This window comes from Ictalurus punctatus, chromosome 5 (assembly GCF_001660625.3).
Source record: "Ictalurus punctatus breed USDA103 chromosome 5, Coco_2.0, whole genome shotgun sequence".
In the NCBI taxonomy this organism is placed as follows: Eukaryota; Metazoa; Chordata; class Actinopteri; order Siluriformes; family Ictaluridae; genus Ictalurus; species Ictalurus punctatus.
This window is the reverse complement of record NC_030420.2, coordinates 30,640,374-30,712,462: the sequence shown is the minus strand read 5'-3', so window position 1 is coordinate 30,712,462 and position 72,089 is coordinate 30,640,374. Positions and strand designations below refer to the sequence as shown.

Sequence of the window (72,089 nt, the reverse complement as noted above, 5' to 3'; positions counted from 1 at the left end):
CTTTCTGACGTCCCTGCTGGTGTTTGTGGTCTGTCTCCAGTGTGTTCACAAAAATTGAGGCCTACCTGTTCTTAATATAGATACACGGCCTCTCTCTGTGTGTGTGTGTAGGTGGTTGTGGTCGTTGTAATCAGGGTCAGGAGGCCTAATTTAAAGATGTATTCTGTTGTAGTTACAAAAGACTTCATGAAAAATGCCATCAGTAATGTAATCCAAGTATCACAATATGAAAGTAATGTAATCTGATCGTTTTTGGATGACTTCAAGGTCACGTATGTAAAGTCAAGAGGAGAAAAGCAGTACTATCTAAAAAAAAAAAAAAAACCCCACGATCTTCATTTGTTTTAAGAAAATAAATGCATGTGTTGCTGGTGTGAGTCACGACTGGAAAGAGAGACCCAGAACTATAATCATGCAGCTGTCTATATTGTGTTCTGTCAAAAGCAGGGCTCCAGACAACAAAAATCTGTTAAGGAACCGTTGACTCATATAAGAGGGGGGGAAAACAGGCTCCCATTTATTTATTTATTTATTTATTTAGTTATTTATTTATTTATTTATTTATTTAAAGTGCCATGTAGGAATGGACTTTGGTTTTTGGAAAAAATTCGGCATTTCACTTTAAGCGAACTGTGCATTTTCATCCAAGGTCTCTAAAGGTCACTAAGGTCGTTTCCAACTTGAGAACTATATACAGTACAGTCACAAAGAATTGTTCTTTCCTCAGAACCTGAGCCAGTGTCGCTGACCTAGTTTGGCCTCCTCTTCTTCCTCCTCTGTTGAAGAAAGCCAGCGTTTGACACCCGGGTCAGGATCAAACTGTTAGTGATGGGCCCTCTGTGTTGCTCCTGATCAAGTCTTAAAAGGTTGAATTGCGTACTTTTTTTCGTTGTGATCACGTTTTGAGCCGAAAAGCCACGTTCACACCGAGTAGCCGAAATTGGTAGGACTAGAAATCTCTCAACTAGATGCGTTCTGCTCAAAGCGCATGCTGTGTCATTGTCCAGTCCATTGTTCTTCGTTCGTGATACCTAAGAGGGAAATTTGTTGAAAGGCAGCTCTTCACATGCAGTCATATAGGCAGTGTTGAGTTTTATTTTTAGCTGCTTCCGTTCGGTCCCGTCATGTAGTCCACACGCTCGAGACGCTGCTTGTGCTAACGGTGTTTTTTGTTTGTTTGTTTGTTTGTTTTTGTGGAGCTCTCTGCGATTACGTAGTCATGAGCTTTTTATGCTTTTGACTATCGCCCTGTTTTCGTTCGTTGCGGTAATGAAATCCTGCAAAATTTTTTAGTTCATAACGTGTAAATTTTTATTGTCGCCAGTGGCGATCTCAGCAGAAATATCACTCGCAAATTAATATTTTTAGGTCTGTTTTAGGTGCGGTCTGGAGCCCTGTAAAAGTTTTTAATTTCTTTGGTTTTAAATGTAAAAAAAAAAAAAAGTCATCTTGATAGTATTCCTATTTTTATTTATTTATTTATTTATTACAAAATGTACCTGTAATCGGATTACTTGTTTTTTGACGCAACTGTAACGGATTACCGTTAGTAGTCTTTTGTATCTTGATTAGATAACGCCGCTGCATGTATTCCACTACGCCCCAAGCCTGGTTGTAATTCGATATAAATACACGGCTTCTCTTTTTGACTTGTTTGTTTTTCTGTGTTTGTTCCTGCGCAGCTCATCAGAAGTCTGACGGTGATGTGAAGGCGATGAAAAAGCAGGCGGAGAATCTGACAGTGGAATACGATCGCCTGCTGGAGGAGCATGCCAAATTACAGGTTAACACACATCAACACACACACACACACACATATACTTTCAGTGCATTTCAGTATTGCCAAAGCATCATTAAAAAAGAGAACTACTGTTATTAACAGAACACACAGGAATAGAGATTATAGAGTAAAACATTACATATAACTGCAAGTGGCGATCTGTGGGGTCCAAGCACTCTTCTCGAATATTGTCTCCAGTGGCAGAAAATGGACCTAGACATAGAATAAAAAAAAAATCCACTTCCAGGTTTTAGTACAGTGGTACTGTATCACCAGATTTGAGCTCAAATGGACTTAAAGATCCTGAGAAACAGCTATTTGAATGTAACTCCTCCCCTATCTCATATATATATATATATATATATATATATATATATATATATATATATATATATATATATATATATATATATATATATATATATATATATATATATATATATATATATATGACCGCACTCCAGAATTTGGAGACGTCCTCAGAATCTTGTCCTGAATCTATCGTTCAAGTTTCATGCAACCAGTCACAAGTTGCAGCTCTGAGTAGATTAGGCTCCACCTTGATTATTGAGGTGCACACCTCTGTTGAATATTTTGACACCAACACACACACAGGGTGTCACTCAGAGCTAAGCCTCCATATTTATCTTGATCACAGTCTACATCGACAAACGAAAAGATAAATATCTCAAACGTAAGCCCGTGACCTTCCTTTTATTTCTTTTTTTCTAAGAAGAATCGGCTTCCGCGATGATCATGCAGCCGAAGACGATTTTTAAAGATAAGATAAGCTGGTCTTGCTCAGTGTAAATCCATAGGAGCAAACTTTAAAGGAAGAATTTTAGAATCATCGTTACTGCAAGGAAAAACTTTGACCAGCCTTTGTCCGTCCCCCTTTGTCAGTATGAGTGTTAGTACAGCAAAGAAAACCGTACGAGACAAGAAACGAAGGCTAAGTCCCCTCACCGCTATCAGTATCAGTTAGTCAAACAGCATTGTGGGTCATGTGGGTAAACCGTTAACCCACGTGAAAATAGACCAAAATGATAATAGCAGAAGTTTAAACCATAAGCCAAAAACGTCAACTCGGAATTTAATTTCAGAATAAATCTTTGCATCCTCTCAGTAGCTCACATTAATTATGAATGTTCGTTTGCAAGCCATTTCAGTCAGCGATTCAGCCGTTCAAACAAACAAGAGACCGAGAAGAGCCTTAATGCATGCCTTTCCGAAGGGAAAGTGGAGCAGAGTCTGTTGAGTGTCTCCAGGTATCGCATTGTTGGCTTTGTAAGCAAGCATCAGAGTTTTAAATCGGACGCGATCGACTACGAAGGGCCGACGGAAAAGAGCACGGCGATAGCTCGGTCTGTACAGGAGTCATCATCGTTCTCCGTGTAGCTCTCACTAAACAGTGTCCTAGTCACCAGCCTGTTGAATATATTTCAAACTGAAAGCCAGGAAAAACTAGCCTGAGGCTTCATCAAACAACACCTGCATACAGGATTAGCATGACGTGTAATAGTGCTTGTAAGTACACGGCTGCTGTTCTTGAAGGTTAAGCCATGCAATTATTTTTCACGCATCGGTTCTCTCATCCCTCCGGATCCGACCCGTGCTCGTCTGAAGCGCAGTGCCATGATCGCTCTATAAATCACCAGAGCTCTGCAAGGGAGTTTCACAGATCAGTAATCATGATGAGGAGTACGCTGGCCATGCTTGGAGCAGAGATGATTATTCTAAATTACATGGGGAGTTGGAGCACAAGCATCACGTAGACCGTTTGATCATTTGTGCTTCAAACAGTTGGGCTTGTGTGTGTTTTTTTTTTTCTTGTTGTTGTTTTTTTCTGCTGGAAGCAAACAAAATTATGTGAACATGCGTGCATCAAAGTAATTATTTATTTGGGGGGGGGTTAAATTACATAATTTGTCCAGCCCAAATACAGTTACATCAGCCAAGACCTGGTTAGTGAATTGGCTTTTGCTTTCATATCCTGCTACACAGTTCCATCTTGTAACTTGAACCAAACTGCGCTATGGAAATCCAAGATGGCCGCCCCACCATAACGTTCCAGTATTCGGTTACATGAAGTTTCATGTTTTATCAATTTTAGCAAGCCACGCTGTCCTAAACCACATCACATAAAGAACTGGATGTGGTTTGAGAGAGCATTCTGTTACCCATTGGCTGAATTTCTCTCGTCGCCCCAGTGCTAAAATTTGTGGAAAAAAACTTCAGATCCAAACATAATCGAGTACATTTGCAGTAAGTGGAATATTGTGTAAATTTGACTTTTCACATTTATTTATTTTTTAACGCACAAATAGGAGAGTCAATATTTTGCATGGAAAATGTACATGTATGTTTACCGCTGTTAGTCAGCGCCATTGCCTTGGAGCTGTTTTATGAAGGCCACTATTGTTGCATAAACTGGCGTTGATCCCTGACTGAAGCTGTAGCCAGTAATGACCAGCGCTTCATGTATCAAGAGCGTGCTGTGAACTTCACTTTCAGTACTCGGCTTTTCCTTTAACTCGGTCCACCTGCCCACGTGTTAATGTCTGACTTTCTGATGCACCTGGCTTTTTTTCTGTTTTGCTACACATGTGGCAATATAAAATTTTTGATAATGGCTTTTAATCGAGAGTTATAGCTGCTGAATGTTTAGTTTATGTGTAGAAATAATATACATGTCATTACAGTGATTAATGGGGAGAAACTTCCAGTTCTTGGAGGTCTTGTGTACTTTTTAACTTCCATAATGGCACATAAAAAACTTTGCCCTTAACCTGTCACTCACTTGTCACTTTACCTGACAAGTTCCTGTCATTATTGAATAGTATTCGCATTTGCTTTTTGCAGCACATGAAAGTTTTCCACATATAGTCAGGAATATCCTGTGGAAACCTAACCTTGTCAGATAAAAAAAATCTGTCATTTCTTTCCTAATACTTAGTTCCGCCTCAGCTGCGTTCCTTTCTGGCGGAGATTTCACCAGTGTGTTGTGGTAGTTTTCCGTCAGTTTTAGTCACTCTCACACTGACTTGGTTGTGATTCAGCTAGAGTTCATGGGGTTTGTTTCCAAAGCTTCACCTGCTGTTACATTCTATGGGATTGAGATGTGGTGGTTTTCAGGCCAAAAAGGGGCTGTGCTAAATGCTTGGTGAAGAAGTCACACGCTGATTTGGCTCTACAGTTGCTTTCCTGGAACGTAAGCGTGTCAGTTTTGGCGTTCCGCTTAGACGTGCACGAAAAACAGACCTCAAGTCACCAACAAACTGACCTGTGGCTTTTATGCTTCGAAACGTTTCCATTTTCAGTCGATTTAAAACATTCAGTAACGACAGCGTTCCAGTCGAAGCTCCTAACTAGGAATTTCCGACCTCCTACTAGGAAACAAACAAAAAGAAAGAAAACTGAATTCCTGCACAAAAACCTTGAGTGCACTCTTCAACCCTGAGTTCAGCAAAAGACATCAAAACAAAATGGTGCCCACAGAATAGATAGTAAACTAAGTAGCACTTTTATTTATTTATTTATTTATTTATTTATTTATTTATTTATTTTAATTTGTATGCTATATAATTAACATACAGGTTAGTTTGTTAAATCTATAACACTGACTGTACAGTCTGCTGTTTAGTGGAGATAAATATACTTTCACTCATCAGTTAGCATGTTTTTTTTTCTTCTTCTTTTATTTCACCCCAATTTGTAGCTCGGAAATGACGTAATTCCGAGTTCATACTTCTGAGTTATGTCGATTGCAGCATTAACAGCATATAATGAAACCAAATCTAATGAAACATTTTATCTCGAGTGTATAAGCTGTACTTTTTTTCCCCTTCCCTGATTCTGCTGTCACGTAGTTGTGCGGTCAGTCATGTTTTCATCTACCGATTCGAGTCTGCAGCTGTGACCTTCCCAATTTGCCACAGCTGTGTGTTGTTGTTTTTTTTGTTTTTTTTTGTAAATTATTATTTATTTATTTATTTTTATCCAGATTGAATCAATGAGGAAAAAGCTGTTGAATTATTGAAAACCGATCTCACAGCTCCTGTACAGTCAATGGTGCTCCCTTGCCCCTTCACTTGGGTGTACTTTCACACACGTATACCACACACAATACCAATAAAGCTTTCACTATAGCCAGGAATAAACAAAATGAACATAATGGGACTGTTTCTGGCAGCGGATTTCCTAATCGACTCCGCTGAGTGTTTGTCTTTCTATATGATGCTCATTTCTTGGAAAAGGAAGTTGTAATGTTGCATAAATCAGGAGCTGTTCAGGTGAATTTGCCTCGTGAGGCTTTTTACTATTGAAATGTATTGTTTTTCAATATTTTTGGAGACCAGCAGCCATCTTTTACACTCCTGTTAGCTCACTGATGATGATTAATTTAGTTCTTGGTTGCCTCACACTGTTTTTTTTTTTTGTGTGTGTTATTTCCAGGCATTGTTCGACTCTCAGCATGACAAGAAGTCGGACTGATGAAGTTTACCCCACGCACCTGTCTGTCTCACCTCTTCCTCCTTCAAGTCTGGTCCACACATCACTTCCTGTTGCTGGATTGTACAGGATTTAGGAGCAATCCCATCCTGTATGCTTGCTCTAATAACGCTACGTTCAGTGTGTCGCAAATCCTGTTTACTCTGTTTGTTTTGTCCCTCTGTTTTTTTTTTGTGTTTTTTTTTGGTATGTGAAAGTTAGACCGTTTTCCCTCTTGAACGTAACCTTTTTTTTTTGTATCTTCATATTTTTGAGTGAGTGTGTGGTTTGATGGGAAAGGGGTAGAGGGTTGAACGGTGTCTCATTTTGTTTAGCATTTTACTAGATGGACTAAGAAATTCTTGTGGATTATGATGTTGGTAATCCTGTTCAGATGGTAAAATAATATAATTGTGTGATTGTTTGCCGAGAAAGTTATGTGAAATTGTTTTAAGGTATTCTCCAGTAGTTATTTTTGCCTTAAAAGGAGACGATTGAATGAGTGCTTGTGTTCTAACTAAACGGTGGGGAGTATGTGGTTTTTGGTGTCTGGTTTAGGCGTCGTTACACTATACACTTTGACTAAGCACTAAAGACTTCCTCTCAGTTTACTTTCACATGTTCCACCATTGTATCCTCCCCCCCCCTTTCTCTTGTATCTCTTTCACCCTCCTCAAGCCTTCGCTGTAGGAAAATAATCACCTCCGCTGTAGTCTCTGAAGCGATGGCTCCGTCTCCTCCAGAGAAGTAATAAAAAGGCACAGCGGACTAGTTTATTCCAGTCCACGCTGGTTTCAGTTGCTCTCTGTGAAGCAGACAAAGCTGCGATCGCAGCGACAGTGGCAGCTCAGATCGTGTTTCCAAACATCGCCGCGTCTGTCGAGGGTTTTCAAACAGCGTTAACTGCTGGAGGTTCGTGATATACGAGAGACCGAACGTTTAGCGTCATCTTCTTAATGGCTCCTAGTTTCAATTTCCAACTGACTGCTTGTAATTTAGAGTCAAAGATCAATAGCTGTTGTCTGGCTGGACGACTCTGAATGATGGCGAATGCAATGCTTGTAAATGGGGAAGAAAGAAAGAAAAGAAAAAAAAAAGCTCATCACGGCATGTCATCGAGTGTGTACGAGAACCTGTGCATGGGGTAGTCGCAGCTTAACCCAAACTATGCTTCTCTTGGGTTGAGAAGTACTTTTTTGCATTAGCTCCGTTAGTTTCATGACATCATAGCAAATCATGATGCTACTCTTAAAGTAGAGCTGAGGGGGATCACAAAGGATTATGGGAGATATATGTAAAGCGTGAGTAGTTCATAGCGTTGTCGTCGTGGACTGTTTAACTACATGAAGCATATGAGTAATTCTATCTCCTCCATGACCACCAGATCATAGTTCAGTTTCTTCTAAGAATAGCTGCAGGTGAAACATTAACCTTACTGTACCAGGCACTTAATGGCCCTGTATGTTTAAAGACTCGAGGCTATATTTGAGGCCGGTTATCATCGTTACTCTAGGACTAGTAGGTTTCTATGGTGATGTTTTGGATTTTAATTGTGTGTTCATTTGATTGAATGACTTCTCGCCAATGTCAGTAAACTAGTTAATGAATAAATGGGTATCCAGCTCGAACCAGTTCATTTCCAGTGCTTTTTGTTTTCTGCTTTTGAAAAATGTTGCACTAGGACATGTAAGTCATTGTTTGTGTGTGTTTGTGAAATCATACAAAATACTCTGCCTGATTTAGCAGCACATGATTTTTTTATCGTGTTGTTCCTGATTTCCCAGCATGCTGCTTTTCGTCTGTATCGCCAGCTCACATGGTTTGGCACTGTGCTTCCACCAAAGTTGAAAAAGTGCATCTATTAAAGTCTTCATTAAGAATAATCGTCCTTTTTTTTTTTCTTTTTCTTCTTCTTCTTTTTTTTTTTTTTTTTGTCCTGTTTCAATATCGTGCAAATGCGAGGCTTGATTACGTCGAATCTACGCAAATGGCACCGCTGCAATTTCTCATTTGAGATTCATCGTGTATCAGAGTCAGGAATGGGCAGCGCTAGCGTGCGTGCGTGTGCAGTGTGGCTAACTAAACCAACTCTGCAAATCATCAAGCTCCTAATTTGAATCAGAGGAGTGAGGTCAAAGCAATAAACTTGTATAATGGACTGGAACTGCCTGTCTGTTATAGATTTTCTCCAAAAAATTGTTTTCTAACCTGATTGTTTGGCCAAAAATGAAATTTACACGATTTTATCTCTTACCCTAAAATGGAGGTGAGATGCCTTTGGTGTTTGATGTGGTTTGTTCGTTTCGTTTTTTTTCCTTTCCCCACCTTAAGATTTGTACTATTGCTACGATGTTAATATTGATATGTCAGGAAAGCCTACAGCTGTGAATAGCATCATGCAAACTGCACGTCAAATCAAACTGTCTTGGACTGCGTGTGGCATCTGCACCACATGGGAATCCTGTTATTTACGATTCGTGAAATACAAACCCCAGTAATTTATGGTCTGAAGAAACCAAACACGTTTAGCACAGCATAATCTGTAAGAGAGAAGAATAAAGAGCCTGGTGAGAGAGCGACTATTTATAGTCGCTATAACACGAGTCATAACAACACTTATCTCATGGACGTTCCACAGCGTTAAACGTTACTAAAAACTGATAAAAAGTTTGCCAAGTTTTTGTTTTAGTTATAAAGGCTTCTACAGTCACACCCACAGATAGGAAAGAAGCAGCAGCTGTCTTTCTAAATGTATTAATAACTGCAGCAGACAGATGCTGAGTCAGTACGATGGTCCAAAGTATTTTGAGAATCCAGCCCTTCAGGTGTAGTCATACTGACATATTGCCTTGAGCTTATGGATGATTTGAAATAGCTCTTCAGATGGTGGCAGGGCTTCCTCTAACAGGATATTGTTCCTGGATTGAGGTGAACCTTTCACAAAATCTGATCTAACTGCTCTCGGGCTCCATTAGTTGAAGGATTAGATCATAGTTCAAGGCTGTATGCAGGGAAGGAGACACACGGCTGCCTGCTCGGGAAAACCGAAAGCGACGACCAAGCACTTTATACAAACAATGCTTGTGTGAGAAAGGACGTTGTATCGGTGACCGTGCTCCTAGCGTTACCCCGAGTGTAATAGATTATCGAGTGAAGCCAATAAACGATCTGCTCGACACGACGAGCCAAACTCTGATTACGCTCTGCGCTGAAACACTGCATACCTTGCTGCTCGAAATGAGAAGTTGGTTCTGTTGATTTTGTAATGAAGAATGAGTACTCGGTGCTGGTTGTGCTCTGAAGTGAAACCGTTCCTGATGTGCTGAAAGTTTGCGAGGATATTTGGGCTGTTGAATAACCCCAGGGTAATAGCGTTTGTCGTCTATCCCTCGATTACTGTGGAGAAGTAAGTTTGTTTATTTAGTGGCGTTAGCACTTCCTGGTTTCTTTACTCACTTTAAAATCCCACGTTGTGAAATGTTAAACAATATTTTATCTCAAGCCTTAAACTTGGGTTCTCAGAGTGGTTCTCAGACACACTTTATTTATTTATTTATTTATTTATTTATCTCCTTTAACTAGGTCACTGTTTATCATACATACCAATCTGGTAAGGTGAAACTAACATGTACTTCCTTCAGTATGTGCTTTTTTTTTTTTTGACATACTGCTCATATAACAGCATTTGATATCTGAGCAGGTTTTATAGGAGAACCTTTTACTGGGGTAATATTGAGCAGGGTCAATTGAATTACACTCCTGACACTGGCTAGCCCAGTTAAAGTGAATAACATTAGACAGTTGTGCCACTTGGAAACCCTAGTTCTTGTCCTGTTGTATGAGTGATGGCTCAAAGGTTAAAGCATTATATTCTCCTGATTGTTAGGTCATAAATTCAGCATCACCAACCTGCCACAGTCGGGTCCTTGGGCAAGACGTCTTAACCCTTAATTTAAAGTATCTTGTCACTTTAGGATAAAAGCATCATCCAGTTGAGCAAATGAAATAAAAGGCTCAAGAGAATTCATTTCCTTGTCTGATGTTATTCCACCAGAAATGGAAAGAAGGAACCGACCTAAAGTGCAGGCTTTTTACTCCGCCAAGCCATCCATCATCATGCTGTCTAAAATGGAAAATTATTGGACTGATAACCTGTCTGAACACCACGAGTCGGCTTTCGACATTGAGCGCATCATAGTGTTTTTATTTGTTGACCTGTTCGACACGAAAACACATTCTATCTTGTTCGCTGAGCATAAAATGTTTCTAGAAGCTTATTGTCATATTATATTTAGTGATGCAGGAAAGTGAGTCAACTCTCAAAAGCCTCAATGAGTTGACTCGGAGACGGTATGAATGACAGAAAGGCCTCTGCTTAATATATGAAAGGGGCAGTGTGAAGAGCGCTGCATGGCAACTGTATTATTAAAAATAGCCATGCTGGTTACGGTGTAAGGAGAAAAATACGAGAAAGATGACACGAGATTCGGTTTGCCGGAGATGAGCTACATGGCTTTATCTGAAATAACAGTTCAGCTAATACGATTCTCTAACCCAGACTGTTTCCAGTTTAAAGGTGGCACTCTGGCCATGTATTGGATGTATTGGTATAGACTCTGACCGAAATGGGCCATGTAGTTCAGTGCGTAGGGTCGAGTAGCCATTGTGTTTTGCCCTATGTACAGTTGTGTGTGTGTGTGTGTGTGTGTGTAAAAAAAATTTGGCTTGTGTCCATTTCGCGACACACCTATCCATCAGCTTGATTAAAGTATGACATTCACCATGTGAGGAAATCATGGTATTAGACTGATTTGTTTTTACCACCACTTTTGTTCAACCGAATCCTTACCCAACATGATATTTCCAGAAGACATCATTTTGATGAAACCCAATTCTTTTCATATTATTTGGCTTATTCAGCCGCTGTGATCTCCGATTGTGTTGTGTGTTGGTTTTCCCCAGACAACCCTTACAGTACAGAAATCAAAGCTGGACTGGTTGACTCAACTCTTCCTATCCACCTCATTGGTCACGAAATCCTAACCATGATCCTTCAGGGGTTCTTTGGATGCTTACGGCTCACTGGGAAACTCCCTGCTGTCGGTTTCTTCCATAAATCAAACCATTAAACGTTCCCCACAAGGGACAAACCAAAGAACCGGGTTCTAGAGTTAACTGCTTTTTCTTTCTTTTTTTCTTTCTATGTGTTCCTCATCTTCATGCTAACTACTGTACAATATAGAGAGTAAGTACAAGCATGATGTTCTAAGAGTATTTTTAGAGAGCCTTTAAAGATTGCCCTCTGACATTTACTTTCCCAACAGCGTTCACTGGACTGGACTGTCACACTGCCAAGATATTAAATTCAGAGACTTTTTTTGGTTAGGACCAGGTTAAATCTAGAACCTTAAAGATGTTTGGTTAGTTTCCTTTAAGGCAGGGGCTCCGAAACATTTTGGTCAGATGTACGTTCTAAATTTTCTACGACCCCGAGCCTAGACCGAACTTTGTTATTCATGGTCACCCTTCTAAATCCATATTCAGTAAACGTTATCATATTTTCATGTTCCAATAAATGTTTAAAGCAGAAGAGGAGAAAGTAAGTTTCCCCTACTACCCTATTTGTACGACCCCACATCCTGTCAAGTGCCCTAATTTGGGAATCCCTGCTCTAGGGGGACGATCTGTTTAGGACCGTATAACATTGTTTCTCTTGCACTGACGGATCCAGAAGCCAAGAAGCCTTAACCATCAACAGAACCCTTGAAGAAGCTTTTTTTTTCTTCCTCCCCCCCAAAAGTCCACCACTCAATTATGAGCTGCTAATTGTTTATCCAACACTTGCTGTACTGGAGACCTAACCCTCTGTACAGCTGCCACATTGATGATGAAACCGAATGCCACCAAAAGATTTGGCACAATCATGTCACATCACAAATGTATGGCCTTCTCTCTTTCAGCTTTCATTCCTCTCCATGATTGATTTCACAGCGTGTCTCTAATGGCAAATAAGTAAAGGCCCCCACCTAACCTCTTCATCCGTCTTACACATTACTGCGGAATGCTGGAGAAGAACTCTTGACAGAGCCGTGTGCAAAATCTCAGCCTGGACGGGATTGACTGGTGTGGTTTTTTTTTTTTTTTTTAAATTAAGCCCAGATTAGCCTAATTTCTGTTCAAAAACATTTTTAAAAGTAGCTGACGAACCACAACAATGCCACAACACACCAGTATGTGCTTAAGAACAGCCATGTTTGGCTTGGATGTTTCTGCTATCTGGCTTTCAGGGAGATTCTCAAGCTGGGCAGTGTGTGTGTGTGTGTGTGTGTGTATGCACCACACAGCACGTACGGTGTGGCGTTCGAATGGCAGAGATGGTGGAGTCGGCATCAACCCAGGGTTTCAGCTGCTTGTTCAGGGATCCAGGAATAGAGCAGAGTGAGAAAGCTAAACATAGACTTTCGAGACTGTGTGACAGTGGGTCAGTGCCTGAGCTTAATGTGGCAGCTGCTTTCCTCTTACAAATAGCCTTTATCAGGAAAAACCAGTTTAAACTGGGAACACTGTACAACCACCAGGCACATGTGTTGTGAAGGAAATTAATTCATTATGTGTGTGTGAATGATACTCGATATTTGTCGTTATTGCTTATACTAGAGTGCTTCTCCAGTTGATGCCTCCTCAATCCTGTAAACACACTGAGAAATAAACAGAGGAACAAAAATATGCTTTTTACAAAGGCTATAAAAAAATACACACAGCCTTGTTGAAATTGCAGGTTATTGTGATTTGTTTAAAAAAAAAAAAGAAAAGATAAAAAATGAAACCAAGATAAATCTTATCAGATCATTTTCCACATGTAATGTAATACAGCCACTAACACAATTCAAGCAGAAACATTTTAACCTCTTTTAGCGGTAGCCACAAAATGGCATTTTTGTCTGTTTTGGGGGTACCAGTGTTCAGCGTTGATTTGTTTTGGGGGTACCAGTGTTCAGCGTTGATTTGTTTTGGGGGTACCTGTGTTCAGCGTTGATTGGTTTTGGGGGTACCTGTGTTCAGCGTTGATTTGTTTTGGGGGTACCTGTGTTCAGCGTTGATTTGTTTTGGGGGTACCAGTGTTCAGCGTTGATTTGTTTTGGGGGTACCAGTGTTCAGCGTTGATTGGTTTTGGGGGTACCTGTGTTCAGCGTTGATTTGTTTTGGGGGTACCTGTGTTCAGCGTTGATTGGTTTTGGGGGTACCAGTGTTCAGCGTTGATTGGTTTTGGGGGTACCAGTGTTCAGCGTTGATTTGTTTTGGGGGTACCAGTGTTCAGCGTTGATTTGTTTTGGGGGTACCTGTGTTCAGCGTTGATTTGTTTTGGGGCTACCTGTGTTGAGCGTTGATTTGTTTTGGGGGTACCTGTGTTCAGCGTTGATTTGTTTTGGGGGTACCTGTGTTCAGCGTTGATTGGTTTTGGGGGTACCTGTGTTCAGCGTTGATTGGTTTTGGGGGTACCTGTGTTCAGCGTTGATTGGTTTTGTGATCTCACACACCACAGCAATGATTAATGGCTCATATGAAAGTAGACACTTAAGACTTTAAGAATTAGCAGTTATTTCAAGTATTTCTTATTTTACCTTGCCTACCTTGGGCAATATATTCAGATTTTTTATTTTATTATTATTTTTTTTTTAAGTATAAAAAAAAATTATTTACTTTTAACACAAATCTCCACAGCAAATGTTGATCTCAACCCCATTCCTGGTCTCAAAGATGCCCCAAGTACTTGTCCATGAACACCCAAAATATGAGGACGTTATCTCTTAACCACTAAAATTGTGTGTGTAAGGTTATCCAAATACAGGCTAAAACCTCTCCAAAAATGGCACCAAACCTCTCTAAATGCCACATAGCGTTTAAAAATGGCAGACTTCTAGAAATGGCTAACTTTTTTTTTTTTTTTTTTAGAAAAGGCACCAAACCTCTTCAAATGGCACAAAATGAAAACAAATGGCAGTAGCATGAACTCTGTTACACAATGTGTCATTTCACACACACAGAAAAGTCTGAAACATACTTATAAAATTGAATGTTTATTAAAAATAGTGCCAGAGCCCCGGGGGGGGACGCCGCCGCTATAAGACGCCGATAAATCACACGCTGAGCGAAAACCAGTAGAAAACTAGCGATCAGAAAAAAACTGCTGTATAAAGTTCTGCAGGAAGACCGCTGGAGCGGAGCTGCCATTTCCTGCTAGTGTCTCTGCACGGCCCTGTAGCGCGGTGCTGATTGGCCCGTAGCGCGGTGCTGATTGGCCTGTACGCGGTGCTGATTGGCCTGTACCGCTGACACACAACTCAAGACGCACGCGTAAAAGGTTTGGTTGTGCTGATTACGCGTTTGATTTTCTCAGCCTCTGAGTGGTCAATCATGTCGAGTTTGAGCGTGTTTGAAAGCTAGAAGTATCTACAATTGGTCCGAGTGGGTGTCAATCAAGTTAGACTGCCCGATTGTAATTTAGGAGGCGGATTGTTCAGCATAGCCAAAGCAGATGAGCTTTTTTTTTTAGATGGTGTCTCAATTCAGTTTATGGCTAATTACTAAATTCCAGAGGGGTGGGGATACCAAAACTCTTAATGCATTTTGAAGAGGACATTTGTGACTAAATATGGAGCATTGCATTTGTTTTCTTCAATAAAGCTGATGGACTTTATACCGATGGAAATGTGCATGATTTATAAAACCGCGAGCGAACTGGATTTTCGTCTATGTAGGTAGTGTAAGGTAGTAAACGTTTCTACAAGTCCGATCTTGGGTTTAAATGTTATAATTTTATTGTGGCAGTTGTATACGGTGTTTTACTATCGAAAAAGCGTTAGTCCTGCTCTCCGATTTATCTCTGTCTCAGTGTTTTCGTGGAGAGGTGTGAATTGTTTGCCCAGCAGGGAGCTCAAACTCCGCGCCTTTCTCATCCCCCTGCTCACCAGCAGTTAAGCACACAGACATAAAACCGTACACACAGAAAGCCACAAGTGTCCTGACTAATCTTGTATCAGAAATGCGGCGATACAATAATTCATTTGTTTATACTAATCGAAAATGTCCGATAAGTCGTTTTCCATTCCGCCGGCGGAAGGAACGCTAGTGTCGGGTACGAAAGGGGTTAAGGGAAAAAAAACCTAAAAGTACACACGCCTTAACGAATACTTTGTTAAAACTCCTTTTGCTTGTAATAAAGCAGTCGGTCTTTTTCCGGTAAGAGTTTACTAACGACCTTCAACATCTTGATTAGGCCACAGTTTTGTGGTCGAATTGAGCTCTGGGCTCTGACCGAGCCGTTCTAAAACCTTGATCTTTTTCTTCTGAAGCCGTTACTTTGTTGACGGATTTGTGCTTTGGGTAGTTATATACTGGAATGTGAATTTTTGTTTCAGCTTTAGTTGTCTAACATAGAACTGCAGGTTTTCGTACCGAAACAGATGGAGTCATGGATAGCCCCGAATACATGTCTATCTTGACTAGAGCCCCAGTCCCAGCTGGAGAAGCAGCCCCACAGCGTGATGCCGCCACCACCATTCTTCGCCGTGACTGTGGGTAAGGTGTTTTTTGGGCGATGAGCACAAAACATACAATTTATTTTCGAAGATGCCTTAAAGGTTCTACATTGGTCTGATCAGACCATCACATATTTGCCACATGGTTTGGGCAAAATTTAGGTTTTGCATGGATTTTATTTTTTAATATGAGAGGGCTTTCATCTAGCCGCCCTATCCCACAGCCCAGAAAAGTGAAGAATACAAAAGTTGATCACATGCATGCATTACTTGCCAGATATCCCTACAGCTCTTTCAATATTGCAGTCTCCCTGATAAGTTTTCATCTTGTCCTTTCCTCAGCGTTGGAGGAAAGTTCTTCTCGTTCTTGGTACCGTCACCGCGGTGCCGCATCTCCTCCGCTTGTTGACGATGACACTCGTGTTGTTCCATATTGAACTTTTAAACGCTTTTATTTGATTTTTCAGAAAAACCTGCAATTTTAACAGGGCTCTGCGGACATTTTTCTTTTCTTCCGTATATAAAGGATGTAGAACTTCGTTTACATTAGGACGCATGCAGTAGTTTGTAAAGGGTTCTTCGCTTCCTAAAGGGGTTCTCCTGAACGATCTTCTAGTGTTGGGTTCTACAAGCAAAAATTATGGCGAGGGGGGAAAAAAAAATAAAGGAATTAAAATGATTTAAACTTTCCTTAAATATTTTTCTGTCCGTATTGACGCTTTTACAGGGGGGTCCGAAATGTTTTGTAAACCGGGACACCTTCCAGTGTATCAAAAAATATAATCTTCTCGTGATCCCAACACACATTTATTTAATAAATGTAATCACTCGTATTAACCGGGTTAATTAGGTTGGTGTAATTTAAACCTAAATATCTTCAAAACAAGCGAGCTGTAAATAACTTGAAAACAATGAAAGTGAATGGAAATGTCTTATTTAATGGAACGTTCCAGAACAATCCTAATATACAAACCTTATAACCATAACTCTGCTTTTATGTGTGTGTGTGTGTGTATATATATATATACATACATGCATACACATAATCTCTACCGAGGGGTTTTGTTGAATATTATTGAATGAGAGAGCTCTATAGTCCTGTGACCTTCTGCATTCTTCACTGATACGCGGACGAGCCAGGAGGAAAGACAGGACGCGAGTGTGTTGCCATGGAGTTAGTTCGTTTATTGCCGGTTGTTGCTTTGATATGGGTGAGTGGATCTTCAGCACACAGTCACAGTGGAATAAAGCATGAAGCCCTTCATACATCAACATCCTCAATGATCAGTGATCAACTCCTGCACGAGCAAATGACTTTTACAGCACGAGTCGTTATGTTATTACTACTTCAGCTTACGAATGGAAGACCGCGGTTACAGCTCACAGCATGTCACGAAGCACAACGATGAAACAGTTCATCACTACGTTAACTACGTTAATAAGAGAGCCTTCGAGACAGTAACCTGACCCAAAGCTTTAGCGTTTCTGTCTACCACCCATATAATATGTGCTCGAATATGTTTCTGAAGTCTTAAGAAATGAACCTTTTCATTAAAGAGTCTCGATTCGCACAAAAGAGCATCGTACACTATGAAAAAGAGTTCACAATTTGGAGGGGATTTTTCATTGCTGTTCCATTAGGAGCGTGTTTTTACTCAAAACAAAAAATAACCTGGTTACTGCTGGTTAATTTAACTAGAGAAACATATAGATCAGACGATCATCTGATGGATTTTGGTTACAGATTTACATTTAACAATTTATTCAATTTATACAAGAGTAAAAGTTAGTTATTTAAGTTCGTTTAGAAATATAGATTCATTCATTGATATGTTTTTTTTTTTAAATCGATTTAATTCATTAATCAGTTTATTCAGTAGTGTAAACATTTGCTAATTAAACAGAACAACTCTTTATGCACTTTTTCTATATTCTCTAAAATCTTCCCTTTTCTAATTAACACTACTACATTAACTAGACCTAACTACAGTTCGTTTGCAGTGAGCAAGTCTTTGGGACGAAGCTACTGTCGAGAACAACTTTTCATTTTTTTTTCTTTTCTTTTTTTTTTTTTTTTTTGGTAATGTTCATGTTTATTCTTTACTTTTCGACATAAAATGACCAAACAACATTTTATCAGCTGACCATCCCAGGGCGCTATTGTGGATGAAGAGGAATTCGTGAAACTCTTAAAAAAACAACAACAACAACAACAACAACAAAAACAAAAAGGGAATCTCATCAGACGCTAAGCCTGTGATCCGAGACCGTCACACAAGCAGTTTTGCTGGTTTTGGTTTCTGTGGTAATTTGAGAAATGAGAGCCAGCTCCTCAAATCACAAGTACCAGATGTTGCTTTTGGTTCTAATCAGAAATCCGATTGATTTCTATTTGGAATGAATGGACTCTATACTCACTGTTCGCTTTATTAGGTACACCTGCGCGTTCACTTCGTCGGCCAATCGTGTGGCAGCAGCGGTACTTAAGATAATGTAGCTAACGGGTCGAGGGTTTCAGTTCTGTGTGATCTTCACATCGGACATGTGTGTGTTTCAGAAACCGCTAATCTCTTCGGATCTTCACACACAACAGCGTCTAGAGTTGTAACCCTTCTGTACGGCATCGCACATGACGAGCAGAAAAGCATCGCAGGGTCAGAACGCACAACCACAATGGGCGGTCATTGAGTGTATGTACATTTAAAAAAAGAAGAATAAAAAAGGCGTTGGGGGGGGGGAGACTTTTCAACCTGGGTAATACCTTAAACATGTGACTCGGAACACTTTGGAGCTGTGACCATTACAGGCAGTTTCGCTGGTTTTGGTCTCACTAAGTTAAGAGTGCTTGGGAAAATACTGCCTTGAAGGTGCTTTCTGCTGCAAGAGATTAATCAGATTAATCCAAGGTCACCGGTGTCTTATACTTTACAATACATTATTCTCACACATCGCTCACTAATACCTGGACGAGCTCGGAGGTCTGAACGTTCGGTAACGAGCTACGCTTGTGATCTGTGATTAGCTTCGCTGGTTTCAGTTTGATTAAAAGTTCTCGTGTAATGAGCACCAAAGCCTCAGAAGCTGACTCGAGTCTGAGACTCTCCGACAGATTCGACTCTCGGATCGGATTGAACAGAGTGTATGCAATGCTGAAAGTAGTGCAGTTAAGTGCAAAAGTTTGCACCCCCTGTGTTTGCTGGGTGGAAAAAGTCAAACGTACTTTTACTTGACAAAATCTTGTAAACTGGGGAGAAAGGAGGTTGGAGGCAGTTACACAATTTGCCAAGGAATATCGCATTCACAAACTTTTGAACGGATTGTTTTTGGGCTTTTAGGGTCCGTACTAATATCTTAAACACCATTTGAGTATTTTTGTTACTTTAATTATGACCGGAACACCTATGAAGCCTAACACGCTTTTTATTGACTAAGGGTGTACAAACCTTTGCACTCAGCTGACGGTCTGGACGTGACACGTTTTCATTTTTAGGAATAAAACTACAGGTAGATGAGATGCTTGGATAGTTAAACGGGAGGTATAAATCAGATTAATATCCGTTGTGTTTGGTCCCTGGGTGGTCAGCCGAAAACACTGAAATCTAACGCATAGCGCGCGCGCACGTGCACACGCGCTTGATACCTATAACAAACAACGCAATGTGCTGTCTTAATGTTTCTCTCTGTAACGCCACTGAATCGTATCATTAATAACTCCCTTTCCACAGTCATATCTTTATCAAAAAAATTCATCCTGCAGCAAACTTTTAAAATATACCTCACAGATATTCAATATGTATATTTATACTTCTATATATATATCTATATATATATACGTATATACGTATAGACATATATCAGCAAAATAAAAACCTTCACAAAATAAATCTCTGATTTCTATCAAGTTATTTAAAACCAAAAACAAAAAAAGTTCAGATTAAAATTGAACATCTACTTTTTTTTTTTTTTTTACTTTTTTTTTTTTTTTTTACATTCTAATGGTTTCTAGAGTTCGATGGTGTTAGAAAGGCTTAGAGTAAGGTACACTAGAGTAAGGAAAGAAGGGCAGAATTCCCACAGTGCAGTTTGACTCGATATACACTTAGATATTAATGGGCTCTTACGTTGAAACAAACAATAAAAGGCAAAGTTTGGCAACTGATTACCCGTCAAATCAGGCCGTACATCACTCCTGCACAGGCCTTACGCTAACGCTAACGCTAGGAGTGCTATATCACCACCTCTTTTAGTTAACATGCTACATCCGACGTTGGCGAAAAAAAAACAACCTTTCATTCGCTTGCTGTGGTTTTCCCACTCGCAAACTGATTCGCAAAGACATTCAAATATCTCCATACCAACCAATCACTGATGCTATATAAAGATTTATATTGTGATAAAATCGATTTGTTTATGATATTTAAGGAATGCTCCAGCGTTTTTCAACCTAATCACGATCCACCGCATCTGTATTGTATGTGTCGTTACTCATCCATCCGTTTTCCGTAACGCTTGTCCGATACAGAGTCGTGGCGAGCCCGGAGCCAATCCCAGGGAACCGGCGGGGGACACCCTGGACTGGGCGCCAACCCATCAGGGCACAATCACACACGCGTTCACACACTACAGATAATTCGGACATGCCGGCCAACCTCCAACACACGTCTTTGGACTGGAGGAGGAAACCAGTGTCCCCGGAGGAAACCCCGGAAACACGGGGAGAACACGCAAACTCTGTGCACCGTAAGAGAATTCTGATTAAACAGGTGTTCTCGGCACGGGGAAATACGTCGGCGTTCGTTTCCATGGTAACCGCACACGTACTACAGATACGGTGCAAAAAGCTCAGGTTGAGAAAAAGCTGAAATACTCCTTTAAGTCCTCGTCCCTGCTGTCGTCACTTATCCTCCGAGTACGATGTAGTGTTCGTTCGACACGACAGCCTTACTGTTATGCTCTCATTTTCTCTGCTTTAAAATTAAACCGTATTTAGTGTCGAAAAATCTTAATGTTTACAAAAAAATCTGATATTTCAAAAAAAAAAAAAAAAAAACACGTGCAAAATGCAGAAGTGATGTTTTAGTACGTCATCACCACATACTCTTATCTGCTTTACCAGATATTAGACATTTACTTAAAGCACAACAAGAAAAAAAATAGAGAGAGTACAAATCCAACTTAACTAGGCAGGTGAAATCTGGATGTTTTATGGCAATGAGTCCTTCCTGTCTGAGAGAGACGAAGGAAGCATGTTGTTTGGCACGCAAAGTGAGTTGTGTTTTACAACAACAACAGAAAAGTGTTGACATTTTGCAGATACATTAAATTAAAAAAACAAAAAAAAAAACTATAGACTGTGCAATGAAAGGAATTGTGTGCCGTGTGATCGGGTTACTTCGTACCTCAGTGGTCAGTAATTTTTTTTTTTTTTTTTTTTTTAAAAAAGACAAAATAGAAACTGTTTCTTTTCTATTTCGACGTTTTGCCTAACACTTCTTCTTGTTATTCGATTGGTCTTTAATGAAGTATACACAAATACGTTGGATTATAAGTAATACTATATAATGACAGACTAAAAGAAGGGAGAATGTAATCAATAATATTCAGAGATTTTGGCCCTTAGTTTTAAATACAGTGGACCCGGAGTCTATGTCTAAACGGGCGTTAATGAGCGTAGCTTCAAATGGACCGGCTGACACATATATAAGTATGTATCCTCCTCATATCAAGCACACATAAACAGGCTGAATGAGGAGGATTGTGGGAATTCTGCCTTGAGGAGGTGATGGAAAGAAATAGCTACACCAAGCTAGACGCCTTCTCATGCATCGCATCTCCCTCTGAACCAAGGACAAGCTAATAGTGTGCTGCTAAAACGTACAGAACTGCAGGAGTGAAATAGAAAGAGCAGCGATTTCAACCCGGGAGTTCTGCCCGACGACGCGAATGAGTCGTCGGCTTTTTGTAAACTCGTTCTCGAAGCTGTGTGTTGTAAAAGCACGGCTTTTTATTCAGACAAGTGTAAAACTGAACTGGAATACAGGCAGCGTCAGTATCAGCTTGTCTTCGGCTCCCGTGCGGATCCTCCGACTCCACGCCTACATGCCGCTCTCGAAGATGATGACCTTGTTGTCTTCGGTGCCCGGGGACAGCGACGACAGGCTTCTGGTGTCCGCGTCATGTGGCATGTACTCCAAATGATGCGCAGCCCACACGGGTTTGGTCAGACTCTCCCAGCGCTACGCATCAAGAAGAAACAAAACAAAACAAACTCAGAGGCTTGACCTATATGTACACTCGGTAACTGTTTAGCGCTCCAGATATTTGGATCTGCATTCGAACGCACCAGAAGTGGGCGTGGCCTCGTTTCTTTGTGTTTTTTTTTTTTTTTTTTAAACCACAAAACTGGAAAAATCCTTAAAGTAGAAATGCCAGCACTATCTTAATTGGTTCTATTTCCCAAAATATAAACAAACCAGTAGTCTAATTACACCATCGCAACCCTGACCAGGCGGTTACTAAGGACGCTGCAGTGTAAATGCATCACTCATGTTATGCCGAACTCTACCTGAATGATTATCATCCTAACGATCGTCCCCAGTGCGTAGTCTGTCCTTGAAAAGCTCTTACTCAGCTATAAATTCGACTTTATCTCCAGGAAATGCTCCATAAATACACCAGTAATGAACGGAGAACAAGCAGGCGTGCACTGTATCCCGAATTTTTCCCCACTTGAGATGTCCGATAGATGTCCTTTTATTGTTTGAGTTGTACTTTTCACCTACAGTGCACAATTCAAATTCCTTTTCAGCCTACTTCTTGCCTATTCCTAATCTCTTGGGATCAGAGCTCATGAAAGATTCCTCCTCCGTCCATCTTTTCGAACTCGTGTAACGTCCAGATTTGCACGCCCGAGCCGAGCTAGCGGTGCGCAATGTTCTGAATGTGAAAAAAAAAGGAAAGAAAAAAAAAGGAGTAACTTTAGACTGCTGCACCGCTCGGAAGCCTCGTCGAGGCCGTTTCCACGCAGAGTATTTACCTGACAATCCTTCCTGTGCATCGTTCTGTGTGCCTGGGCTGAAAACTCGTTCTCTTCTATTTCCAGTGCAAATCAATAGAAAGCCATTAGCCCACTTATCAGAATTAAACACGCTGCTTTCCATCTTATGGCACTCAGTCAGTAGGAAACTGCTGACCCAAATGCAAAACTCATCCTAATGGCTCGGTTACAGTCGTGGGTCTGTGAGCATTAGCGTACGTTAAGATCTGTGGGTTTGATGGTTTGACTTTGACTAAAGATATCGTTATTACTATTATTATTATTATTATTATTATTATATTACGACGACATCTTTACAATAATTGAATTCTCTTTTAATGAGGCCAGATTTCAGCCAATGAAACGATTACACTCAAGTCACTGCTCTGTCCATGGAATGCCCTACTTTATTTCTGTTGTGTTGCTTAGCAACCAAAACTGGTCCTGGTAACAGATTATATTGCATCGGGGGAGAGCTGTTTATGGCGAATGTTATTAATAACAAAGCAAAAGATTTATTCACTAAACACTGGACGTGATCACAGTCACAGCTTCAAGCTGTGCGTAAGAACGCCTTTACCTGTCGTAAAATCACTGGAACGCATGGCGTACAGTGGATTGCTTTGTTTATTTTCATTTTTTGGGCTGTTTCATTACTACGAGTAACAGTAGAATCACACAATACCTAAGAAAAGCGGTTTGAATTGTGGCTTGTGTGTTTAAGTCCATTCACTTGTTTACCTGCGCTACAGCTCTAACAGCATTATACGAACCGGAAAGTCTTAAAGCGATGCTCCAGCCATGTTTCAACCTAATCTCTGTTCACTGCATCTGGTCTGTATGTAAAATCACCATGGACTAGAATTTCAATACATTTGCCAGTAATGAGAAAAGAACACAAAAAGCTGTTTACTCGAAATCTGGTGAAAACCTCGATGTTTGTTTTCTTTCTGAATGTATTTCTGTGATAAAAAAAAAAAAAAACATGGATGAACAATAACTTTCTGTGCCGGAACAGCGGGAAAACCGAAGTCATGCTTATAGGCTCCCGTCATCAAATTCGCAAAGCTGCTCCACTGTCTCCGTTTGTTGATGGCTCTGTTCTAGAGACTCGACGTAAAACGAGGAACCTTGGAGTCATGTTCGATACCAGCCTCACATTTGATTCTTTTGTTCAGAGCACTGTGAAGGCATCCTTTTTTCACCTCAGAAATATAGCTAGGCTGCGCCTAATGCTAAACTTCTCTGTGACTGAAAAACTGATCAACTCATTCGCCGTCACTCGGCTGGATCACTGCGACGCCGTTTTAGCCGGAGTTTCTCAATCCACAGTCAACAAATTGCAGTATGTTCAAAACTCTGCTGCCAGAATCCTGACGGGAAAGGGACATGTGATCATATTACTCCTGTTTTGGAGGCCTTACACTGGCTCCCGGTCAGGTTCCGCGTCCATTTTAAGATCATGATGTTGACATTACATGGCTTGGCTCCGCAGGACTTATCTGCTTTATTAATTGCTTACACCCCGAATCGCAGACTGCGCTCCTCATAGTGCGATTAGTTAACTGTTCCACAAACCCGCCTAAAATCTATGGGTGACGGGGCTTTCTCTGTCTACGCTCCTTCACTTTGGAACTCTCTCAGACTTTTGGCATTTTTAAAGCTGTACTCAACACAGACTTTTTTAAACTTGCATTTGACTGCTGATGTCTTTTTTATGATTATTTTATAATAATAATAATTATTATTATTATTAGCGTTGTTGTTGTTCTTATTAACTTTTATATGTTTTAGTTTTCTGTGTACTGCTTATTTTGTGTACAGCGCTTTGAGAAGCTGCTTTTAAAGGTGCTTTATAAAATAAAGCTTATTATTATTATTATTATTATTAGTATTAGTATTATTACATACACTATAATACAAATCTAAGGATAGTGGTTGTAGTGTTTACAAAAAAACATGTTCTGGGGTTTTTCTTGTAAACGTTTTTGTGAATTTTTCAGAATAAAAGTCTTTGCAAATGAAACTGGTCATGGCTTGTGTTGGTCAGACGGCGCACAAAGACCTCAAAATGTTTTCGTTTAAGAATTGAAGGCACGTGATCACTTATTCTAAACTTTTAGCGCAACGACTGCTGTTAGGATTTTCATTACAGTAACGTTTGAGTGGATCGGGTTTCTGCTCTTTTCACGAAACAGGGAGAAGTGCTGAAATTCTTGCCCGTGATAATCAGAAATACGACATAAATGCTGCTTGGACTGCTTAATGAAATCTTCACTAGAGTCTACTGTACTGTAAGAGTTTATTGAGATAATTCTAATAAATAAATAAAAAAGCAGAACTCTTGTGTGAGCCATACCTGTTTGAAGGATCCTTTGGCCCTGATGAGCTTGTAGGCGACGTTAAGGGGGATGCAGAGCATGGAGGAGAGAGCCATACACCATCCGATCATCTCCCCCCACCACGGGTACACGTACACATTGTTGTAGGTAAGAGGCTTGTAGTTCACCAGGTTGAACACGAATATTCCCTGAGACAGAGAGAGAGAGAGAGAGAGAGAGAGAGAGAGACACCACTCAGTTTCAGCCATCACATGGACCCATGTTGTGTGTGTGTGTGTGCATGCATGTGTGGCCTATTGCTGACTGAGAGATCTCTCTGCACACTCAGTACATGAGCATGCTTTAATAATTGAACAAGCCAGCGTTATAGGTGTTATCCCTGTCCTTTACACACCTGACTGATCTCCTCTCATATCGATCAACCCTGTGAGGAGCAGCTTCAGGTGTGTTAAAGCAGGTGCTAACATGCTAACGGTTTTTGGATACAGGCATGACTGGCCCAAACAGAGAACGTCCTAAATTCTCAAAATTCACGTACAGTTCGTGTTATTACTAGAATTCCAGCCAATGCTAATATAAAATGCTGGAACGCGTGCAATCTGTTCTAACAAAACATTTCCGTAGTCTTTACTTTCTACTCGAGCTTTACGGGAAAAGATGAGTTAATCTTCAGAATGAACTCCCGTGGCGCTGAATGAACTTTCCGGCGTACGATGTACGCGAGACGATCTGAGGATCGCACTTCTAAGACGACGACAGCGCTGTGGAGAATATTTATTCTGTTTTCTATGCCGATTCTGCGGTATTTGTGTAGGTTCAGAAGCAGAAAAAGAGTTTCTCTCACCATGCAAACACATGGAGTAAAAATCGACCAGCACCACTTCATCCAAGGGAAAGGCCGGTAACCGATCATACAGGCAATGTCATCCATAAACTTATCAGCACCTGCACATGCAGAACGTACACACTTTAATACACAGGACTCAGATGAACATGTATAGCCTTTGCTTTGGTGCACAAATTGTCGATAACGCGTGCGCGTGTGTGTGTGTGATGTCAGCTCTCATGATCATGATAATTATGTAACAGATAAAACATAACAGGTGTGACGCCAGCCCGAAGTGAAGACCATCCAGAAGCTGATTCTTTTCCACCCGGAAGTGTTTTTAAATCCTCTCACACGACAGCAACCTACCACTGATGGCGATGTTTTATTGCACTTTTGATCCATTTACAGTTACAGTTCCCTCCACTAATATTGGCACCCTTGGTAAATATGACTTCATTTAGTTAGAAGTTAGTTCCTTAGTTAGTCATGACAGCTCGCGTTTTCTCTCTCTTGACGTTAATCAGACCAGAAAACCAAAAAAACAACGCAGCTTGTCACGTTACCGAGAAACTCTGACGCGCAAAGTTCTCAGACCTGAAGACTTTCCCTGAAGTGATGTGACATTCCCAAAATGTCACATCACACAGAAAACCTCACCATATCTACAATTTAGTACGTTTCTAAACACGTGCATATATATATATATATATGGAATATCTACCATGCTAAGCCCATGTGTAAGCTGTTACTATAGAAATGTTAACATATTAGAACGAGTGCATTCATTTGAATCTTGCAGCCAGAACTACTGTCAGAGCTACTGTTATAGAAAAGTACTGAGTAAAAAGAAATGAGTGTTAAACGGGTGTTATTATAATTTATGCGCTGTTGGTGAGACTTACCATAAACCCAGGCGACAACCACGCATTCCCAGAATGCCTGCCACAACAGGGTCATTCCACTGGCTGAATAATAGTCAAAAAGCTGGAAGACATACATCCCTCCCTACACACACACATGCACACACAAATGAAAGAGTGAGGTCCACTGTAACAGACTGCAATAAAAAGCAAAAACCCCTGCACAGCTTTATCCCCGTCATGAAATGCATATTAGATACCTCCGTAAATGATTGTAATAATTTCCTCTAAGATGATCTACAATAAGCGCAATAAGTGGTGAATGTTGTGAACTATGAACGTTGGCTAAAATATCTGCTTCAATCGACACACTTACCTGTGTAACCATGGAGAGATCTATAACAAAGCACAATAGGCAGCACATCGCCACTGCGATTTCTCGCTTGTTAAACTTGTAAGGGAGCAGATCCAGGATGCCAGTTACAAAGCCTTCCACTCCAACAAACTGCACGAGGAGAAGCAACACACTGAAATGACACACTGTTCAGACTGACTGCTGGTGCGAACTCTGGCTCATTGAGCAAACGGAAGCACTTGATGCACGATTGGGTTCATAATCCAAGCAAATCAAACAGGCGAAACCGCCGATTCAAAAGAAAACACAGCTGGAAACGTCCAGCGCTGCGAATCTGGTGCACTGCATTAACCCTTGATGTTCTGTAATGGTCTTTATTTAAAGTGGAACAAACGTTATGGAATCCTTCTGTGTATTATTTACGCTCCCTAAGCATGGACTACCTTTTACCATATACAGTGTATATGCACTCAGCGGCCACGTTATTAGGAACACCGGCACAATCAGCCAATCAGGTGGTAGCAGAGCAGTGCATACAATCACGCAGATACAGACGAAGAGTTTCGGTTCATTTTTAATGACAGGTGTAGAGCCCGATGTAATGATCTGCATTTGTAGGCCATTTAGGCAAAAACGAGCTTTTGACATTCTGAGATGCTTTTCTGCTCATCACGGTTGTAAAGAGTGGTTATTTGAGCTACCATGGACTTCCTGTCAACTCGAACCAGTCTGTCCTGTCACTTCTCATTTCTCTCATCAACATTTATACCATTCTTATGTATGATGTGAACATTAAATGAAGCTCTTGACCTATATCTGTAGGTCCTTGACCTATATCTGATTTTGTGCTTCACGCTGCTGCCACATAATTGGCTGGTTGAACAGCTGTCCAGGTGTATTAAAATGGACACGGTATATGGTAAAATATATGGTGTATGGGAACATGTGCATTAAAATGTGAAGGACAAGGGGTACTCCAGGATCAGGGTTTTGAACCTGTGCATTAAAATGCAAGGGCAGGTGGTTCTCTGGGACCAGGGTTCGGAGCCAGTGCACCAAAATGTGCAGAGTCGGGATTAATCCAGGACCAGGTTTGGTAACCTGTGGCTTAGGGGTTTCGCTGAATGATCTCGCGCTGATTAAAATCATCAGTTATATTATTAAGCCTGAAAATGTCACACCCCTCTTCATCTCCCTCCACTGGCTTCCTGTAGCCACCCGTATCAAATTCAAGGCCTTGATGCTCACATACAAGACCTTGTCTGGAACTGCACTGCTAAATGAATCCATATAAAATAGCTAAAAGACTGGCAAATTGCTAAACAGTGAACAGAACACCAGGGTGCTAATGAAGTACCAGCTTCATGTTAAGTTAAATTCCACCATGTGACCCTGAGTGACTGACCTGACTGTCCAGCCCCAACAACAGCAGCATGAAGAAGAAGAGCGCGGCCCAGACTGGTGCCACGGGCATCATCGACACGGCTTTGGGGTACGCGATGAACGCCAGGCCCGGCCCTGCAAGCAGGAGAGCAGCATAAGACACATTCATGGCAACAGGCCAGGGGCAGGCCATGACACACACCAGCACACTTACACACACTTAAACACCAACTTCACAGAGACAGAGAGAGCAAGAGGGAGAGAGACTGAGAGGAAAAGAGAGATGAAGTTGCATCTGGATGAAAGTGTGTATGAAAGAAATCTCATGTAAATTTTTCTGGCTGAGGTTTTCTCTAGTGACAGCCGTGTTCACCTTCACATTCAGACAGATTATTCGCAGCGGTGTTCTACTATAGATTTTGGCAAGGGGACGGTGCGGACATGCGTTTGAGTTAGCACGTAGCTATTAAACGGCGTTTAATTTAACAGGACTCTTTTAGAAAGGAATGAAACCCTTCAGTGTGTGCAGTCACAGGAAAATAATCAGCGGCGGGTTGGTATTTTGTCGCACGACACCAAGCGGTTTCACCGTTAACCACGCCGAAGTTGATCATTTCCCCGAAACGACACGCCCCAAAGTGTTTTATTCCTCTTATACCACAGCAATTTGCTAACAGTGACTTTATTCTTTTTACTAATTAACCAAAACGTCATACTTTTGATCTATTTTTAGTTACATTTAACATTATGTGCAACTTTCGCAGTTAGCTTCTATTATCACTGACATTAGAGCAGCTATAAACTCTATACTATACGTGCTATTGAAGTTAATAAAACAAACAAATCTTATTAAAGCTTATCATGTTGGAGAGAACCGGAAATCACAAAGTCCTCTATCCTGAAGACTTTACGACTGTTACAAAGCACTGGCACTGGGGACTCCTTACATAACTGTCTCCTTGGAGAAAATTTCACTGTTTATTGATAAAATAACATCAAATTTTTAATCTGTTTATGGTTAGTTTTAGAATATGTGATGCGTTCACCATACAAGTCTCTGTGTATTTGCTGTAACTATAGGAACAAAAATGTATTTGAATAACAGCATGAATATAAACTTTACCTTGATTTACATTGTAGCTGAAAATGAATCAATATCTGACCAAAATGGCGCTGTGGTATAAGTGGGTTTAATTTGGCAGAGCCATTTAAAATGGACTAATTGTACTAGTTAGTTACCATTGATTACTCCAAGTCCACAGTTATTTTTAGTTGAAGGTCAGCCAAATTTAAACAGTTTATACAACTTGTTTAAATTTGTAGAACATGAATGGGTTTTTCGAAGCTTGCTCACCAATTTCATGGCACTAGATCTTTAGATTCAGTTGGTTCTAGTAAAATTCAGTGGGTATTAGGTCTAAAGAAATGCCTTCCCTGAAGATTTTGTTAAAGCAAAACTTCTTTTTTTTTCAATCTAATCTCTAGCTTCAACATCTGTAGTGAATATGTGATGAACATGAACAATCGTTTCTGCGCATTTTCCTGCACGGAGAAAAGAACTGACAACTTGTTTACTCGAAATTCCCTTATAATGGAAGTCTGAGGGCAGTTGCTGAGGCATTCTAGGAATGTTTGCACAAAGAGCTTTCATGAATTCTTTAGTCAATGTACACTATATGGCCAAAAGTATGTGGACACCTGACCATAACACCCATATGTAGTTCTTCCCTTTACTGGAACCAAGAGGAGAGGCACAGTGGCTCGCACGTTTGCCTCGCACCTCTGGTTTAAGGGGTTGGGATCCTGCCTTTGTCCTGTGTGCACTTTCCATATTTCCATGTTCACCCTGTGCCTCGAGGGTTGCCTCCCCCAGTCCGAAATCATGCGCTGTAGGCTTATTGGCATTTCCAAATTGTCCATAGTGTGAGAATATGTGTGAGATTGTCCAGGGTGTCCCACAGCTTGTGCCCCAAGTTTCCTGGGATAGGCTCCAGGCTTCCCCGTGACCCTGTGTAGGATAAGCGGTATGTCAAATGATGGATGGATGGAACTAAGAGGCCCAAACCTGTTCTACCATGACAATGCCCCTGTGCCCAAAGTAAGCTCCATGAAGACATGTTTTACCAAGGTTGGAGTGGAAGAACCCGAGTGTCCTGCACAGAGCCCTGACCTCAACCCCACTGAACACCTTTGGGATGAACTGGAACACCTTCTGCACCTCAGGTCTCCTCATCCATACCTGACCTTGCTAGCATTCTTGTGGCTGAATGAACACAACTCCCCACAGCCACGATCCAAAAGCTAGTGGAAAGCCTTCACAGAAGAGTGGAGCTTATTATAGCAAAGGGGGAATACATCTGGAATGGGATGTTCAACAAGCACATATGGGTGTGATAGTTTGGTGTCCACATATTTTTTTTTGGCCATATAGTGTATTTGTAGCTGAGGCTCTAATTCTGTGTTATTCATCCTTTCCTTCTGTGTCAGAGGGAATCATTTGTGGTGCTACCAACATACATACTACTATGGGTCTAACCACGCATGGTTACTACAAATCCTTAGTATAAAGGTACAATAACTGGAACTTACTTGACTGTATTGCGCCAGTGTTTTAAAGTTGGATAAGATAAGAATAGCTTTGGTAAAACACTCTTTCACATTTGTCTCATTTAGTCCTTCATCAGATGCTCTCATCCAGAGTAACTTACAAAACATGCACGCAGCTGAAGGTGCAGTGACTAAAAGCAAAATACTCAGAGAACATGTAAGGCCTGAACCTATAAGCTTTGCACAAGTGTTGGAAAAGAAAATCCTAGCAGTCAGAAAGAAAAAAGAATTTTACCATAAAAACCCTAGTTCATATGTTGGTGCACACGATAGCCCCATGTCAACAGCATTAACGATAAATAGCACATTCTACCTCGAGCTTTTTACCAAACAGAGACCATGGCCTCGTCCTCTTTCTTTCTGTTGGTTCTCAAAATGGGAGTTTTGCGAATTCACAAGCTCACCTTGATAAAGGCGAAGCAAATGATTACGAGAAGCTGATGTGCGATTTTCACTTCCCGTGTCCTTTCCCCTTCGGTGAATTTGCATTTCCAATCGGAGAATTTTGATCTGACTGCTGCTTTAGTTGAAACGGAGGAAAAGCGTAGTTTTCTACTGTCTCCCGTAGCGTTAAAAATGACACATGCTACGGCTAGTTTGTAGACATTGGCACCTCTGAAATACTTGTCCATGGTAAATCACACATATCCTACAGATGCATTAAATAGAGATTACATTAAAAACCTCTGACGTATTACTTTTGGGTATTGTTGTTCTGACCTGGTTCAAGATGACATATATTAACAGAAAAGATCTATCATTACAAACAGCACAATATTAGAACACATTTATAGCCTAAATGATATTTTAAAAATCACTGATGAACTATCATTTACATTGAAACTCGACATGGGTCTCGCTACCTGGGTTTCTCTCAATGGTTAGCACTAGACATCATTAAAGTGTTGTTATTTAAATGGTGCTTGGGTTTAGAGAGGTTAGACTAGCTTGCCAGTACACAGTAGTTTGCATGCTTACATTGGGAATTTTATCTACTTTTGTTCTTGTTTGGATTTCCACGACCTGTATCAGAGGACAGCTCTACTACTGCTGGCATTTAGCTATGCTAGGCTAAGCTATTCTAACACTAAAGCTAATGCCAAGGCTGTGGCTGGCTGTGCTAGGCCAATGTGCACCCCACAGTAGTAACTAAGGCCTAACACATTAAGAGGTGTAAATGCTGACATTAGATATCAGAGGTTTACCTGCATCGGCAGTCAGCTCCAGGACCCCTCTTGAAATCGAGATGTGCACATCTCAAGAGGCAAAGCTCCTGGTTAAATAATCCTTAAATTAATACTTAAAGCCAAAATATAGATAATATAAAATTAATAGATATGAATAACAAGAAAGAGAACGGGCCTGAAGACAATCAAGGATAACTGGTTAAAGAATCAAAGGTATAATGGAAAGATCTGGAAGAAGTCTGTTTGAAAAAGGAAAAAAAAAAAGAAAAGTTCCTGTCGTTTAGGTAGGATGCGTTTAGGTCTACACAATGATGACATTTTTCCTCCCTTGAGCACATTCACACAGAACAGCTCCACATGATGTTAATATAGGACAGTCACACTCAGGTTAGTCACCACAAGGACAGACAAGGTCTTACACACACACTCACACACACACACACACACACACACACGCACACACACAGCCGGCCTCCATTTTGCAATCCAAATTTCATCAAACCTGTGCATGCTAGCATTCGATCAAGATCGATAGATAGACACGTTTTTTGTGTGTGTTGCTATTTGTTTATCTGGCTGTCTTATGTGTTATTTGTTATTCATTACATGGTTCTGCTATTTTATTCCTCGTAACATTTTAATCGATGTACAGCACTTCGGTCAACTTGTTTTAAATGTGCTTTAGAAATAAAGCTAACTTGCATATCACATGTGCCATTTATTCTCTAATTGCACATGTTTATTAGCGGATTTGCCACGCTTACATGCTATTCATTTTTGCTATTTAAAGGTGAGCTCTGGAATATTCGCCGTGTTGCATTTCGCCAATCAGATAACGGCTTCAGGAAATTCAAGTCAATGTCATGGAAATGCCCAATAACGGCAGGCAGACAGACCATGCAGCGGCATGCATGTGCAAGCGGGCACGTACGCTAAGACAAGCTTCTCATTCTATCTCTCTAGGCATTGAATGTAGAACGTGCTGTCCTTTCTTTAGACGCAACAAATGCTTGTGACCTGTTTAACACTGCTGCATGTCGAACCTCAATCTGGAACACTCAGTGCTCTTACAGCACGCAGGGAGGACGGACTGAGAGCGCCAAAACACCAAAATACACCTCAAGATCTAACAGGAATATAAGGGATTTACATTTGGATCTTTCTCCAATCACTTTTACCTAACGCTCATGAGGTGGGGACCAATCCAAGCACCAATCCGAGCAGACGCAAACAACAGTCTAAGCACTATGAAAAAGTCCGGAAAATCAGAGTTTTTCTTTTCAGTCAAATGGCCATTCATTAATTATTTGCTGGCAAGGAATAATGATGGGAAAATGTATCATTATCATAATCATTACCTGTGTGATTTTCCCCGTCATTATTGATCAATACTGTTATCGCTCATCTGTCATCTGTAAATATTATATTTATCATATTGAACTTTTATTATTGACCTCCATAAATGCCTGTTTAACTGAAAATGGAATTAAAGTACTGTACAATTTCCAATCATTATAGTTTGCCACTTAAAAACGAACAATAAGTACTGAATGTCCATTTGATTGAAAACTAAAGGGTGCTCTCTGACTTCTTTCCCAGAATGTGTATGATGAATGATCTGGATCTAATGCAATATAATATTTATTGATAATAGACAACGTTTTCTAACGTTTTCATTGGTTCAGGGCATTTTGAATGGCCAATTAAAATCAGCTCATGCCACATCTGATTTGATTACCAAAACATTGCTCGCCTGGTGATCAAAAGCCAGATAAGAAGCATTTCCAAGTAGATGAATGCATCAGCGAGTTTCTCACGAAAAGGCAATATGACTTGATCTCTTCAACTAAAGCTTCTTATCCACTGTAGGGCTGAAAGGTTACCACGTGTGCCATCTTGTGTCAGCGCAGACTCGGTGTGAACGGTTGTTTTTACTTTTCCCACATGTTATTAACGCTATTCTGTTCGGTTCTGATGAATGACAAGATGGAGGATTTAGAACCGTATGAGAGTTACGTGTTCCATGCACTGAAAGAGGAAGGTAAAGGATTCGTGGAGTGAAACGAAAGTAATCAAATGAAACTGATTTGCTACACTAAAATAATATAGTGTAATAAGGTGAGATACACAAGACAATTGCAATACCTGTCAAATTGTTATTGCTATTGTATGTCAGTAGTTTTGTTCATAACCAGCAGAGTGTACCCCCTCAAGCAGTCTACTCGCAAATGGAAGGTCAAATGTGTCGCAGATATTTCATTTTTTTCCATATAAAATGTATATATGCATAAACATACACAGCCTGCTAAAGATTAAATATGATAGGATGTATTGCAGGGTCTTATATTTCTATACTATACTATTGTACACTACACTATACTATACTATATTATGCTGTACTATACCATGCTATACTATATTATATTATGCTATATTAAATAATAGTATACAATACTATGCTTTATTATATTATATTATGCTATAATAAACTATTATACTACTATGCTATACTAAACTATACTATACTATACTATGCTATACTATATTATGCTATACTAAGCTATACTATCCTATACTATGCTATCCTATACTGTACTATACTATATTATACTATATTATGCTATACTATCCTATAGTATGCTATCCTATACTGTACTATACTATATTATACTATATTATGCTATACTAAGCTATACTATCCTATACTATATTATACTATAGTATGCTATACTATATTATGCTATCCTATACTATGCTATACTATATTATGCTATAGTAAACTATACTATACTATATTACGTATTCTATACTAAGCTATACTATGCTATCCTATACTGTACTATACTATATTATGCTATACTATCCTATACTATGCTATACTATATTATACTATATTATGCTATACTAAACTATACTATGCTATACTATATTATATTATGCTATACTAAACTATACTATACTATGCTATACTATATTACATTATTATTATTATTATTATTGTGAGTCAACATTTTAAGATGTTCCTTCACCTCCACCAAACCTAAACACTGCGAAAGTTCTCACTAGTTTAAGTAAGGAATAAAACACAACAGGGTGAGCTGTTCTAGGAAAATAATCAGTGACATGGTGGTGTGATGAACTGCCACCTCAAATCTGATTACTTTACAAAAAAAAACGGCACATCCCAAAGCGTTTCGTTCCTCTTGTATACTGCAGCTATTCCAAAATTTTACTAAAAAACTAAAAGGACAGCATCATAATTGTTTTTAATTATTATCAGTTTATAGTTGTGGGAACATCTGCAAAAGTTCAAACGTTCCTGTTAGCACGTACACTATACAGTGTCAGCTATAAATTTATTAATGAGGCAAAAAAAATAACTTCTGGTGAAAAATGGGCTTAATCTGCAAACCTGATTGTATTTTTCGTGTCCATTGTATTTTACGACATGTAATAGAGTTGTTCAAGGTTTGATCTCTCTTTTGTACAACGAGTTGTGGATCTGATTGTCCTCTCCATCCTCTGAAAGTTAAACCACCCCCCGCCCACGAGACATTTATTTCAGTCCAGATGCACACTAACTTGCACACCATGACAGTGCTGCTCTCTGCATCAAAACATTGCCAGATGTGGCTTTTCTATTTTTATTTTGTCTCACTGATGTTATGTGGATATAGGGCATACATATGAGTATCTGAATACTGGCACTTCAAATAGAATACACACTCCTGTTTATAATCAGCATGTAGTTTGGGATGTGTGCCGAGTGCAGGACTTCCTATATACTCTGATCTGGCTGCATAAAGACAAACATAAAGATCCACTTATGCCTATGAGACAGTACACACACGCACACACGCACACACACACACACACACACACACACACACACACAGTTTCACATTCACCTTCACACACATTTCTCTCAAATATTCACACAGAACATCTTCTAAAGTCGCTTTCAGACACAAACACAGACAATACATTCAAAAACAAAAAGGACAAAATTCTATATCATGCACCACGGACATATTAAAAAGTGAACTCTTTAGTAAAACGTTCAATTATTTCACTTATATTTTGGATTTGCAATATATTCCATTTTCGAATTGGTTAAAATAACTCCGATTCAGTCAGATTCATCCTCATTCACTTATTAACACACCTAGGCACAGACTCAGACACACCTACACAGTACTCTTTCAGTATGATAATTCTGTCGATCATTTGTCATTGAACACATTACATACAAAATACAATAAACCTTAATTAAAGAATAATCACATATTTAACGGTAAATGTGTCACGAAGAATTTCAATAAAATAAAATCAACCTCAGGACTTCATTACTCATTCCTCAAATGTTTCTATGTCCAGAGACTTTGCTTGATCTTTCTGGAGAGTGAAAATAACTTTTATAGGTAGCACAGTGCAAATAGTTACAACCTCTGATTTTCCTTCAGCTCAATTCGTTAACAATTTTACACATATGTAAGACAGGGACACTAGCGTAAACTTTTCCCTGATACAATACACAAACATCCGGAAACTCCAGAGTAAAGCCTGTACACACTTAATAAGCATGCGTTGAAAACACTAACACTCGATGGAGTCTTACCTGACTCTGCCACTTTTGAGATTTCCACACCCTGCTCAGCAGCCATGAAGCCCAGAATGGAGAAAACCACAAAGCCGGCGAAGAAACTGGTGCCGCTGTTTATCAGTGCCAACACAAACGTATCCCTGAGGACGACGAGACAAACAAAAGTCAGTCAGAGTCTGTCACAGACCGCACATTCAAATTCTTTTGATTTCATAAATAAGTTGAGTCAATCCTGTCTTATACGCAAATTACCACATGATGACACTGTATATAAAAGCTTATCCGTGTAATCTGCATGCGAGGCTAGCTAGCTGACGTAAAAAATTACTTAAATACTGAACATAAAATGTTGGTTGTTATAGTATATCTTTTGTCTACTTGTTGAATAAACCACCAAGACTATGAAAATATAAATCCAGACTTAAACATGTCTAGCTCTGATAAATGTGAGCTAGTTTCCGAGCAATTAATGTGTGAGTTAGCTAACTTACCTAATGCTAGCCATTTAAAAAAAAGGGGGGAAAATGGCTGTAATGGCATGTATAAATTGTTGAGAATATAACAAATCTATTTAATACCCAGATATTGAAATCACACTTGTGTCTACCTGTGGCAAATGTGAGTATAACTAGCAGTTAACTAGCCGGCTGGCCAAGTTAGCAAATATTATGATATATTAAAATAATCATTTATGTATCGTGGCACTTTTATAATAAAAGCAAAGGGGTCAAGATGTGCCAGTTTAGTAGTTTCTTGGGCATTATAAAAGAACATATTATACACTTAATTAGTCTAATTATCTAATTATGTTTAAGGTTTTAAATGATGTCGTTTAGGAGTAATTAACGCAACAGTGATAACCTTACGCTTGCTAAGCTTCCCTGAAACGATGCCTTTTCTTTTTAACCTTCATGACCATTACGTGACAGTCCTTCAGTTTGTTAAAACTTGCAGTTTGTCAGAACCCAAATTCTGATAATGGAAAGTAATGCTACAAACAAGCAGAGACTGGGAAGCCACAGACAAAACAAACATGGAAAGAGAGAAAACAAATGCAGTGTCCTAACAAAAGAGGACCTTACCTATAGCAGTTGTTGTTGAATCGGTTATAACTGCCGAGAGCAGTCAGGGCTCCGAGTCCGATGGCGTAAGAAAAGAACACTTGAGTGCCGGCATCAATCCAGACCTGAATGATGGAGAGAGCGAGCGAGAGAAGAAGGAGAAGAAGTAATTAGAATAAATGACATCAATTGTAAAAATCCTACCGGATTTCAGTTTACTGAAATCAATCCGATCCGAAGTGTTCCGACAGACCGGAAAACTAAACGGGGCGCAGTTTAAAGCGCCTTGGAACGTTCACTGCTTTACAAATAACACACTCTTCATATGGAAGAAGTCTTCATTTTAAGGAGTATTACCGTTTGAGGCTAATCAAAGTAAATCCTAAGAAATGAACACTTTTTTCCTTCAAACAATGCTGAGTAGGTGCAGACTTCTGTTACGCGTTATTTTCTGAAATATCCTGTTAACTGTTATCTGGCTAGCATTAGCAGTGATTTTATAAATACTTAAAGATCCTTTTAGTAATCCTGTCAGGTTAGCTCATGTCATCTAGCCGCTGAGCTTGTGAGCTTATCAGTGAAGATTATTAACATTTATTATGAACATTAGTAATCCTGTCAGGTTAGCATAGATAGATGCTGTGCTGTGAATATTATGTACATTTATTAACACTTAAAGATCCTCTTAGTAATCCTGCCAGGTAAGCTCATGTTAGCTGGCTAGCATTAGCAGTGAAGATTACGGATATCTATAAACACTTAAAGATCCTCTTAGTAATCCTGCCAGGTAAACTCATGTTAGCTGGCTAGCATTAGCAGTGAGGATTATGGAAATTTATAAACACTCAACGTTCCTCTTAGTAATCTTGTCAGGTTAGCTCATGTTATTTGGTAGCATTAGCAGTGAAGGTTACAGATCTCTATAAACACTTTATGTTCCTCTTAGTAATCCTGTCAGGTTAGCTACTGTTATTTATGTGGATATCATTAGCAGTGAGCATTATGAACATCTATAAGCACTAACTGTTCCTTTTAGTAACCCTGTCATACTAGCTTATGCTATCTAGCTGACAAGCTACAGCTGTGAAGATTATGAACATATAAAAATACTTAAAGGTCCTATTAGTAATTCTGTCAGGGTATCTAAGTGGATAGCTTTTGCAGTGAAGATGAACATTTAATCGTCTCAGAAATCTTGCTAACAGAAGGTTAGCAGTGACTCTGCAGGTTACAGAAGGTTAGCAGGCTCTCTGAAAAACTGCATACATTGGATTAGATAAATGTCTTTATGAGCAGATTTTATTATTATTATTTTTTTTACAGACCCATTCCTTCAGTGCTCACCTGTGCTTTTTTAAGCTTTGACCAGTCAGGTTTGAGATAGTACATGATACCATCGGAGGCCCCAGGTAGGGTCACACCTCTCACCAGGAGAATGACCAGGACAACGTAGGGGAACATAGCAGTGAAATACACAATCTGCAACACACACAGTTATGAATATTATAAGCAGGGGATCTGCTGAATATTGAATATTTTTTGTTCATGTCCATGGAACACATTTGAGAATGTCTTAGAAATTCCTGTTTCGAATCAGCTGGCCGGTCATTCATTTTTCCCTCCTGCAAAGCCAATGGCAATCTTTGGCTATTGAAAACATGATTCATCTGACCAGGCCACCGTCTTCCATTGCTCCATGGTCCAGTTCTGATGCTCACATCCCCATTGTAGACACTTTCACCGGTGAACAGGGTTCAGCACTGTGTGTTCTGACACCTTTCTATCATAGACAGCATGAACTTTTTCAGCAATTTGTGCTACAGTAGCTCTTCTGTGGGATCGCACCAGACGGGCTAGCCTCCGCTCCCCACAGGCATACGTGAGCCTCTGGCGCCCATGACCCTGTCGCCGGTTCACAGGTTGTCTTTCCTTGGACCACTTTTGGTAGGTACTAACCACTGCATACTGGGAACACCCCACAACACCTTCTGTTTTGGAGATGCTCTGACCCAGTCGTCTAGCCATCACAATTTGGCCTTTGTCAAAATCGCTTAGATCCTTACACTTGCCCATTTTATTCCTGCAGTTGCTGTTTAATTTATCCCACCCCCTGACAGGTGCCACAGTAATCAATGTGTTTCACGTCACCTGTAAGTTGTTCTAATGTTATGGCTGTATCTATCTATCTATCTATCTATCTATCTATCTATCTATCTATCTATCTATCTATATATACATACAGTGTGTATGTGTGTGTGTGTGTGTGTGTGTGTGTATATATATATATATATATATATATATATATATATATATATATATATATATAGAGAGAGAGAGAGAGAGAGAGAGAGAGAGATAGATAACTGTATATTTAAGTCTGCATTCTTTGTCTTTTCTTTCTTTCTTTAAGATATCAGTTATCATTTTTGCTATTTTACACTAAAGTGTCTTTAGAAAATCTCCCTGCTTCATGTTAGATGTTTTGTTAGTTTGAAGCAAATAAGTTTATGAGGTCATCTGGTGACTTCTAGGGACTTTCTGACCACGCATTTATCCTGAAAAGACGTGGCAACACTGTTGATATGACACACTTTGGCTGTGAAACATTTATTTATTATTATACTTTTACTGCAATGACCGGGTCAGGCACTAATAGGAAGGACATAACATATTTTAAGATAAAGTATAGAGGAGGAGCGTGGCATTCTTTCATTACAGTGCATCAGGCAAAGTTCTGAATGATGTTTCCTTTTTTTTTCTTCCTCTAATACGTTCTGCTGTGGCGGCTCTGTTTATGACCTCACCAGGCAACAGCCCCCTCACAGACTCCTGCTCTCGCTCCAAATACACATCACGGTATGCGGCGTCACATGGTCATGATGAAATGATTCACACACCCTGTGCCTGTCCTTGGACACAGAAAGTTCAGGCTGGGTTGAGCATTTCTCAGCGTCCCTTGGGGATGATGAACTCGACTATAATGGCACAATGTAGCCCAGAGACAGGGATGCTATTCAGGACAGATACTTCTCACACTGAACCCACCAGGTCCCCTCTCACCTTCTGTGAATAAGTCCCTGTGTGATATGGGCCTTGTGTTCTTGCTTTTTCATGTGATCATAGTACAGAGACGGGCTTTGAGCCATGCTGCCTTCTCGGGCTTTATACGGTGTAGAGGTGGAACAATGAATCAACAGAGATGTGATTATGTGTCTGTTCCATCAGACAAGAGAACTTCAATAAGTCTCTCCGACAAGAAAAGAAAAAAAAAAATCAAATAAGGACTCAACAGAAAATACAGCATTTGTATCAGAAGGTGAAAATGATGTCTTTCATAAAAAAAGAAAAGAAGGCTTTACTGTTTCAGATTCGTTTTTAGTTATTCACCCACAGCTGTCACTGATATAGCTTGACCTTTAACTAGGCTTTACACGCTAAATACTTTTATTACAGCGTCTCCAATGCACAGTTAGGCTGAATCCTAATTTTCTTTGAATTAATCGGTCTGGGAAAACCCATCAGATGTTGCTGCTCTGAATTCTAGCAAACAGCAAGCTGGGGAAATAAACAGCCGGTTTATTTTAAATAAACGCTTGTCAAGTCAATGTAATATTAAATGACATTAAAATAAATCTTACTTGAGATAATATAGCAATGACACCAGAGGTTTTAAGGGCGCTTAGAAACAGTCCATGATGTGAACGTAACGACTTCTACGATTATTAAACTTTACTTTGCTATTATGTGTATAAAATGCATATTATTATTAAACATTTTTAAAATCCTAAATGCACAGGATCTTTACATGCAATTTTCTCCCCTTTCACATGTTTTAAGGTCACCTGACAATGTTTATTCTTTCTATTTTGACTAAGATTAAAATATCCACCCCTTCGGTGTCTGACATTTGTCTGACCCCTAACTGCAGCTAAATAGGTTTGGTCAGGAAGTGGTCAACTTTTATTCACGTCTCAATGTGTTAATGGATTCCTAGGAATCGTTTCTGCATTATAACTCTTGTTCACTGCCGTAGCACAGGCCACACCACTGGGGTTTGAGTTAATGACAAAAGACACAAAAGCTAAGTAATGCCATTTAGACTATATTTCCAAATGTTTGTGGACACCCATTCCCATTCCAGGCTTAGTCTCCTTGTTGTTATAATAACCCCCAGTCTTCTGGGAAGGCTTTCTACTAGGATTTGGAGTGTGGTTGTGGGGATTTGTGTTCATTCAGTTACAAGAGCATTAGTGACGCCAGGCACTGATGTCAGGTGAGGAGACCAGGCACACAGTCAGGTGTTTAGTGGGGTTGAAGTCAGGGCTCTGTGCAGGCCACTTGAGTTCTTTCAGACCAAGCATGGCAAACATGTCTTGAAGGAGTTCAGTTTGTGCCCATGGGGAATATCATGCTGGAACACATTTGGGCCTCTTAGTTCCAGTGGAATTGTAATGCTACAGCATACAAAGACATCCTATACAGCTGTGTGCTTCCAACTATGTTGCAACAGTGTGAGGAAGAATCACACATGGGTGTGAAGGTCAAGTGTCCACATACTTTTGGCCTTATAGTGTACTTTGAGGGTTGCGATAACTACAAATACTCCTCAGCACTTTGGTAAACAGTAAACCGACCCTATTTTCTGTCCCACCTGATCTGTGAGATGTAGGCTAATCGGGTGCTTTGTTTCAGCCCCTCGTATTATTTAATCAGATTCTGGAAAAAGCCAATTAGCTCACTGGGACACTCGCTTATGTCATGGGAATACAGGCCCGGTGAGCTCAGACTACTTCTTTTAAAGTGACCAATAGGAGAAAAAGGAGGTTGGCACCTATTTTAGAATTTAGATTTTAAATGGCAATTTCCATCCCTTAAGTGGAAAATTTTAACCGCCTGTTTTCTTTGTTAAGGCTGATTTGAAGCCAGTGGTATGTGAAACATAAGCAAGTGGTTGTAAAATGCGTGGGGGAGGGAACGTGGCTGCATGAGACACCAGAAATAAACTCCAGTCATTCTGACGGTGAGGATTCATGTGATCTCACCCTCCCCACACTGGTCCGTTCAGAAGAGAGAGAGAGAGAGAGAGAGATTTTGGCTTGTGGCCATGCGCACGAGAGCCTGGTCACGTCCCACTGCAGAAAATCTCCCCCTAACCGACCAACCATGCTGCAGATTTCTGACAGGACGCCCTGATATGTGCAAAACCACTCCCCCATTGCCAGATGACGTTGCCATAACAACCTCTCTGTCTCACTAGTGCGCTGATGTGGAGAGCCAGCAGTGGGAGGGGCTATGCAAATCAAGGCAAGAGGAGAAAGTCACATTGAGCTCTGGTTTGGTGACGAAACCAGGATGTGTTTGAAAAGCTATACGACGTATTAATGAGTTTACTCAGTGCGTCATTAAAAATAATACCGGGGAGAGTAAAAAAAAAGAAATGGATTCCAGTGAGGTTTGATCTTTATTAGGCATTTTGTGTTGAAGGATTTTCATCCATTCAGATGTAGATCTAGCGAGATAGAGATAGCGCGAGAGAAAGAAAGAGGGGCCAGGAACACAGTGAGGGCTGCTTTTAATCAGCTTGTCACTGTCCCCACGTGACTGCTCGGCTTTTACCTGGAGTCATAACTACAGCAGGGATCAGCGGTCTCGCTAAGCCGAGCACGTGTGAGTACGTGTGTGTGTGTGTGTGTGTGTGTGTGTGTGTGTGTGTGAGAGAGAGAGAGAGAGACAGACTTTATAGAGGTGTGTACCTTTCCTGTTGACTTTACTCCCTTCCATGCGCAGAAGTAAACCAACACCCAGACAGCCATCAGACACAAAGTCATCTCCCAGTTGATCTGGCCCGGACTGTCCAGGCCTTCGGAGATACGCAGTACCTTATTCCTGCAGAATGTGGGATAGAGAACACTGCCTGAAACTATGCAAGACACACACTCACACATCCCGAATAAAAAGTCCAAGAGAGTCCACACCTGTGTAATCCTGTTTCGTGAAAAAATATAAGATAGAAATCTGCTCCAATCAGCTCTTTTTAAAACTTCCAAACTCTCCCCATAACACTACAGCTACACTACATGTGTTTTCATGTTGCTGGGTAGGTAGGTTTACTTATTGTACCTTTAATATGTATCTTTCACCTGGAAATAACAAGTCAGAGGTACATAATTGGACCCGGATGCTTTAAAAAGGTACTGCCTCCACCTTTCTAGGTAAAAGATACATACTAAAGATACAACAATCTGTACACTTGATTAGGGCTGCAACTAATGATTATTTTCATAATCGATTACTTGGCCGATTATTTATTTTTTTCCGATTAATCGGATGGGCGGGGCAACTCTCAGTACCATTTTTTCCCGTTTATTTAAAATAAAATCCACAAACTGAGTGTTACAAATATAAACTTCAGACTAAAACTTTACACAACTGTTTGTCCAATTATATAAGACTAAAAAGAACCCAATACACACAGATACACACCAGAATATATGTTATTCATTTAGGACTGTAGTTTAATTCAGTGCTTTTTGTGCATCCATAAAAAATAATGTGGAAATATATATATATATATATAAAATATAAACTAATATATAAGTTTATATTATATAATAGTATTCATGCATTACTTTATTATAAAAGGTAACATTGACATAAACAGTAAACTGAAGAAAGTCATTGTCGGTGACTCTGGGTATTAGGCTAAAGCTAGCGGCGTCACATTACGTGCGTATGATGTCATGCGCCGTCGACTAGGAAGCAGCTTGTACTTCCGGTTAGTAAAAAAAAACACGCTATTGTTCCTTTTCAGACGATATTACCTTTCTAAAATTCATCCACTAGACGGTAGAGTATATAGTGCATAGTGTAAGTGTATAGTCCGTCATTTGGGACACAACTTTAGTATTTACTCTCCGAAGCATGTTTTCGGAACAGAAGTAATGTAATTAGTAAACGCACCACACAGACCAAGTAATCGATAATGAGATTCGTTGACAACTATTTTTATTATCGATTACTATCGATTCGTTGTTGCAGCTCTACACTTGACAACCCAGTGACCTTTTTGCTGGCCTTTTTTTTCTGAATGTGAGAGCTAACACGTGCTTCCTCTGAGACACATGAAGCTACTGCATGTGTTCCAAATTTAGCTCACGCTCCATCACAGTGTTGCTTTACAGAGTTCAATATAAATTTTATTTGTGTAGCGCTTTTAACAACTGAGAATGTCACGAAGCAGCTGCACAGGGAGCCAGTAAAAAAATAAATAATAAAAAAAACAGTGCCATATTCAAGATACTTGAATTTAATGTCTATAAACTATCATACAGAAAAGCAGGGATAGTTAAACATTCAGATTTTTAAATGTTTAGATTTTGGTCCAGGTTATAAAAGTGCTGGCGATACCAATGATTATGATGAGTTTTGTAATATTATATCACCCACCCCAACCAATATCTTCACAAACTTCTACAGAAAAGTTCTTATCAAGTAAAATGATCCCTGTGTTAATATTTTTGTGGGGGGGTTTTTTGGCTCACATATGAAAGAGTTCCTTAGATCCCACAGTACTCTATACGTTATAATTGATCTAATTCAGCTAAATAGATTTAGCAGGAAAAGCAAGCAGTCGTCATCATTCATTTGATTTGCCCTTACTTAATTTGGATGTGGAATTTCAACTTATCATCACGGCACAAACAAACGGAGGCAACTCGCTGGGTGGCATCCATCCAGAAGCCACAGAAATGTTATTACACTGCCGGCTCTTGCTATTTGTTTATTCTGTTTGAGGAACATTTTCACACATTTGCCAGGAAACTTGAGTGATTTTAGAAACTTGTCTTCAGTTCAGCGACTCGTCTTTTGCTGTTTAAAGAAGTCAGACACTTTCACCTTTAAAAACAACCGCTGCTTCGTGCGAACACATACCAGTGAGATCAACTGTGTTTCTGAAATACGCCGATTCCTACCAACATCACAAAACCTGGTTCTTGCTCTCTGTAGAAAATTTTTTGACAGTGGAAACTGATGTGGGGTTCGACATAGGAGTTTTAGGGTGCTAAATTTAGCCGCCCTCCCCCCTTTTTATTATCATTAAATCATAGCTTTCTGCAGGGAATCTACTCGGAATCCTAACTGATAACTCTATTGTAGTGTTCTACATAAAGGATTAGCACCTAAAGACACTTAAAGGCACTTAAAGGTTCTAGATTTAACCACTTTTTAGAGTGTAACCTCCTAAAAGGGGCCCACTTGGAACCCTCTGGGAGGAAAACTCTCTGTTGTAGAGATTAGAACCTTTACTAAGAGGGTACTCATCAACCACAGAACTCCTAAGAGTTCTACATTTAACCTCTTTTTTTTTTTTTTGTAAAGTGTAGCTTTCTGAAAGGGACCTACACCGAACCCACATTTACAGGGAGGGTCTCTGCTCTACATTCAGTTCTACATAGAATCTTTACAGATTTCCCCCAAGGGAACAAACCCAGGACTAGCATCCTAAAGTGGACCTACATGGAACCCTTTCTCAGAGGAAAACTCTGTATTGTAGAGTCCAACATAGAACATTTATGGATTTTACGGCTAGTTTATGTGAGGGATATTTTGTCTCACAGACCATTTAAATAACTCTATCGTCATTGATGCATTACAAATACACGCTGACCTAAAATACAAACTGAAAGGAATAAACTTACTCCCAAAACTCAATGATAGGAGAAGTGGCGTTCTCCAACTCCTCACAGGTCTTGTTCATGAAGGTGTAGTTGCTGACGGTGCCGTTCTTGCAGGCGTCATGGCGGAAGGTCTCGATGCAGCTCGCAGTGTTCCAGTCGTTTGTGCAGGTGGACCAGGGCAGTATGGAGGTGAAGGAATTGATGAGGTAATAGAAAGCCCATGCCAGGACCATGATGTAGTAGGTGTTGCAGAAGAACACTATAACCGTGGAAGCATAGCCGAGTCCTGACACACACGGTATAAAAATGCATTAGGGAGAGGTTTTGAGAGGCAGCATACCAATCTCTGTATTGGTAAAGATATTAGTAGGACTGGGCGATATGGCAAAAAATATTACATCATGATATGTGATATTTTCGCAATATACAATATGCATCCTGATATTTAGCTCTGCTACCAATAAGCATGGCCTGTGTTTTTACTATAAATAAAGGAGCCATGGCCTGTGTCTTTACTATTAATACAGGAGGCATAGCTTGTGTCTTTACTACTAATAAAGGATGCATGGACTGTGTCTTTACTACTAATGAAGGAGGCATGGCCTGTGTTTTTACTACTTATAAATGAGATATGGCCTGTGTTGTAGCCCTAATTAAAGAGGCATGGCTTGTGTTTTAAGTCCTAATGAAGGAGGCATGGCCTGTGTTTATAGCCCTGATTAAGGAGGCATGACCTGTGTTTTTAGCCCTGATTAAGGAGGCATGACCTGTGTTTTTAGTTCTAATGAAGGAGGTATTGCCTGTGTTTTAGCCCTAATGAAGGAGGCATGGCTTGTGTTTTAAGTCCTAATACATTAGATGTGGCCTGTGTTTTAGCCTCAATTAAAGAGGCATGGCCTGTGTTTTAAGTCCTAATGAAGAAGGCATGGCCTGTGTTTATAGCCCTGATTAAAGAGGTATTGCCTGTGTTTTAGTCCTAATGAAAGAGGTATGCTTTTACTACTAATGAAGGGGGTGTGGCCTGTGTTTTTACATGAAATATAAATGTAAAGGTTAAATATGAAGTATTATGTATAACTTTTTGTAATAACAATTAAACATCGTTAAATCATCTTGTTTTCAATAATAGGCTTCTTTAACCACTTAAAGTCCCAGTTTATTATTCATTTGCCCGTCTTGCGTATTATTCATTAACTACTATAAAGTATTCAACGAGTACAGTGAAACTAACAGGAAATGTGTGCAATTGAAGTAAATACTGCAAATTTAAAGAGTTAAATTAATATATATTTTGTGTGTGTGTGTGTATATATATATATATATATATATATATATATATATACATACATACATACATATACACACATACACTATATCACTTATTGAAGCATGTAGGAGAATATTAAAATACACCTACATTGTATTGTGTCTGTTATAACCTGGATAACGCTTCAGATAGAATTGGGTCTCTAATCAACTCAGGAGACAACTCCTACTTCTGCAAGCTAAAATGGAGGTCATACCTTTAAAGAGTGGAGCGATGTTCCACACAGCGATGCTTCCAGCCTTCATGAACTGGCCGAGAGCAATTTCCAAGAAGAAGATAGGAATTCCACCGAAGAATATAAACAACATGTAGGGAATGAGAAAGACTCCTGTGCAGGAAAAAAAAAGAGAGAAAAAAAAAGAGAGAGAAATAGAAAGATTTGAATTATTTCAGTTCGTAGATTTATTCTGAATAAACAACATTGATTGCTGGAATCTGATTGGTCTGACTGAAAGTGGTGATTAATTTTCCATCGCAACGTCTCAGACAGTAGCTCCGGCTAAATTAATGCACTGGTTCTAATACGTTATCGTTTCTATAATACCGATTTACACAGGGACGTGTATGGCAGATATGGCACATACTCCGAGACTCATAAACAGATTCCAAACGTGTTGTTATTTAACAAAGAAAAACATTACTGAATTGGGGATTTTTCTGATTAGGAGAAATGTACTGAACATTTTTGGAAGGAGTCTCCAGTGTCAGGAAACAATCTCATTTAAAAGATAACAGGAACTTAATTGTCTTGTAGATGTTCAACAATATTACATGCATCCAGCTAGAATGGATAACGGATAAAAAAAAAGTATGATAAGCTGTTCTCTGATACTTGTATAAAAGGAACAAAACATTTTAAGAGGTGCTGTTATTGGAAAATAATCAACTTCAGAGTGGTAACAGCGTCAGGCCACATCATACCGGTTGTTGATTATTCTCCTGTAAAAGCAGGTACCCAAGTGATCTAATCCTTATATAAAAGCAAGTCTTATACAATTCACTTACATAACTTGTTTTATACGCTTCACGTTTTCATAACCGCATGTAAATATTGTAAATACATGTAAATACATGTAAATACATGTAAAAGTACTAAATGCATAAATAGTGATTGAAGATGAGCACTGGGGGGGATTAAGAATGACACATCATAAGCATACATGCTTTTTTTTTTTTTCTTTTCAATGCACAATGCTCAAGGACACCATTTTCCTTTTAGTGCTGTGCATTTTAGAGCTTTCAATTTCAGGTCAGAGCAGTGACGCACCACGACCAGGCGACGAGGCAGCGGCAAAAACCGCCTCCAGTCGAGAGATCTGAGAATGACAGCAGCAGCTGAAGCTAAGCCTGTCTATTATTTATTTATTTATTTATTTATTCAAGGGTGGGGGGTGGGGCAAAAGATGAACCGGGGGGGGGGGGGGGGGGATGGGCTTTGGACCAACCAGCTGCAGTGACAGAAGCCCTAATTCAGACTGACAAACAAATGATAAGCTGGACTGAATGAACGTCCTGCTGAGAGAGAGAGAGAGAGAGAGAGAGAGAGAGGGGCAAACCGCGACATGAGAAAAAGAGCGAGACAGAGAGCGAGAGTGAGAGAGAGAGAGGGAGAGAGAGAGAGGACTGCGCCAAGTAGTGTAACATCCTTGTGTAACATAGTCAGGCTCTGCAGACTCATAGGAACTGCAGATCGCTCCCTATCGCATAAAGACATGCATTCCTTTTTCAAAATGGCTGCTGCAGTCATCAGAGTACTACAGTGAATTAGCATCGGCATGTTTTCCTAAATACAAAGTCAGAATCAAGGCTGCGTAGAACAAATAGAATGTACACAGGAACAGGGGAGGTTGTGAATGAGCAGGCGGCTTTGCTTTTCAGAAATGCGAGCGCTATTGTTTGGGACAGAGCCCTTTTGATAAGCAGCCGAGACAGAGGCTGAGAGCAGCAAACATGCTGCGCAGTCATAATGATGACAGAGTGTGACGTCGGGAACTCCGGTGTGTGACGTTAGGACTGCTGCACTGAGCAAATGCAGCTCAGGAAATATGCAGTTGTGGGCTCAGAGAGAGAGAGAGAGAGAGAGAGAGAGAGAGAGAGAGAGAGAGAGAGAGGGAAGCTGATTTGCAAACAAAGAGCGTGTCAATGAAACGACTGCAAGTGGATGATGTATGAGTACGTGACTTGCGGCCTGCGCTAACACACTCATATGACACACACACACCCACACCAAGGCTCGTTCTCTCTCTCTCTCTCTCTCTCTCTCTCTCTCGCGGGCGTGCTCTCGCTCTCTCTCTCTCTCTCTCTCATTCACACGTCTGCACACTGCGGAGGCTGCGTCGTGACTGCTCGGAAGATGACAGGATTAAAAAATGAGGGGAAAAAATAATCAATTCATGAACAATCCTGCATCAGTGATGAAGGGTTTCTTTTCATTGAAAAAAAAGTCAACGGCACCAAATATTTCTGATGAAAAAAAAAAAAAATGCTATAGAGCATGTCAAATTCCTTTTTAAAGCTGCAATTGATCTTTAATTATTTAAAACACTGAGCAGTCAAAAGGCATTTCCGTGCTGTTGGAAATGAACTAATCACATACATCTAGTTTCACAATTCCATCAAATCATTTATTATGGAATGTAGGTCTAAGACTTTAAAACCTCAGATGCATCCAGTTGCACAGATAATTAGTAAAGATCGCAGTATCAGGAATTGAAATGAAATCGAATGACAAGGTCCCTAGAGATTCTCAGCCCTAAATTCTAAATTGAGGACAGAACTGTGTGAACTGTTCTCGTTTTTTGCTCTCTCTCTCTCTCTCTCTCTCTCTAGCCAAGGTGATCCACAGCACTGGCCATCTGGCTGCTAATGGCGTCTTCTGTCGCAGTCATTTTACCGAAGGCATTAAAGCTAAGCGTTTATGCGTTTATGACACAGAAAGAGACGAGGCGAACTCGCACGCAGGTTTCCGTCTGTAAATAATCTTCGCATTTTTGAGGAATTAGCTAATAGCTTTTTGTCACATGCGATTCATGCAGGAACATGATCGTGTCCTCAGTGAGAGGGACTCAAGCGATACAAGCAGTCCATGAATTTTACATGATGTCGACGCTGTCGTCGGAGTGACCTTTCCCCATGGAGGTTGCACTCCTTGTGTGCCATTAAGCTTTGCCTATAATTAGCGTGGCAACTGCTGCGCAGGTAATACACGAACCCCCCCCTTCCAAAAAAAAAAAAACAGAAAACAACCCAGATAAGCACATCCTCAGCTTTTGATTACTATGTTAGAGCATGCTATAGAACGATCAAGTCCAGATCAACCGTGTCCGGTCTGGTAATCACAAGAACTGAGAACAAGCTGTGAAACAGGTGCGAAAACGCACTCACACTCCAATCTCAGCAGTCAGGTGACGATGGGAGGCTATAAATACCCACTGCGGCTCCGTCCTCGCTCTTATAGCAAATGCAAATTGGCACACAATCATCACGTTCAGTCCTGGGAGTCCTGGTGGGATTTGTAATTACTCGTCCCTCGGCAAAAAAACCTGATCTACTGGCTTGGTTACATGCAGCAGATCGCAACAGCTGGTCCTCTCTGGACGGTCTGGAGGCCAGCAAACGAATTGGAAAAATCTCTCGTGGGATTATCATTCAAGAGGATTATTCAAAGACAGTTTAGCAGGAACTGCTTTTACCGAATTGTAATTAATTCCAGCGCAGTTTCAACCAGACACTATAAAATAAACGGTGATTCCATTATTGCCGTGTGATTTAGCCTTGCAACTCTTAAAACTACTTTAAAGAAAAAATGTTTTCCTCACTGAATCTAAGAACACATAGCGTTAACCCAAAACATGCATTACATGTGAAAGCGGTGTCTAAAAGTTCGCTTTTGAATCCTGTAATTATTCACGTGTGAACGTCGCATGACTCCTCTGTAAGATCAATAATACTGCTATCGATGCGATCACAGTATGGCTGGAAGACAAAATATAGTCCCAATGTCAATGTGAATAAATGCGCATGCCATATACTCTGCTCGTGTTCGTCCACACGCGGTGGCGTTTGTACCCTCAGATCAGTGTCTTTAGTTTTTATATTGCAAGTGTAAACGTTGCTGGCACAAGATCCCGAGAGTCATGCGGTGGGGAGCATGGTTGAATGAAAGGTGTGGCAACTGAAAGCAACGTGTGTTTGTGCACGTATCACCTACACATTTAACTATAGCAGGTAGGGCAAAGATCATTGGAAAATGTGTTCACGATTAAGGTGTGTCCTGGCGCTGATCGGTTCATAAGGAAATTTACAGCATTTAAAAACCACGTAGAGAAATGAAGACAGTAAGTCATGCATAACTGAACCAAAATAACAGCAACAGGTTTTGCTGCCAGTACTGCTGCTATACTTGTGCTCCTACGTTACACAATAACGTACAGTTACAGTCCATGTTCTGTATTGTCCTGTGTAGTTACTGTCCTGTGTATTTCTTGTATTGTTCAGTATATTTATCGTTTTGCACTCGTCTCTCACTGTCGTGCATTTGCACATTGTGTAATCTTGTGTACTGTTCTGTGTTGCACCATGGTCCTGAAGAAACCTCATTTCGTTCCACTGTGTACAAGTTATATAGAGGAATGACAATAAAAACCCACTTGACTTGAACAGTTAAAATGATCGCTTCATCACAGGTACGCTCTCAACAGACTGTGCTAAATCGTTTTGAAGGAAGAGTAAACGATCCGCAAGTGAATAAATACCGAAAGTTATTTAGCAAGCTACAAAAGTTAATAACAGATGCCTGATAGTTTCATAGCACATCGAAAGGCTACAGTATATGTACAATATTCTGGCAAAAGATAAATAAAAAATACAAAGCACTAACAGATTGACGTGAAAAACATTGATTATTTCGTAACAATGGCACCGGTGAAGGGGTGGGATATATTTTGCAGCAAGTGAACAGTCAGTTCTCAAAGTTGATGTGTTGGAAGCAGGAAAAATGGGCAAGTGTAAGGATCTGAGCAACTTTGACCAGGGCCAAATTGTGATGGCTAGACGACTGGGTTGGAGCATATCCAAAATGGCAGGTCCTGTGGGGTTCCTGGTACGCAGTAAGTGGTACAAGGAAAGACATCTGGTGAACCGGCGACAGGGTCATGTGTGCCCAAGGCTCACTGATGCGTGTGGGGAGCGAGGACTAGCCTGTCTGGTCCGATCGCACAGATGAGCTACTGTAGCACAAATTGCTGAAAAACGTAAAGCTGGCATTGATAGAAAGTTGCGAGAACACATAGTGCATTGAAGCTGGATGTGTACGGGGCTTGTGTAGCCCATGCTGACCCCTGTCCACAACCGAAAGCGTCTACAATGGGGACATGAGCATCAGAACTGGACCGTGGATCAATGGAAGAAAGTGGCCTGGTCTGATGAATCATGTTTTCTTTTACATCACGTGGCTGACCGGGTGCGTGTACGTCATTTACCTGGAGAAGAGATGGCACCAGGATGTACTATGGGAAGACAGCAGAGTGATGCTCTGGGCAATGTTCTGCTGGGAAACCTTGGGTCCTAGCATTCATGTGGATGTTACTTTGACACGTACCACCTACCTAAATATTGTTGCAGACCAAGTACACCCCTTCATGGCAACGGTATTCCCTAATGGCACTGGTCTTTTTCGGCAGGATAATGTGGCCTGCTGCCACACTGCAAAAATGGTTCAGGAATGGTTTGAGGAACATGACAAAATGATCAAAGAGTTGACTTGGCCTTCAAATTCCCCAAGTCCGGTCCATGAGGCCCCACCTCACAACTGACAGGACTTAAAGGATCTGCTGCATACATTTTGGTGCCAGATACCACAGTGCACCTTCAGAGGTCCTGTGGAGTCCACGCATCGACGGATCAGAGCTGTTTTGTCAACACAAGAAGCGCCTACACAATGTTAGGCAGGTGGTTTTAATGCTATGGCTGATCAGTGTATATATATATATATAAACAAGCACTAGTTAACATGTAAGGCAGGTTCTTTATAAAAAATAGTTCAATATTTAAATAGTTATATAAGCTCTACATAATTCCAGGATGCACACTTATTTAACGCGCACCTATTACGGTTTTGAAACGTACCTAATTTTGTTTTCAAGGTCTCATGCAAAAGATTTACATGCATCGGAGGTCAAAAAACACTTTAATGTGCTCATAATTTAAATTGAAGCACTACCTTTTTTCCCCCCCAGTGTCACAAACGATGATTCGTTCTAAAGGATTCATTCTAAACTCCTCCTTTCGGAGAGCATACTCTGCTCTGATTGGTCAGATGTCCCAGTCTGTTGTGATTGGTCTACTTCTGTCAGTAGACAGAAAAAAAAAAGACCAGAGGCGGGGCTTTTTGTTACAAACCTACATAGGTTAGTACAGGAAGTAAGTGGAATCACCAACGACTCGTTTCATCTGTTCAGATTCGGCTCCTTCTTTTGGGAGTCGATACCTCGGTTTGTCCTGCACTTTGATTTTTGAAACTTTGCAGACTTTTCACATTCACAAACAGCTCTATATATAACATACTGCATGAAAGGTAATATTTGAAAAAACCATAATAGGTGCACTTTAAGTTGTTAAAGCTTGTTAAGGCACATAAAACGGAAAATTCTGGAATAAAACTACAATTTAATATGGTATTTGCCGTGGTATGTAGTATTCTGTTGCACGGGACTGTCTCGCTTACTGTCCACAAATGAGCAGAATTCATGATTTTATATCGTTTCCTACAATGCCCAGAATGCGGTACGATAATACGTCATTCAAGCATAGGGAATCCCTCCTGTGATCGAGTAATCAGGAATTTGACGTCTCTCTGTGACGCGCCATTCCAGGAAGCAAAACGACGCAGTCTTTTGTTGTAAGCATCAAGAAACTTTCATTCATTTCTCTCTAGTATAAACGCTAGCTTTCAGCAACAACTAGTCGGATCATTGCAGGCTAGACCGCCTTAGCATCGTTTAGTCACTGACAGGATGCCAAGCCATAAGAATCTTCTACAGTTACACCATTTGGAAGTGTTAGTACAGCTGAATAGCATTTCCTGTTTTTTAGTGCTAGTCCATGATAACAAGTGGATAACAGTTTAGAATGCTCGCTGCTTAAGTTGTTGTTAACTTTATATCTTTGGCTCGGTGCCACTTGCTCTCTGTTTACCTCCTGTTACTCTTGTTGCTGGTGCAGTTCTTTTGCATATTGTGGCTTGAACATGATTGGTTGGATGTCATTATCTGTGTAACACTATCTCAAACAAAAATCCTCCTCCATTGAATCATTTCTGTCATTTGAGTAATCCATTCACTCCACTGCAATAATTTAATTCCAAAGCAAAGTGACTGCTTATTATCAGTATCCGGCGAGCTATCGGCATCCCTGAACATACCATTTGCTAGTGAGCACCGCTCCCCATTTCCCTTTTCCCCACATTCCCCTCCCACCAAAATATCCACCATTACCGTGGCTTTTCAAAGTTTGTGTATATTATCGGGAGGGGTTTCCCAGTATTTAAACCAGGAAGTCTCACTACAGAGCCTGCTGTGTCTTCACTGCAAGACCTGTGTAGGCATGTTTACAACCACTGTATCAATGGTTAAAGTTTACATTTTGTACGAGGTGCCCCTTTAAGCCAAACGATATCAGATACGTATTGTGAAATTATTTTAAACATAAACCATAACACAAAATTGTTATGATGTATTACAGTTAGCCTTTTATTCAGTAACAGCTATGAATTATTCAGTAACTACAGTGATACTAATAGAATAGGGATTTCTATTATCAATGAGGCGTTAAGTCTGGACCCACTGATGAGTCGTGGAAGTTTTCATGGTTTAACTGGACCTACGTGCTAAAAACATTTTTTTTTTTAAAAGGTTGGAGAGTGTAGTACACGGAGAAATGGTTCCATAAATCGAGTCTATAAGTTCAGCTCTTCCCTTCCTGATCCCTAAATCATCCTGAGTCAAGCGCTGGTCAAAAAAGGGATTAAAAGATTAACAGATGCTATTCTAAATGATGGCATTTGGAGCAAAGTGCCAGAGTTAACCTCACTGTGGTTCACAGTGTCTGGTAGCTAGGCTATATCACAGGACACAGCAATGTTTTCATTAAAAATCATCTCTGTGTTGTAACTACTGTACGTTAACTTGCACAATGCATTACTAGCAGTTCATATTTTGGATTTTTTTTGGAAACCCATATTTGTTTTAGCAAACATAACTCATTACATTTACAGCATTTGGTAGACAGCCTTACTGGGTTAAGGGCCTTGCTCAAGGGCCCACCAGCGCCAGTTTGGTGCTGCTGGGATGTGAACTCATGAGCTTCCGATAAAACATCAGTCAGTATTTAATACGTCTAAAATAGTTTCCATTTGTACCAAAGAAAACAACTAAACTTTCAAGCAGAACTGAGATATATTATTAATAGCTACATATAACCTCGTACTGTAAATCATTTATTTATTAACTCTCTTTTGACCATGTTAATAGGTGACTCAAGTGTTTGTAAAGGTGGCACGCCCTTACAAAAGGATTTCAATTGAAAATGGATTAATTCGAGTGCCAGGTAGAATTAGGTCTACCAAAAACATAAGAATTTAAAACAGGATAACTCAGAAGTCACCAGTTACATGAAAAAAAAAAAAAGTAAAGTCATGGAATTCATTCACAAAAAAAAAAAACATCTCTATATTGTTCTTTTAACAAAAAAAAACAAAAAACAAATTGTTTGCAATCTCTAAACTTGACGGGAGTAGATTTTTCCCCAAATAACGTGTCACTTCATATCTTTTCACTGATGACGAGGAAAAAAATAGCAGTATCTACAAAGCTATCGCAAATAAGTAGTGTTACATAAGAGTTTTTTTTTTTTTGTCTGCAAATGACAAATCACGATAAAGTTTACCTGTTGATTTAATGGCTATTACGGATCATTAGAGATAAACTGTTTATGTTAATATCACACAGAATGATATTGGCCATTACATAAGTAAGGAATCAAATAGTAACAAAATAAAACAATAATAAAATACCTTCCTGCTATTACTTCTTAGTTAAATTATAGCAGCTATAAAACATTGTTTCCTCGCTATTCCCTTGAAGTTAATGAGACATTAATAATGCGGCTGGTTATCGAGAAAGCATAAAGAAATCAGAAATGCCTCCATTGTTAACAGAAAACGGAAACTTACATCTGTACTTCTGACTGTTACGAAGCGCTGACACTGGAGACTCCTTCCAAAAATGCCAAACATCTCCTCATAGGAAAATTCACATCAACTATACACACGTATTGAATCTGCTTATCGTTTTCAAGTTCCTGTGAATGAGCTGTTACTATAGCAACAGCAACGTACCGCAACGATTCATATTATCCGTTGTCATGTTTGCGGTACGGACATCGGCAAAAAAACGGATCAGTGTTCTAAACAAGCTACGAGCTGCCTGGAGTTAGCGTGTCGTGGACTTTAGGCTGCGGATATCCGAAAACTCAGCCCTGTATGTGTGTATTGTACAAAATGCGGCTAATCTAAGGACAGTCGGATGGTTTCCTCTGCAGAGATTGTAAATTTACTGATGCGCAGGATGAAGAGCGAGCAGTCTTCCTCCAGGCTAAAGGGTAGAGAGACGGTGGCTGCATTTCACAGCCGACCTCGCGGCTAGATGGAACCTTCGACAGTGGGTCGGTGAGATTTATGAGTTTGTTATATAAGCGCAGAACGGGGACAGGTTGATGTGTAATGACTAAAGCATCTCAAAGCGTAATGGTAAGGATGCTGTCTGGACAAGGCACTCTAATGTCTTTGTGGTGACGAAGGCAGCTTTTACAGCTATTTCTCTTGACCCTGATGTACTTCTTATTAATTAGATTTCAGATTATAAGGAAGAGTAACATCACTTACAGTACAGTATGTGGCCTAACATCCACCTGAGGCCGCGTGATTTCCTACAGAGGGCAGGAAACTGTGCTGACCCCACAGGGTGTATAAGGGTACGAACACACTTGCTGAATAGAAGATTATGGTCAGGTAATGTAATTGATTTTAATGTTTTAAAGCAACAGTTGTATCTCGCTATATCCATGTGTCAATCCATCCATCCATCTATTTTCTGTACAGTTTATTTTACACAGGGTCGTGTAGATAAAATAAAAATAAACAGCTACCATTAAAACATGCCTGAAAAATGACCAAAGATATAAAAGCCCTTTCTTCTGTTCCTTATAGGGGCAAAGCAGCCTGGCGGTCTTGGACAGAGAACTGTCAATCAAGTGTGCTCATTAGAATATTAGGCCACACCTACATGGATCTCAGAACAGTTTGATCAGTGTTTTAGCTTATTTCTACCTTGCTTTGCTTGCCTTGATACACTCTTTAAAAAGGTTCCTCAGGGGCTCTCTTTAGAGGTTTTATTTGGTACTTTTTCGTGAAAGGGAAACCATCGGTTTTAGGGTTCTACATTGAAGCTGTGAGGGATGTAGTACTAAAATCAACCCAAGGACACAAAATCGCCCTAAATTTAACCCCTTTCTTTTGCTGATCCCTACAGGGGACCTACGTAGAACCCTGTCTATTTCGCTATAGTATTCAGAGAATCTTTAACAGTTCATGCAGAGGGACAAACGGAATTAAAAAAATTTAGGGTCCTAGATTGAACTCCTTTTGAAGGTGGCTTCCTAAACTGTTCAATTGGGTACGCTTTTCTGATAGGGAAGCACTCTATCAGAAAAGTAGGGTTCTATAGGGTTCTATATTTTCTTAGACGGACAACCAAATGTATTAAAGACTTAAACCTTTTCAAGAGTGTACTTTACCCAGGTCAAACATTTTATATATTTAACAAACTATTAAACAGCATCAAAACATTTTTGAGATGATGTTGTGGAAACAGACATCAGAAATCTCCTGAAAGGATGTAAATAAATATTTCATGGAAACATATCTTCTCATTTGATCTTTTAATATTGGACAAAGTGTAAGCCACCTGTATGCATTCTTGAAACACACAGAGGGATCGATTTGCAAATCAACTCTGCCAACAGGCCACAGCCACAAGAACTACACATGAACGTGAACACGGACTCTGACACGGAACCATAACGAGGTCCATGGAAACACATTCTGACCGTGAAGTGTCATGAAACAGACACGACTATTGAAAGCAGGCTTTTACGTCCCACAGGTTTACATTAGAACGGATCCACTAAGATGAATGAGCTGTTATTAAACCCTTTAATGTCCCCAGTTAGTACAGTTTACTGTACTAAAGGTCTACAGAGAACTGCTAATGGCTATAGGTGGCAACGGAGCATCTCTGAGGAGCAAAAGAATTCAATTAAACCCAGAGACACATGAGGACACAGAAATGAGCAACAGCATGACTGGAAAACTGATTTGTCCCGGGAGAACAATACCTGTAAATATTATTCTGTAGACTGCCGTTCTATCTCGGGTGACTTCTCCGACTCTGTACCCAATGTTCACAGGATTGGCTCAGGATCCACCTTGACCCTGACCAGGATGGAGCACTTACTCAAGATGAGCAAATGAAGGATTACATGAGTTCTATCATGAGAGGAGTCATAAAAGTCAGTTCTGGGTCTTGCACAGAACTTTACATCCTTAGCTACCTTTCCTCACAAGGTGCTTACTCTGTCCTAACTTGGTTTAAACCACCTGCTTACAAACCACCCACCTTTTTTGGTGGATGTTGCTACATATAGATGAGTGGCAAATTAAAGAAAAGAAAGAATGTTAGTTAGATTTCAGCCCACCACAAGTCATCAGAACAACTTCAATGCTCCTTGGCACTGATTGTACAAGTCTCTGGAACTGACGAACACTGTTCTTCCCAACGTTGTTCGCTCGACTGGGGTTATGACGGTGGTGGAGAGCGCTCTTTAACACGTTGCTCCAAATTAGTTTAATTGGGGGTGAGATCTGCTGTGTGCAAAGACCATTCAGTGAGCCTGTGGATGGGGGCGGATTTATCCTGGAAAAGACCACACACCCCTTCCCCCCAGCATCCTTTAATATATCACCCGTCTGTATATTAACATTAGTAATGAAAAAAACCCACATCTGAGTTACTATATAGCGCAGTATTTAGGGAGCTCTGCAATTGTATAATAATTCATAACCGAAAGCCTAAAATTGAATATTTATCATGCTCCTGAAAACACAATGGGTGCCCAAGTGATAATGTCCAAACGACGCAGCCTTGATTTGTTTATCGTCCTTAATGCACCTTGAAGGTTATAGGAATGAGGGATTAGGGCACCATTTCCAATGAATTGTCATCATGCAGTTAATGATTATGTTAGTTTTCTAGCTCGAACTCATCCATTAATTAAGACTGGAATCGAATCAGTGATAGAAATCGCTTGTATACATTAACAGCAACACTTTTTAACCAACAAATTAATTAAACCTATTGCGTGAGAATTGGCCATTTGGTGTATGAAAAACAAACCAGTTGGCAAATACAGTACACTCAATGTAAACTCTACAAGTTTCATCAGGCCAAATGTGAGGAGTGTGTGAGAGCTGTCCTATTTAAACAAGGAGGCTACCAGGGAGACTTCATTTGCGATGGTAGGATGTTTTGAAAAGCCTGTCAGGATTGTACATGTCTTGAAAAACAGCTGCACCAAATTTGGCAAACTGAATAAGGACAAACACACAGCGGTAACCTTAGCACTCCTCGTTGGGGGTAAAGCAAGTATTTGTGGAGAGACATTTCAGCCGATCGGACAATTCACAGTGCACGTTATCAAGCATCTCTCTTTTCTCTATCTGGCAGGTCCCTGTTGAATCACTTATTGTTTTGGGAGAATTGATGCTCTCCTTGCTATTTTCCCACCAGCTTGCTCTCTGTGCCCTTTGTGCCCACTGTAGGGGGCAAACCAAGCCAGATCACTTCCCAACTATCCAAAGTGCCATGAGGCAACGAAAGCAAATCATCCCATTCCAAGCTAAAAGGAATGGAAACCTGAGTAATAGGACAACATTTGGTGCCTTGACCTTTCAGTCTCTGCAGGATAACACCAAAGGACCATACAGAGGTCTAGTACGTAGGCCGACACAGGATCCTGTGACATTTGGTATAAAAATGTCCATGGGGTCAAGATATCATTGCTCAGTTTTGTCTATGTAAAGAAGTATAATCAAATCAGAGAGCAAAACCATGAGCAATTAGACTAAATGTTACAAATGAAATACAGGAAAACAATATTTTGTCTCCTGTCAGTCATGTCACTGGAGCTGAGATTTTAGTATTGGACATCGAACTCCATTCACTCAGAATTGATTTGGTAGTCAAAAAAACATGTGAGTAGGATATGTGGTGTAGGAAAATCAGCCAATGCCCACCGCATTTTCATCATCTTCTAGTTCCCGATCCTGGTTGTCTGTAGTGTATATTTTCATATTTTCCTTGTTTACACGCCTGATTTAACTTCTCAGCTAATTAACAAGCATTTCCTAAGGTTAGAATGCGTGTGTATGAGGAGAGAAAATAAATGAGAATGATTAGAAATGTTTCATGTAGACTATTTCCCACTGAACCTGAAATGATCACTAAAGCCATGCCACACATTAATATGCTCATTTGAACCTTTGTTACCTTTAAAGTGAGGTAAAGGAAGCTGCAGTGACAATGACTCAGTGATACAGAGTGTTGTGTTTCCATTTCAGATGCACCAAATTCCCTATTCGAACACACCGATTAGATTAAAAAAATTAAATCAAATGAAACTGTTGAATTTTGTAATGCTATAGCCATCCAGGGCTGGAATATAATCGAATACCATGGAAAGGGGAAAAAAAACTAAAAGCTAATCGCACTACGGTACTAAACTGTAAAAGAAAACATGTCTGATTTTTGTTTAAGTGTAAAACACACTGCCTAACATAGAGTCCCCTCTGAAAGTATTGGAACAGCTAGGCCAATTCTATTGATTTCGCTGTACACTGAAGACACGGGTTTGCGATCAGAAAATGAATATGAGACAATAGATTCGAATTTCAGCTTTCAAAACAAACAACAGCTGAAAGAAGCTGTGGTACAAGCCCTGGAAAAGCATCACAAAATAAGAATGCAACAGTTTGGTGAAGTCAGTGATTCACCAGCTTGATGCAGTTATTGCATGCAAGGGATATGCAACCGAATATTAAGTGTTATTTACTTTCATTTACTTTACGACTGTTCCTATACTTTTGCTCACCTCAAAAATTGTGTGGTCTTCCACCAAAGGTGCCATGTTTAACACCTCTAGATGTAATATCAGGAAATAAAAGCTGACCTACTGGCTCATATTCATCTTTTTTTTTTTATCTCAAACCCAAATGTCTTCAGTGTATAGCAAAAACAAGAGAACAGGTTGTAGAACAGACTGTATACCAGATGCTATTGTTAGAATATATTTTATGAATGACTTTTTAGATCAAGTAAACATTGTCACTAAAGACCATTTTCATCCTTTCTAGCACTGAACAAATCACTGCTAACAAATCACTATTGTCATTTTAGGACTAACAATTTCACATTTGCAGTGCACTATACACCTCATATAAACATATAAACTGACATCCTTTTAGCGCAACGCTAACCTTATTGTCTTATTATCTCATATATAGATGCACTGGGTTATATAAATTCATTTGGTTAGCGAGCTTTGGCATCATTCCAGGTAACACATTCCATGTAACATCAGTAATTTCTAACGGAGGTGTGTGACAGAATGTTTGTCGAAAAACTTTTCATGCAGCCATATCGTGAGAATGATTCATAAATCACTGTCGGTGAGTTAATGAGGAGAATGCTTTAACGATAATCTGACGCTACAACACTATAGGCTCCAGATAAAGAAAACACCAAAATGTAGGTGGAGAAGGAATAAAACCTGACAGGGCATGCTGTTAAAGGAAATATATCCATGACGGGTGTGTGATATGGTTGCACAAAATGTAGATTCATTGTTATAAAACCTAATGTTTACATTTACACCATTTGGCAGATGCCCTAATCTAGAGCGACTTACAATTATTTCATTTATCTCAAGGCCCTTAACATAAGCCTTGCTCAAGTGCCTATATATATATATATATATATATATATATATATATATATATATATATATATGTCCTTTTCTTTCAGGAAAAAAATTTCTCTCAAAAACAGAATGCGCCTGCACTAATTTTCCGTTTTCATGGTGCACACGTATTACACCATGTCCTTTACATGAAAGACTTAAATAAAAATAAAAATCTTGTGAACCTGTGCCAAAAAAACATACGTACTAAAAAAATGTTTGTCAGAACAGAAAATTATCTCGTGCGCATGCAATAGTATTCTGTTTTGACATTTTTTTTAGTATAATTGTTTTTTTGTTTTGCTTTGTTTTGCAAATGTCCCTTCACACTCTGTATTTGAGCATACATATTCAGTAACAGCAGCTTGTCCTGGACTGAACTGCTGGAACCTGAATCACTTTCGTAATCTTACTTTGCCTTTTGAAAGAAAATCTGATATTCAATTTTGCAACACTATGTTTTTGATTTGTTTAGACAATTCACAGGTACTGTACTATTTGTACTAAATTCCAAATTCCAGCAAATGTCAGGGGTTAAAATGTCATAGGTTTTTTATATGTATACACATATATATATATATATATATATATATATATATATATATATATATATATATATATATATATATATATATATATATATATATATAAAATATATATAAAATATTATACATACATACAAACAAAGGTGAGTCAACATTAGATGTCAGCAAATGTCATAGGTTATATAAATGTCATAGGTTTTATATATATTTTATGTGAAAAGTGTCCATACAAATCCTTTGGTTTCTATTACGTCCTTTACTGTAACCCCTAACAGGCCAATGTTTATACTACTTATCTAGCTATAAACTAACACACTTACATGAATAACAGGATTAGAACTGTTGATTCCCTGTTGATGTCCTTTTTATAACATTTCACACATAATGTGAAGCCATGATGGCATTATTGATTAGTCATTAACGCCTCAAACACACCAGCAGCCTTGATGTAATAACTGATTGGCCATTTTGATGTAATTACTGATTAGCCATTAACGCCTTAAACTCATCAGCGGGCCCTGACTCACGTTCCTCACTCTAGTAATTATTTCTATGACGACGTTTTATTTTTTTAGTGAAACGTGACAAGGAATGGTACATTTTAGGTATTAGTACCTTTTCTTCTGGAAGTGTAAAGGGTTTGACAGTCTCTACCCTGGTCCCTGGACCAAATGCAACTACGTGGCTAATTAACATTACATTACAGCGTTTGGCAGACGCCCCTATCCAGAGTGACTTACAACTATCGCATTTTTGGGTTGGATCAGGTGTGTTAGAGAACGGGAACCGTGAATCAAGCACAGTATGTAGTCCAGAACCAGGGTTGGGAACACATGCCTTACACAATACTTCTTGTTAATCCAAACAAAATTACTCTTGAAGACACACTGAATTACTCCTAAAGAGTAAACTGAAAGGCTTACTCATAACATCTTTGAATGTGTCATGTTTCTAGATTTTGTGAAACGAATGCACTCTGTCTTGTCTTGTCTTGCCATGTCTTGTCAATGGGGTGATGTGCTATGCGTCCTTTACCTAGAAAATTATGTAAATGTAGGTATACATTTTGGTATGCATCCTTTTTACCTAGAACTTTTTGAGTGTGTGGTTTAAGTCAACTCACACACACACACACACACACACACACACACACACACACACACACACACACACGTGAATGCTTGTACTACAACACCAGCATCTTAATCATGGACAACTGTTTGCGTTACACCTGTTTTCCACAGCGGATTAAGTGACAGCTGGAAACTGATGTGGAAGTAAAAGGGGGGCAGCTGGAGAATGAGATCGGCCTGCACTAACACACCTGACTCAAGTCATCAGGACTTCCTGAGGTTAGAACTGGAAATGCACTGAAAGACTGAAGAACTGAGGAGACACCACATGGCCTAAAGTGTCTTCAGGCATAAATGAACCTCAAGTAAGTGGATTCCCCTGATTGTATGTGACGTAGGCTGGGATCACTGGGATATAACTCTTCAGTGAAATGCACTGATTATAGGCAATATATGTATGTTCTTTGTTTGTTTGGTTTAAACTTACCTCCACCATTTTTGTAGCAGAGGTAAGGGAAGCGCCACACGTTCCCCAGACCGACCGCGAAGCCCACGCAGGACATGATGAAGTCCATCTGCCGGCTCCATGTCTCTCTCGCCGGCCGCACGCGCATGTTCTCGCCGATCAGAGCGCCGTTCACGGCCTGGTGGTTCCCGTTGGGAATGAGGTGGCCTTTCTTCTCCTCCGCCATCACCACCCCGCAGCATTCTGTCCCCATATCCTCCACGCAACAGTCTGCTCCGAGTGCGGTCTTCTCGCTCTTCTCCATCCTAAACACACGTGTATATGCACACACACTCTCACACACACACACACACTCAAAGAGCCCTAATAAGACTGGGACAAAATAAAAAAGAGAGGGAAAATCCAAAAAAAAAAAAAAAAATTCAAATCAAATAAATAACCCAGTCAATGCCCCTGGGATTGGAAATAATCCCAAATCTCTGTTCCTTTTTAATTTCTATGACTCGAGTCAGTTTCCTTTATTGACACCCAAATGTCTTTCTGTTCTTCTTCTCTCTGCTTAAACCTGTTAAAGGGCCAACAGGATCTGGTCCTCTGTCCTTGCTTTCTTTTGTGTTTATTTAAGGCTTTTTTTTTTCTCTCAATATAAAGAAATTATTTAGTTATTTCAAAAATAGCCTCAATTCTTGTTTTTTTGTTGTTGTTTTTTTGCCTCAGGGGAGGTGTTTGTCCAAAAAAAAATATATAATAATTTATATTTCGTCCGCAGAAATAACCGTAAATATGATGTGGAGGAGGGTCGCGCGAAAAACGAAAGAAAAAAATTATCACCGAATTGAAAGGGCACCTTCAAAAACAATCCACGAAACACTTGAAGGTGAGTCTGAAGAATCGCATCGGCACGTATCTCTCGAAGAGGAGGTGGCTGTCGGGACGGTAAAACCGGGCGCCGCTCGCGCGCTCACCAACCGGCCAGTGTAAAGGAATTACTGTGACCAGTTGACGCGGACAAAACAAAAAAAAAATCTGCCTTCGTCTATACCAGTCCAATCTACGTTCCTCTCCGACTGCAGAAATAACAGGTGTAACGGTGCTGTGTGTGTCTATGGGCGGTGCTGAAGCTCCTCGCTGCGTCTCTCTTGCCGTCTCTAGTCCGTTGTCCGCAGGCGCTCTCGGCTTTAAGTGGGATTGTTGTCGTAGGACGCGTCACGGTGACGTCATAGTGATGTCACGTGCTCATGCGGGTAGGAAAGGGAGGGGGCCTTTCCTACCAGCATGAGGACGCCATCACTATGGAAGGCCAAATGGACCAGAAACGCGGTGAGATTTGTAGCATTGATGCCATTTCATAACACGCAGGAAAGCGTTTTACAATCAGTGCGTTTACATGGACAAGAATAAACCGATATTTATACAATTAAGACGATACTCTGATTAAGAAACTACCATGTAAACAGTGATTATTGAAGACCTTAATGCGACTCGAGTCATACTCGAAGTAAACACAAATCGAATTAGGACATGTGGAGTATTTCCTATTTTAGTCGCGTTACAGACATGTGAACACCTTAATCCCACTGTTAACGTTGCATGAGAGTTTTCACCACATTTTGCGACAGGACATGTACCCACACGGCAGCGCTCGACTGTTTGACGGCAAACAAGAGAGCACGGCTGCATCGGTCACTATATCGTATTATATAGTAGGTAAGTACGCGGTTTGGGACGCAGCCCACGGCTTCAAGCGGTCGTCTATTTGCGTATATAGCATGACCGATAACTAACTGCACTTGAAGCTTTCGTAAAATTAAAAATGAAACACCTAAAACTGTATACGGTCCCATAACGAAGACGAACTGTATGTCGATACGTGAAATTCTGTTTCGACCCCACACTCTTCATAGTGCATTTTACTCCTCAAGCAGCTAATAACAGGAGAAAAAAATTGAAGACCTGTTCACGTTTCGCAATGGACTGTGTGTCACTAACTGTCTGTTTCGCTAAATATTTTCCCAGCAATCATTACTAACTTTATTTGAAGAATTCCATTTGAGGAATGTTCCTATAATCGATTCAGAATATGTGCATATGTCCCTTAAAATACCGAAGCGTTATAGATACTGATTCAACACATGATTATTAAGTGCCAGTGAGTGCCAAAGCATGGTTAACTCTTTATTGCTCATAGCAGATCCTCTTTAGGAGAAATATCCCACCCAACAGCTGATCTGGAAGTTTTGATTGGTTTTTCAACCGAGTCAGACCATTGCCTGAAGTCACCGGCCCAGTAGTTTGAAAAGTGCCGGGTGAAATGCCAGCTTGGCCATGTTGCTCTGGCGGCCCTGCATGTGATCATTTTCCATTTCCGAGAGATTTTTTTCTTACAGAAAACGAGATAGTAAGTGGTATGTACATGATAATTACAAAATTCAAACTTTACACAATGTCCTTTTCTTCCAGGAAAAAAAATTCTCTCAAAAACAGAATGCGCCTGCACTAATTTTCCGTTTTCATGGTGCACACGTATTACACCATGTCCTTTACATGAAAGACTTAAATAAAAATAAAAATCTTGTGAACCTGTGCCAAAAAAACATACGTACTAAAAAAATGTTTGTCAGAACAGAAAATTATCTTGTGCGCATGCAATAGTATTCTGTTCTGACATTTTTTTTAGTATAAATGTTTTTTTGTTTTTTGTTTTGCTTTGTTTTGCAAATGTCCCTTCACACTCTGTATTTGAGCATACATATTCAGTAACAGCAGCTTGTCCTGGACTGAACTGCTGGAACCTGAATCACTTTCGTAATCTTACTTTGCCTTTTGAAAGAAAATCTGATATTCAATTTTGCAACACTATGTTTTTGATTTGTTTAGACAATTCACAGGTACTGTACTATTTGAACTGCACATCAGCCACAAATTCCAAATTCCAGCAAATGTCATAGGTTTTATATTAAAAAATATAATATATTTTATATATTATATTATATTGTGTATTTTATATATATATATATATATATATATATATATATATATATATATATATATATATACACATATATATATATACATATATATATATACACACACACACAATATTATATATATATATATATATATATATATATATATATATATATATATATATATATATATATATATATATATATATATATATAAACTATGACATTTTAACCCCTGACATTTGCTGGAATTTGGAATTTAGTACAAATAGTACAGTACCTGTGAATTGTCTAAACAAATCAAAAACATAGTGTTGAAAAATCAGGGGTTAAAATGTCATAGTTTTATATATATATATATATATATATATATATATATATATATATATATTTATATATATATATATATATATATATATATATATATATATATATATATATATATATATATACATACACAATATATTATTATATATATATAAATATACACTATAATAATATTATATATATATATATATATATATATATATATATATATATATATATATATATATATATATATATATATACATATAAAAAAACCTATGACATTTTAACCCCTGACATTTGCTGGAATTTGGAATTTAGTACAAATAGTACAGTACCTGTGAATTGTCTAAACAAATCAAAAACATAGTGTTGCAAAATTGAATATCAGATTTTCTTTCAAAAGGCAAAGTAAGATTACGAAAGTGATTCAGGTTCCAGCAGTTCAGTCCAGGACAAGCTGCTGTTACTGAATATGTATGCTCAAATACAGAGTGTGAAGGGACATTTGCAAAACAAAGCAAAACAAAAAACAAAAAAACAATTATACTAAAAAAAATGTCAAAACAGAATACTATTGCATGCGCACAAGATAATTTTCTGTTCTGACAAACATTTTTTTAGTACGTATGTTTTTTTGGCACAGGTTCACAAGATTTTTATTTTTATTTAAGTCTTTCATGTAAAGGACATGGTGTAATACATGTGCACCATGAAAATGGAAAATTAGTGCAGGCGCATTCTGTTTTTGAGAGAATTTTTTTTCCTGGAAGAAAAGGACATTGTGTAAAGTTTGAATTATGTAATTATCATGTACATACCACTTACTATCTCGTTTTCTGTAAGAAAAAAATCTCTCGGAAACGGAAAATGATCACATGCAGGGCCGCCAGAGCAACATGGCCAAGCTGGCATTTCACCCGGCACTTTTCAAACTACTGGGCCGGTGACTTCAGGCAATGGTCTGACTCGGTTGAAAAACCAATCAAAACTTCCAGATCAGCTGTTGGGTGGGATATTTCTCCTAAAGAGGATCTGCTATGAGCAATAAAGAGTTAACCATGCTTTGGCACTCACTGGCACTTAATAATCATGTGTTGAATCAGTATCTATAACGCTTCGGTATTTTAAGGGACATATGCACATATTCTGAATCGATTATAGGAACATTCCTCAAATGGAATTCTTCAAATAAAGTTAGTAATGATTGCTGGGAAAATATTTAGCGAAACAGACAGTTAGTGACACACAGTCCATTGCGAAATGTGAACAGGTCTTCAATTTTTTTCTCCTGTTATTAGCTTCTTGATTTGTGTTTACTTCGAGTATGACTCGAGTCGCATTAAGGTCTTCAATAATCACTGTTCACATGGTAGTTTCTTAAAAAAAACAAAATTCTATACTAAATTCTTCTATACTGTACTAAATTCCAAATTCCAGCAAATGTCAGGGGTTAAAATGTCATATGTTTTATATATATATATATATATATATATATATATATATATATATATATATATATATATACACACACACACACAAACAAAGGTGAGACAACATCGCGTACCAGTACCACTGTCATTCAAATCACAGGTTTGTATTAATGTGCTCATTCGTTTCTATAGCAACAGCCCATTCACAGGGAACTGTATGCCGGATGAGCTACATAATCTAAGGCTAATAATAAACAGATTTTAAAAAATATATTACGCATCAAAGAAAAACTCAATCACTGATATGATATGATATGATATGATATGATATGATATTTGACATATATGGAAGAAATATCAGGTTTGTAACAATAAGTTTTCAGACAAAGGGACAGACTTCAGGACAGAGGACTTTGTGCTTTGCGGTTTCCCAGTAACATGACAAACTGCATTGTTAACTTTTATTATTAATAAAAAAAATACTATTATTAACAAGAGAGAGATAAAAAGTGATGCTGGTGAGGGAATAACTTTTTATAGCTGCTATGACATAAGTGATAACAGGAACTAACGTATCTCACAGATGTTCCACAACACTAAATGGATAAAAAAAAAAAAAAAGCATAACCTTATTCATTAATAAAATAAAAATGGTATTTATTGGGAAATTGTTCTGGTATATAAAGTGTAAAACTATTCCTATAACAGCATACTCTGAAATGTTTTATTCCTTAAAGAGTTCATCATACAGCTAGCTAATCACATGTTTTTCAGATAGTATATGACTATACAATATGAATACCAACATATCTAACTGATTCAACACAGTATTATTAGTTTGCCAGTGAAGCAAAGTGCATTTCACAGATTTTTTTCTTTCATTCCAATCTTCAGGCTATTCATTTAGACATTGAAAAGTAAATATATTTTGCACTTGAAATACCTGACCAGTGCCCTTGATTTTCAAAATGTTCCCTAAGGCTGAGACATATGCGACAGAATCTGTGCTAAACTGCAAATTATATGGCTTTATGCATATCCTGGACACAGCGTCATAAGGGCAGTTAATCATAAGCTAATGCACTGCTTTTTCCAGTACCATGACACAATGGTCTATGGACAAAACTTGGGAGTTCCTTGTGGAAAACAATCAAGTACAATCATTTGAGGACTAGACGTAGTGTCTGTCACTATGCCAAGTATACAAAAAACAACTATTGTTAATAATATACACTCCCATCCAAAAGTATTGGAACAGCAAGGCCAATTCTTTCTGGGTTTGAGACTAAAAGATGAATATGAAACGATAGATCCGAGATTCAGCTTTCGTTTTCTGATATTTACACCTAGATGTGTTGAAGAACATTAGAAAATGTGACCTTTTGTTTGAGCCCACCCATTTTTCAAATGATCAAAAATATTGGAACACGTGACTGATGGGTGTTTCTTGTTGCCCAGGTGTGCCCTGTTAGATTGATTATTTAAACAATTAATAGCTCTGAATGTTTACTCTTGGTATGAGCCCTGGGTATCGTTGGTCAACACTGCATTTGTTGTTAAAAAGGATAAATCAACATGAAGACCAGAGGGCTACTGTATCTGTGGGAGAAAAGCAAGCTGAGAAAAAGAGGAAAAATCAATCAGGGGCATTGAACAAGCATTGGGCATAGCCAATGCGACAATTTGCAATGTCCTGAAAAAGAAAGAAACCACTGGTGTGCTAACCCCAAAAACAAAAGTCAGTGACATCACCAACAGTTTCCACAGGGCAGGGAAGAAGGTCTCACAATTCACTGTTTGAAAAAGACTTTGAGAGCAGAAATCTAGAGGCCTTACCACAAGATGCAAACCACGCATCAACAGTAAGAATCAGAAAGCCAGATTAGAATTCGCAAACAAATACAGAGATGAGCCACAAAAGTTCTGGAACCAAGACTAATCTCTACCAAAGTGATGGAAAGGCCAAAGTGTGGAGAAAGAAAGGTTCTGCTCATGATCCAAAACATACAAGCTCATTGGTCAAGCATGGTCGAGGTGGTGTCACGGCTTGGGCTTGCATGGCAGCTTCTGGAACAGGCTCACTAACATTTCTT

The 72,089-nt window shown here is 39.5% G+C and overlaps 2 protein-coding genes and 1 long non-coding RNA gene across 4 annotated transcripts in view; 2 read left to right on the top strand and 1 right to left on the bottom strand.

The window, feature by feature from the left end:
- Positions 1–8,154, top strand: part of bcap31 (B cell receptor associated protein 31) — a 22,427-nt gene extending 14,273 nt beyond the window's left edge. For both annotated transcript variants that reach the window (XM_017468459.2, XM_047155726.1), the window contains exons 7-8: positions 1,683–1,783; positions 6,236–8,154. In XM_017468459.2, the coding sequence (XP_017323948.1) occupies positions 1,683–1,783; positions 6,236–6,274 (140 nt within the window). In that variant the 3' untranslated portion in view covers positions 6,275–8,154. The remainder of the gene's footprint in view (positions 1–1,682; positions 1,784–6,235) is intronic.
- An 8,818-nt stretch (positions 8,155–16,972) lies between these two features.
- slc6a8 (solute carrier family 6 member 8) lies at positions 16,973–65,595 on the bottom strand. The gene is made up of 13 exons (XM_017468230.3): positions 65,313–65,595; positions 48,275–48,406; positions 46,773–47,037; positions 43,827–43,959; positions 39,418–39,552; positions 38,095–38,198; positions 37,028–37,152; positions 28,638–28,750; positions 27,254–27,382; positions 26,920–27,022; positions 26,033–26,133; positions 25,206–25,376; positions 16,973–22,046 (listed from the first exon to the last, which is right to left on the bottom strand). The coding sequence occupies exons 1-13, from the start codon at positions 65,593–65,595 to the stop codon at positions 21,906–21,908; spliced, it is 1,935 nt and encodes a 644-aa protein (XP_017323719.1). The 3' UTR covers positions 16,973–21,905.
- On the top strand, positions 42,247–65,692 carry LOC124628196 (uncharacterized). Its single transcript, XR_006982570.2, has 3 exons — positions 42,247–43,740; positions 64,997–65,190; positions 65,330–65,692. It is a non-coding gene; the product is annotated as an uncharacterized LOC124628196 (long non-coding RNA).
- Positions 65,693–72,089: the final 6,397 nt, after the last annotated feature.

Bases quoted from the DNA above. Each gene is read 5' to 3' on its own strand.
- slc6a8 (XM_017468230.3), bottom strand. From the start codon at position 65,595: ATGGAGAAGAGCGAGAAGACCGCACTCGGAGCAGACTGTTGCGTGGAG. The intron at 43,960-46,772 runs GTAAGTTTATTC...CACATTCTGCAG, and splicing joins CCTATCATTGAGTTTTGGGA to GAATAAGGTACTGCGTATCT. The intron at 37,153-38,094 runs GTAAGGTCCTCT...CGTCGTCCTCAG, and splicing joins TTCAACAACAACTGCTATAG to GGATACGTTTGTGTTGGCAC.